A 72089-nucleotide genomic window follows, 5' to 3' on the forward strand; every position below is an offset into this window, starting at 1 on the left:
ATGGAGTACTGTCTCTTAGCCTCTCTGATGTCGTGGGATAGATTGGCCCTAGCTGTCCTCAGACCCAACTCATCTCCAGCTCTGAAGGAAACGTTCCGCATCTTCAAGAGTCTGGTTGAAATCCCCAGATAAGATTAGAAAAAAATCTAGGTGGGCTGTCTTCTGCTCACAGATGTGCTGGTACAGTTCATTTAGTGTCTCGTTCCTGTTGCTGGAGCTGGGAGTGATGTATACAATGACGAGCAGCATGGCTGTATATTCTCTTGGTAGACATACAGCCACGTAAGGTGACCCATACTCAGAATTCGTGCTTATTAGAACGGCCGGCACTTAATAATCATAACCTCCACCAGGGGTGAGCAGTGTTTGCAGACTGCTGGTCTGCTGCTGAGCCATGTTTTCATGAACACAAAAGTCTCTTACAGTCCTAGTTGTGCGTAGTAGTCGGATGTAGTCCAGTTTATTGTACAAAGAGTGTACGTTAGCAAGTACGATGGTGGGGATAGCTGGCTTGTGTGGATTAGCCATTAGCCTAGCCTGGATGCCTCCGTGCTTACTCCTCTTCTGCTTCCTCTCACGCCTTTTATCTCTAATAATGTTGAGCAAAAACTCATGACTGTATGCGCGCTTAAAGACAGCACGTCCTCCGATCCCTTGGCTTCACCTCTGTCCTCTGGGCCCAAGACACTGCCTTAACCTATCAATCCATCAGCTTCACCATGGGTCCTCACTCCCTCTGCTCCACCTTGGTCTGTCAGCCCTGCAGCTCCACTGGTGTCCCTCATCCTCCCGGCTCCACCTCAGTCCTTCAAGCTCCTAGCCCCATCATAGTCTTCTGGTCACACAGGGTCACCATGCTTCTCCAACATGACTGACTTCGCCTCATTCTTCTATGGAGCGAGATTATTCTCAGTAATAATAATTATTTGTATTATTATTATTATTGATAATAATTCATGCAAAAGGCATGATGCACACACGTGTAGCCGGATTCACATCCATAATATCTTACTATATATTCACAAAACCAATCCCCATAAACAAAACAAGAATATATATATTGATAAAATTCGTTTCATAAATGCAAAACAGAATTCACAGATCTGTTTCTATTCTGCAAGTTTTTCATGAACTGTGAATGTGCAAATCATCATTCCTGTCAGAATCATCTTGGATTTGTGTGTGTGTGTGTGTGTGTGTGTGTGTGTGTATTTATTACTTTTGAGACTTGCTTGGCAGGCTCCTCTCACGCTTGTCACTTTCATACTCTTCAGCCAATCAGATTTGAGCCTGTCAATCAACAAATTATAACCTGCCATGGGCGGATGAAGGTGAGCTCTGAATAAGATTGAAACAGTTGTTTGCTTTGAAACCACAAACGTAAATACATGTAAAAAAATTATATCCTTGTGGCAAGGCTGATACAAAAGAGCATATGCCATTCGCGCACAGCTCAGATTTTCCAACAGGGCGCTATGCTGATTTGAAGAGACAGAGAAAGAAAGGAATTCTTAAAGTTTTTTTTTTTTTTTTTTTTTTAAGTGTACAAAAAGTACTCTCGTCATTTCTCGTCCATCACTGATGGCAGATGAACAATTCTGACGATGTTTTTCATACCTTCCTGGACCTTGACACTGTTATTTATTTGGCAGTCTTTTAGGACAGTCTCAAGCCTACCAGTTTTTATCCAAAATATCTTCAATTGTTTTCTGAAGACGAATAAAAGCTTTTTACAGGTGTGGAACGACATGGGGGTAAGTGATTCATGACAAAATTTTCATTTTGGGGTGGAGTATCCCTTTAAACTGGTCACGTTAGTGAGTGTGTCTAAATTACGATTTTACTTCTAAGTTTTAAGTAAATACGCAAAAAAAAACTAATACACCTTTACTAGACTAGTTATAATATGATAAACTGCACATTCCTCTGTTGCATCATAACTTGTACTGTGGTCTCACGCTGAAGACGTAACATCCAGTTATCCACGGAAAGGACACATGCTTCATACAGAAGGTATTGATTGGTTGATTGACAGGCTCTGATCTGATTGGCTAAAGAGTGTGTGACCATGTGGCAGGAGCTCGCTGCCAAGAAAATTAAAAAAATATGCAAATCCAAGGCGATTCACACAAAAGTGCCAATTTGCACATTCACAATCCATGATAAAGCAACCTGTCCTCCAACCAATACGCTTGTATAGGTCGTTTGTCCAAACCCCTGAAATACGACCCATCACAGCGTATACTACAATTGCGCCTCTATCGGCAAAAGGTTGTTTTCATATTAATGTTTTGTACTCTTTTATTTGCTCTCTGGTTTGCGTGTCGTGTAGCTCAGTTAGTAGATTATTGTGCTATACCTTGATATGTAATCATGCTATCATGGGTTTGATCCCAGGGAATGGACGTGCACGAAAATGTATGTTCAATAAATCATAATTTAGCATGATTTCTGGGTTAGGGTTAGGTTTAGGTTTAGGGGTGGGGTTAGGTGTGGTAATTTGAACGAATAAGCCACCTACAGTAGTAAAATATGTAGGAAATACTGTGAGATCAGTGTAAAACGCCCACACATTGCATTTAAATAAACGTGCGTTCTGATTGGTAATGACGTTATACATCAATTCATGACGACAGACGCAACGTGATACTGTCATTATTTTTACGCCCGCTAGAGGGCGCTTAACTTTAAAACGTAAATATAGGTCGTAATAAATGCCTGCACAAATGACCTATATGGTCATTTTTTGTTGGAGGACAGGCTCTGATAAAGAGTTGTACAGCTGTGAATTCTGATTTGCATTTGTGAAACATTTTATGAATATATATTTTTATTTTGTCATCTAGGTTTCTGAATATATAATTTGTTTTCATGCTAATTTGATCACCTGTCTTTAGTTGCTAGATCAGTCTGCAAATTTATATCCCCGAGTTTCAGTTATTTGTGCATTCTTGTTGCTTTTTCAGACAGACTGATTTAAAGACTTCCTAATCTTCTTTTGAGTCATACCTTGACACAAAGTTAAAGTGAAGCTAACTTGAGAAATGAAACTGTTCCGACTCAATTATTAGGGGACTTTCATGTGAAGCACGATACTGTTTGTTTTTAGTTTTTACAGTGTTTTGCTATGAACAAAGTCTTTTATAACTGTATAGATAGTAGTGCAGTGGTTCTCTGCTGGTTTACTTTTTACAAGTCATGTCCCAACACAGTACCCAAATATATAAATTTAGATATTAAACTGTATTAATATCACCAAGCACAGCACAGACCCAACAATATACCAAGTTATCAACTTAACATATGCTGATAAAAAAAAAAAAGTCAACCACTTTGACGTCAACAATAAAATATACGGGAAGCTTATTCTTCCATCCAAATTAGGTGGATGGTCCGTTTGGTTACCATTTTATTATTTACATTTATCATTGTTTTTCACAGGTTTGGTCCTATATTTACATATACATTTTCACATATATGGTCCATTTTTGGGTTGCAACCCAATGCTACTGTATACTTTGTACCCATTTATCTCAATTGTAGTAGCACAGAAGTTTCTTGAAGATTTGAAATCGTTAGTGTCATTTTGCAATGCTGACAAATTAATGGAATGGGTACAAGTAAATTTGTTTATATTATTATTTTTATTATTATTATTATTATTATTTCTTTTTTTGTCAGGCAAAAGGGAAATTTTCAACCACCTCCACTTGTCTATATGCATGCAAATGTATCAGCTGACCAAACCAGCGGAACATTTCTTTCACATGAAACCATACTTGTGCTAACCACAAAAAAGAGCTGTGCAGACGATACAAGTTTAAATATGTAAGAACCAGATTATTAAAAGATAACATGCAAGCAAATGTTGATAATAATAATAATAATAATAATAATAATAATAAACTTCATATATATTTAGCTTTAATCATGTGTTTTAACTCCTGTGAAACGTGAAATGTGAAAAACATGAAGTAGCACAAAATTGCAAGTGTAAGAAGCGGCTGTAACACAGAGAAACCACATTGCTATGGTTTACATTAACTTTCATTGCTCGCATGAACATCTCAGAGAACATAAAGGAAAAAAAAAATGTTTTAAATGGTCTGCATGATAATAATAATACTTACGAATACATTATATTAGAATCTTCCCCTCTGTATATTTAGATTAAACACCATTCCCACGAAAAAGACTGATTTAGTTGATTAAACAAGACTCACTCAGTCTTTACTTAAATAAGACTAATTTAGTAGATTGATCCAATAGAGGGGTATGTTGTTACTCTTTGGGCTAAGCAGAAACAATGAGGAAACTGGAAAAAGAACAACACTAACACATTTACATTTTGTAAAGACATGTACGTATATGTAGATGCCATTTGTAATGTTGTTAAACAGTCTTTACTGGCTGCAGAAGAGAGTAGGTGGTCTGGTCCTGTTCTGGTACTGGACGAGGTCTGTGTCTTCTGGAGGGTTTCGAGTAATCAATGTCCGCATACTGAAAGAAGAAAATCATACAAATGAATGGCCATATACTGTATGTAAGACAGAATGAACAGTCAGATGATTTGGACCCTGATGTTCTTGTATCATACTGAAAGGTGGGAAAAAAGGAAAAGAGATGTAAAACTAACACAACAATTAAACACAGAGTTTATCAGTAATTATATAAAATGTATATATTTGAACAGAATGTTCCAACTGACCAATCAGTATTGAATATCCCAGAAGGTGTGTGTACTTAAGTTTTTAAAAGTCTGTTTCTTACATTAATTTCATGTAATTTATTTAATATACTTGGATTTGAAAGGATTTAGTTGGATTAGCAACAACTAAAATATTACTATCAAATCACTAAGTAACCTATGAATGCAATATAACAAAGAAAGGTTCAAATGTAGACCAATGTATTAAAAGTTATAAAGATAATTTATTAAAGAAGTATCTTGCCTGTGGATCATTTGTGTATTGAGCTGCTGTGGTACTTTGAGGTTTCTGTGAAATATTTTTAGATCTTCTGCTTGCGTCAAGGCAGCACTTCAACAAACCTGAAAGAGTACTGAATTAAACATCATTGAATTCACATACGACAGTTTTAAAAGGGTCTCCTTATCTAGAGTTTCCTTGTATTTAATTCAGTTGGAGTTTAATCTGAAAGCAGTAATAGAATAAAAGTCCATACCTATGAATGCAATGATCAGAAGCACATTGAACACGACAGAAGTGATGGTCAGGTTTCTCCATTGTATCTCCTGTTCTAGAGCTGTCTGATTCCTGTAGACTGAGTCTGTAAATGGCTTCTAATTATCAATCTCTGTTTTCATCCTTAACAATATTATAAAAATATACTGTATTTCCAACATGAAAATGCTTCAGTTGGATTGAGAATCCATCTGAAATGAGAAAGTAACTCACCGCTGATGTAGATCTTGGTGCCGTTGCTGAATTTTTGTGGTTCACTAGTTTTCACACAATAATAAACTCCTAAATCATCAGCGCTGATATTTCTGATGAACAGACGACTGTTAGTTTTCACTGAGTATTTGAGTTTGGAGGTGCTGTTTTCATATTTAGCTTCTTCCGTTCTGCTACTGAAAGTGCGTAAGATCAACTCTGGAGGATCTGGTGATTTCTGTCTGAACCAGTAAATATCTTTTATATCAAGATCACAGCTTATAATCACATCATCTCCTAAAGTTACTGCTGTGTTTGTTAGACTCTCTGTGACTTGAGACCACATGAACAGATCTATGAGAGAAAGAAAACACATTTATTAATCTTACTAAATAATACAATTTATTTCAATAATATGTGATAAACTCACAGATCTGAAGCTGGATGATCTTCATCGTGTGATCCAGATGAATATCTTCTATACTGTGATCATTCAGACATTTCTTACTGTGAGCGGAAACATCACTGAGCTTTAGATGAAACCTCGACCACACACACCAGAGGGGAAGTCAGAGCCGGGCTTCTCTGATAGCATGAGAATTCTTTTTTTTTTTTTTTTTTTTTTTTACGAAATCAACATCATAGATTGAAGTAGTAGTTATGAATACTATATGTATGTCAGAGTTCTAAATCCTCCTTCAGAATTCATATTGAACCCTGTTATCTGAAAGCAGGGTGTCTTTTTTCAAAAGCCATTTTTAAGCATTTGTAATGTTACATCCAAACCAGCATAAGTGATCAAAAGTGACTGGACACCTGTTAATGTAACTTTTTTTTCTTGTTCAGTAAAATCAATCAGATATATTTGTGTTCAATAATATATGTTTTTTCTTTTGCATTTTGAGTGAAATTTATGGTACTTTAATATTATTGAAATAATTATGATACATTTTCCCCCCATAGTAAAATAGTAAACTTTTTTTTTAATTAATGCAGTATTTGAGATTAAAATATAGACTAGGCCTTTAAAATCCCTTTTTTGAAGACAGGATAGCAATTTCATGGTGTAATCACTAGATTCCTGTATAGAACTCTATATAGATTTGTAAATCCCCTTGTTGTTTTTATACATATTTGTTTACTTTTATTAGGTTGTAGATTTAAATGTATAATATTAAGGTATTCTCAAATACTACTTTTTGTCAAGGTTTATATTTTTTTGTTGTTTAAAATGTTGATTTGAAGTCTAGGTTTTTGCATTATTATTACTTAATTATTATTCAAACCTGATCACAGAAAGCATTTTGTTATGGAATGAAAAATCCAGGAAATCCAGCCCTGTAACATTTCCTTTCAGAAAACTTTAGAGTCTGGAGTACCAATGTTTACAATACATATTGTGCAGATAGACAGTCTAGGTAATTTATATGTAAAATAATCCAATCGCCCTCTTCCCAGACATTTCTAAGATACATTTGACATATTTAACATCAAAACTGGTTACCTGAGATAGTAGATTTGGCGGATCCATATCGGCTAGTCTTGATTGAACTTCAGTGAACTTACTCCATCTGTTCAATATCAACCAATAAGATTCCATGTACGATGTCGCGTTTTCACTGGTCAGTCGTTGAAGCCTATTTCTGATTGGTTGTTGCCATTTTGACAGTGTTTATGCCAAGAGCAAAGAGAAAGAAATCAAAGAGAAGAGTACTTGGCCATGTGCAGTGGTGTCAAAAACATTGGCATTTATTACCTAAGTAGAAGTATAGATACTAGGGTTTAAAAATACTTTTGTAGAAGTTGAAGTATCAACTCAAGCTTTTTAATCAAGTAAAAGTGTACAAGTACTGGTTTATAAAACTACCTACAGCAGCGTGTATCTGAGAGCGCGCGCCCAGTTCCCGCGTGCGAGCAGAGAGATTCGCACTCAGCACATTATATTCCATGCTCGAGGAGAGAGATTTGTGCTTGCGCACTATATTAATGTACTTTTGCGCTACAGTATGCGCTCTCGACATTTGACAGGGAAATAACGCCATACTGCACCTGTTTGAAAAAGGCGGCTGAGGAGGCAAAAGCATAACAGTTTATTGAGAGAGTGGGCCTCATAGATGGAGTAGAGCCCTGCATTTCAGCGGGTCCCGACTCCCTTACTGCAACTCGGGCCAGTTTTCATCTCATGTTTTAGGCTACTCTTTATTTTTATATTTTAGAAAAATCGCTGCACTGGTGGAAACAACACGAGAACGTGATTGTCAAGAGCGGCTTGACATGTTTAGTGTCCCGCAGCAGCAGTATGCATGCTGTCAGCTCTGCTGAACGGTTCTGTGTTCAAATGCCCAATAGGCTTAAAGAGGTCATACTGCTATAAATAACATTATGTTGTGTATTCAGTGTAATGAAATGGGTTTATTCATTTTAAGGTTCAAAAAACACGATGGAAAAATTGAAATTGCATAATATAACCCCTTTAAGCTTGCCACAAAGCATCAGCAAAAGTAATTACTGTAAATTATGTATCAGGGGGAAAGAAGAATGAGATAGGCCTATTTGAATTATTTACTAATAATAGTGCTTCCTGAGTCTGTGCAAGGATGAAGTTGCCAATTCTGACTCGCACCCTCTTCATTAGAGAGCCTTTAGAGAGAAGTACATCTTTACAGATTATGATAATAACGTAGCACAATTTTTTGTTGATATTGTGAATTTACACAAATAAAAGTAAACCCTTAACAGTTAAAAAAATTTGTATTACTCTGTCCTTTATGAGCAAAAATTATGGTCTATCCACTGAAAAAAAAATGCAAGTGATTGCCCTGGCGCATTCATGTCCTGCAAAGAATGCTTTAGCTGCCCTCTCCGCGCAAACTATTAGATATAGTGGACATTTATGTAGGTTTAACGTTTAAAAATTTTTACATGCTTGAACTGTTTTATATCTATAGATTTTATTTTAGGCAAGGTGTGATGATTTGAAAAGGCTAAATTGATCAAACATAGGTTCACTGTCTGCCGCCAGCCACTTGGTCATTACTTAAAAAAACTAAAACTTATATTTAACAAACAAAAAATGCTCCAAACATTTTTCTAAATTAACTTAATAAAAAAAAAAAAACCTAAACAATATATAATCACTTTACCATTACATACTGTACAAAACTGTAATACAGAACTATTTTAATAGCTGAAACAGTCTAGCAATAAGCTGTTTTGGGAGAAGGGGTTAAAAAAAAGAAAAAAACAACCTTGGGTCGGTAATTCTGAAAACTGTCGGACACAGGCCAGGCTTAAATTTGAGCCCCAATGCAGGGCGCTAGGATGGAGATATGTCGCTGCATGTAATAGCTATTAATTATAGAAATTAATATTGCTCTTGGTTTAAATGGTCGGCCATCGGGGGCACCCTTAAAATGCAGGGCCCTTATCGCCCCACGCCACTTGTGTCCGGTGTAGACACGCTTTGTGGGTGTCACAACATCCAATAATTTATCAAATACAAATGAACTGTCTGTAAAGATATACATGCAGGAATACATTACCATTCAATTATTTGGAATCAGTAAGCTTTTATTGAACTATGTATAAAAAGTATTAAAAATGCACAAAGAAAAAGAAAGATTTTCAAAGATTTATATTCAAAGATGAAAATTATTTAAAGGGACAATAAGTAACTTTTTAGGTATTTTATTATCTAAAATCAATATTTTTATTCATAAATATGCCCTCAATGGTGTACAAATACCTATGCCAATGTTTAAACTAATCCTCGTAAATGAAGAATTTATTATCTTTATATACATGGGACGGGTAGGTCGACGGAGGCTTCCATGTAGTTCAGCCATCTTGCAAAACTATAATAGCAGAGAGGGACAAAAAGTACTAAGCCAACGCGTTTCCACAGCGCGTTTTCGGTCAGAGCCATAAACGCAGGTGCAGAGCAGTGAGAGGCGCTTGAAACTGCACCGGCAAGTTTAAAAGTCTGGATTGCATTCTTATTATGGACCATACATATGCCGCGCCACAGGAGAAGAAAACATCGTCGCCAAAACAGTCAAAAATAGAACGTAAAAGGAAACGTGACCGTAGATTACAGAAAACAAGAGTTAATGTCGGGGAAGCTTTTTCTAGGTGGAAAGAGCTAATGCTATAAAGATTTCAAAAGAGACGCTGAAGTGGCCTGTTTTCTTCTCGACAGGTAAGTCAGTGTTACAGTCTATATTATAATATTTTTTTTTATATCTAACAATGCATATAATTCAGAAAATATAACGAATAAATTAGACATAACTACTAATTACAATATTTCATGTTTTCCACAGTCAGTAATTCATACTGTAACATTCGTTTGTTAGTTGTCATGTTGCAGTTTGTTTGAAATAACACACCTGTTCACCTGAAGGAAAACTCGACGCAGTGCTATTAGAATACATCCTGTTAAAAGCTTTTTGGTACATATCGCCTACCGTAGATGCAACGCGCATTTGAAAAAGCGAGGCGCTGGAGAGCAAAATTAGTTTGAATGCAAAATACAATTTCACCACTAGATGGGAGTAATTCCTACTCAGTGTCCCTTTAATAAATGTATCTATTTTTGAGTTATAAGGAAATTTTTATATTAAACATCCCCAATGCTGTTGCTCTAGCAAGGTTTTTTATTATTATTATTTCATTCAGATGGAAAACGTAACCTACGCAATAAACTTAAGAGTCTGATCTGCTTCATACTGCCAGGGTTGCCAGGTCTGTGTGACAAAACTAACCCATGCCAGTCAAAAACACTCCAAAGTAGCTCAATGACCATATACCAAATATCAAAACTCAAAATATGTCATTTCCATACCTAAAATATTTATTTTACAGTCACTGTTTAGCAAATTAGAATGAAAAATCTTTCTACTCGATAAAATTAGACATTTTAGTGAAATTAGACATTTTAGTGAAATGTAATTTATGCTATATTTCAAATCTTTAACCCAACCTTTTTCAAGATTTTTTGATGAATAAAACGTTTGAAAACAATGTAACAATGTAAGTCTTTACTCACTTTTTATGAGTTCAACATGTCCTTATAAAATACAAGAATAAAAGTATAAAAAATAAAAAGAAGCAACATAACTGCTTCTGAAAATAAATCAGTATACTAGCACTGATCTATATATATATATATATATATATATATATATATATATATATATATATATATATATATATAACTGGATCGCTCATCACGTTCTAAACATAGACAATAAAAGAAATGGACACAGCGACCCCATTGGATTCAACGGAGACAAGTGAAGTCAATTAGAAGCACTTCCTGGGGGTCGAGCTTACTGCACAGACTCAAACTGAGCTTGAGGTGTCACGTGAGCAACCTGTAAGTCTTCTAAACGCTGTGCCAAGAGAAATCTGAATCACCCACCGAATCTTCCAGAGAAGGCGAGCGTGAACAGGAGCAAATTTTGGTAAGTATTTTGATTAATTATCTCCCTTGAACTTTATGCCTCCACATCCCCTGATAGCCTCATATACAGTAAAAGATTGCCTGCGAGCTTCTGCTCCTGTCCATACGGTAATTTCTGTACTGTGCGATAGAGAGTTGCTGGTTATGATGCAATTATTAGCCTATTTTTTACTAAAACTGCTTCTATGGGACCATAACGTAAGATACAAGGTAATGGAGCGTTTTATACATTGTCGTGTTTCTTTAGAAATAATTAATGGACAAATTGAGTCTTTAAACGCCTCAGATGTAAAGTTATTCGCTGTCAAAGTGACGCCAAAATGAATGGGAGTCAATGGAATTCTAACAGCAGGTGGGGGTCCGCTAGCCAATGGCGGCACCCAGGGGTGCTTCAATAAAATTTGAAAGCCTGTCCCCCTGGTTCTAAACTGCCAACAGACAGTGAAGCCACCGGAAGTGTTCAATCCGCCATTTTACTTATCCCTACCAGCAGAGAGCACCATTGAGTTACATTCAAACCACTGTCCTAAACTAACTGATTTTGAAGCAAATCAGTCCAATAGGATTTGTTTTTATGTTATGTGTATGTAAATTAATCTTTACTTAAGATGTTATCTGCAGTGTTAACTGTCTTTTGGGGCAGTATAAGCAATATATTCAAATCGTTTAGGTGTGTGTGTCTGCTGCACACTGATGACACAGGTAACTGAACCCACACAAAATATAGCCTATTTCTTTATGAACATAATTAATCAGGAATTGTTAAACATGAACGTATTAGTATTGGAAATGTATTTGAATATATTACAATGGATAATACAATTATGTTGTTAATATTGCTCTATAAATGAAAAGCTTATATATATATATATATATATATATATATATATATAATCTTATATATATATATATATATATATATATATATATATATAAAGCTTTATGTCTTTAAATCTTTACTCTATATAGTCAGTTATTTCTCTGAATAAATTCAGATTTCATAATGAGCACTTTGTAGTTTGTTTTATATGTTGAGGTCATTTCTGACTGATGTTTATCGTGTTCATGATGTTCGCTGAATGAACATAGCTTTTTAATACGCAGGGGAAATTCGCGACCTTTAAAAAAATAACTGTTTACATGCCTAGGGTGTTTGCATTGTAATAATGAACATAAATACTTAAGATTTATAAACACTGACTTGTTAGGTGATGTTTTCTAGTTGAAATCCTACAATTTCCTATTAATTCAAGAGAACGTTTATATGCACACTAGGGATTACCAATATGGCGCGCGGAGGCTTCACTTTCATGACGTCATGAGCAATCCAGTTCTATATTATAGATCAATGTATACTAGAATGATTTCTGAAGGGTTATGTAAAGACTGATTCAATTATAAAATGTTTATATAATACTTATATAAAAAATGAATAATGATTTGCCATAATTTGTACAACAGTCAGAATACAACTGACCTATCGGTAAGCCCCTCCCCTCGAATGCAGATGAGCCAATGGCAGTTGAGTATCATTTGCATGGGGAGTGGAACTCAAAGACATATATAGGTTTCAGGTCATAGAGAACCATGGGAGGATCCGAAGCTTGCATCGGTTTAATGGGTAAATGGAAAAAACAAGTGCCTGGAGTACAGTAATCCTGAGAGGATAGACAATGTAATTAATTTTAATCCATTTCCTAAATCCAACCAAAACAGAGCAAAATGTCCCTAATTATTCAACCCCAATCAAAATAAAGAAGAAAAGGTTAATTTTCTGGTTGTCATGCTCTCATTAAGTTACACTCATCTGCTTAAGCAGAATGTTAATGTCATCTTCTGCTTCACCAAGGTAACTCTGGCTAAAACTAGCAAATGTTAAAGTAAGTGAGGCCATGCTAACTAAGAAACCTAAATAGCAAACTGTTCTCACATCGTGTACTGTGCAGTGAAAGTCAAAACAAATGAACAAAGGTCTATATGAGAGTGCCTATAATCTGGTTAAATGTAAATTAATTTAATTTTACACTGAAGTATATGAATGGTGTTGAACCAGGATGCTGTCATTGCGATTTTGACAACCGTAACATAATTCTCCTGTTTGCATTGTGATCTGTATTTTTACATATGTATTTTCACATATTTTATGTATCCCTCCATGGCATATTTAAGTACCACTTGAATGTCCATCTGTGTCCTAAATGTATCAGAAACACTTCGGACGAAGGTTTTCACTGACAGCTGTCATTGTAAGAGCAACTCCGAGTGAGCAACAGTAACTAAGGGGGGCGGGCTTAATAATAGGTCAATTCTTGTGGGGCACAAAAACAAACAATTGTGAGTATACGTTAAAGAAAGGCACAGTGTGAGTTTAGCAATACAGTATTCTAGTAAAATACTCAGAAATAATGCAAAACAAAAAATTCCAAAACAGCAATAAGGAAATTTACAATTCCATCCTGTTGTGTTTTCATGGAAGAGCTTCTTGAATCAGCTGTTGGTTTTGGAGGAGACAAAGTAGGTGGTGGAGCTGTTTAACAGAAATAAGGAGGGGAAAAACACATCAAAGTGGATAATTTTTGATCAGGAAGGTTCTGTAATCACTTTAACACACCTCTGACTGTCAGCCTTAGATTGTATTGCCGTTCCACTTTTGAGATATAGCAGAAGAACTCCCCATTATCAGTGAACCTTAGATGGTTGAGTTTGATGGAGAAGTTTCCATTTTTATACTCTAATGGGAAACTTTCTATTCGATCTTTGAACACTGCATCCTGGTCTTCTGTTACTTCTTTGCCTTTTTCAATATCATAAACATTCTTGTGTGTATTGTATCTCCAAAACACATTCCTTTCATCTGGGTTTAGCACTCTTTCCTTGTATGAACATGGCAAGATGACAGAATCTCCAACAACACCCTCAATTTCAAGTGGGTCCTGCAGAGACCCTGAAGATGAGAGCAACAACCTTAGAAAGCAAACAACAAAACAAACTGCACAGAATGGTTTCGTGGATAATTATCAAATATCTTAACTGAGGTCTGTGAATACTAACCTTTGTCTATCAGATGTAGTATTAAATATATGAGCCAGCATCTGGAGAGAAAAAAAAAATAGAAAGAAAAAAAAAAAATTAGTATTTGTCTACGACATTCTTATGGTTCGTGTAAAAGAATAAGAGAATGTACATGATTTGAAATCCATCTTTGGTTGAACTTTCCCTTTAAATAGTCCTGCGGTGTAAAATGTGAATTTGTAGAAAATACAAACGTCCCAAGCAGACTCTTAATTGAAAATTAAATTCATGCACAATCATAAGGCAATGCTGTTTAATATCCCCCTTATATCAAAATAGACTATATTTTAACTGATTGCTTTTATTATCAGCACAAATCTTTATTATGTCTTTTTTAATAAAAAAAATAAATAAAAACATACCTTGTATCATAAAAGTAAATAAATAAATAAATGCAAACATGCACATCAGGGCTCCAATCTTGCGACTAAAACGGTCGCATTTGTGACCAAAAGTAATCTATTTCGATTTTATTTTTTTCTGAGGTCGCCACCGGGGAGTAGGCCTATGTATATACATGGTATAACTTAAATAATTTCCTGACTGTTTTGTGATTGCATCATTTGCTATGTTCACATATTAAACTGAGAGGATGCAAATACATTTTATTGGAAAAGAGCTTCAAACAGTCCTCATTTCTGCTGCGCAGCAGTGTCTGCAGTTCTTCCTCGGAATGGCTCCTTTAACACTGAGGTCGCGGGTTGTTTTTCCATGTCTGGAAGCAACCCCAATAACGTGATATTTAGCCTCTAATGTGCAAATTTTACCAGGAGAATCCCACCACAAAGTGTACTTTACCCCATCTGAATGTGATTTTTACTGGGGGATCCTCCTCCAAACATGATTGGGCTAGTTTTAAGTAGCAAATGGGAGGTTTTTGTTGTGAAAGCCTGGCAACACTGGTTGACACACACCTTATAAACGCAGCTCAATTGTGTAGCGCAAGAGAAACAGAAATGTCAGAAATATGCAAGCAAAAGTGCAGAAAAGCAGTGTTTATTTCATGCAAAACTTGAACAAACTAGAACAGGGAAAGCTGTCAGCTGTGTGAATATTGGCAATATCGTTAACAATTCTCCTTTTTTTCAATCATTAATAACATAGCTTCTTCTTAAGATGTTAGGTCCATGCTGTGTTCTGTTAATGCGTGAACTTCATTATTTGAAGCGCACTAGCTGTCCAGTAATGGCAAAAACCTTTGTGCTTTGTTACTTTTTAATAAAGTATCAGCTTTAATGTGTATGACAACATTTACAGGATGTAGAGAAAAGGAGCCCAAACTACACTCAGTGGCCAAGTGATGCTTATGGTCCATGATATTTAGAATTACGGAGCCCCACACATGACATGCATGAGAAAATAAATAAATTGTTCGCACAAATTAATAATCTGTTCCCTCAATGTACTTAAACGTGCACACAATTACTATTGCGTTCCCTTGATTTACTATTGGGATTTTATAAATCGTGCACACAATTTAGCAAATAGAGGGAACGAATTAGTAAATTGTGCGCACAATAAATAAATTGAGTGAACGAAATAGTAAATCGAGGGAACGCAATAGTTATCGTGTGCTCGTTTTAGTACATTGAGGGAACAAATTAATAAATTGTGTACACAGTGGGCCGCGCAAACATATGTGTATGGTTGTGTGTGCTGCAAGTTGAAAAAGGTTGGTTGGAAACCACTGATCTAAGGGATATTCGGACATAGGGAGTCTCTTGTGGAACTGGAACCAATTCAAATTTAAGTGAGGTTGAAAAATTGACAGTTTTTTACTGGTTGAACTGTTTGATAATTGTTGTTTGTAATGCTATTATCTTCCACCAGTGAACATCATCAGAGAAGAGAAGAAATGCCATTGCTAGAGGGAGGAGAAATTATTTTGATTAAAGATTACAAGGACACATTAATAAATAATAATAATAATAATGTGCACCAATAAATAATTTATAATAAATACTGCAAAATGACCTAACAAATTTTTTATTTTGATCTCATGATGACTTTAAAGAGGTAATATGATGCATTTAAAATTTTTCCTTTCTCTTTGGAGTGTTACAAGCTCTTGGTGCATGAAGAAGATCTGTAAAGTTGCAAAGACTAAAGTCTCAAATGCAAAGATATATTTTTTATCAAAGTTAAGACTCTGCCACACCTCCCTAAATCAGCTCATTCAAACACGCCCCCACATGTCTACATCACTATGTGGAAAGATTTGAGTCTAAATGTTCATGCAAAAAAAGGCGGCGTGGTTTCAGTAACCGCAATTAGTGTTGAAGTAGACATGTCAAAGATTGCTGTGTGTATCTAGGCGAAAGCAAAAGTACTTTATTTGGCCTTCTGAAAGTTGATGAATTTAGGAATCTTTAAGATTACTTACAACAGCAATGCATGTTATGGACGACCGTTTCGTGAACCTGGGAGAGGAGGTAATTTTGACTTTGCTACGACAATATACAATTTTACAGGGTATTTTAAATCATGCTGGGTGAAGGGCGTTTTCGAATGTGTCTGGCCAATGAATTTTGTGCTGGTTAGACCCTGCTCCAGAGTAGGGTACTAATTTGGTTCTCGAAAAAGGCAGTCCATTACTAAAATCGTACCTAGTTCCGGCAGTTGGAAAACACCCAAAAGTGAGTAGTTCCACAATTAGTCCAGGTACTATGAAAAGGTTCCTGTGGTACGAAAGGTCCTACTGTGGCTGCATCCCAAAACTGAAAAATGCTGCCTTTTGAGGATGCATTTCAAAGCCGCGAGGCATCAAGGCTCGTCTGAATTCAAAGTTAGCTTCAGTTTCTGTCTCCTGAGATGCCTTCGTCTGGCCAATTTTTGAAGGCAGCAGAGATGTATCCTTCACTGCCTTTGATATCCCACAATCCTTTGCGTTCCATTCTGTGACAGTTAAGCCAAAAAGTAAAGATTGCATCAGAAAGTTGTGGTCAGTTTGTGTGTAAATGTATGTTTTTGATCAACGTTTTCCACTTTTGATGTCATTTCTAGCGAGAAACTAATATTGCAGTAATGAAATATCCACGTAGTTATCACCAAAGCTCTCTATATTCAGCTGTAGATCATTAAACCATTACTCTGCCTCAGAAGTCTGTCCAAAATCCGTTTTATGAGGTGCCTTCTTGCAAAAACACTGCCTGCAAAGTAATTGCCTGATACGACAGCGAGGCAGTTCTCAGAAGCAGCCAGTGTCTGTCGTGCCACTCTATTCCTCTTTCGGGCTTGAACTGATGGTAAAACTAAGGATATTATTAAGTGCTTTTTACATTAATTTTGAAAAATGAAGCTCGCAATTATGGAGAGGGGTTACATTTCCAACGAGTGCTTACGGTGTACGGCCAATCACAATGCAGTTGGCCAATCAGAGCAGACTGCTCTTGTCGGAAGGAGGAACTTTGTAGAAAATGAGTTTGAGAGAGGCCGGGCATAGAGGACCTACAATTAATGTACAGTATTTAAAAAATAATTTTAAATGTCAACATATTCTGTTACAACAAATACACAAAATAATAAAAAAAAACAAAAAAAAAACATCATATGACCCCTTTAAGGAAACTCTGGGGACAACTTTATAAGAAACACCATGATTTTATTTTTATTTTATGTAGATGATCTGTTTTGGCAAAGAAAACTATGCATCAAAAAAGTAAATCAAACTGCTGCTAATACACAGCACAGGCTTTGTCGTCTCATGTCTGCATCCTTGGCGATGGTGACTATATCATTTATTTTCAATTGATTTGACATTATGTATATATAGGGGTGTCCCCGACTAAGGATTTTCATAGTCGAATCGGAATTTCGAATCTTACCGATATTCGACCGATAGTCGAATCATGTTTTTGGGGGTGGGGCAAAATACATTGAGTCAAGTCAGACATTCGACAGTCATAATTACTGATGTTAACACAAACAGGGAAAATGTGTAATGAACACCTTGCAGATATAAACAGAGTAAATAATGTTTTGATGAACAGATAGATAACACTTTACTTTGGTGAAACCATAACAATTAACATTTTATTTAATTTTTTTTACAATAGTGGTCTCATTATAATGTTAGCCTAAAAAGTTAGCAATTACTGTTCTGCATTTCTATTTTGAGCTGCGCGCGCTGAAGATGACCAGTAGAGTGACGCATTTGATAGCAAGTTTTTAATCAATGGGATTCAACTCATAATTTCATGTAGAATACGCTTCGTTATTTATACAACATAACGTTAATATTAAGATTTATAGGCTATTTGCAAAAAGGGCCCGAATGCACATATCTGTGGGGCTCTGAATGTGAACTCCTTTTGTGGACGCGTTCTTCATGAAACAATGTGCAGAAACACGGCAGCTAAACTCTAAAAATTCATAGCGTTTTAGTATAATGGTCTTCTCATTAAAACATTATGTACTGTATATAACAGTCCCAGTCATAGTTCTTAATATACCTTCTTGCGCTGTGCGCTGAAGAGATATCACCATAGTATTACAATGAACCGCTTGACTCAAAACCTACAAAATCCAGTCTCTGCCTATGTCAATTTGAGACTTGGTAAAGTTTTAAATCCATGCTGCCAAGATGCTCCTCTGTCGGTCAAGGATTATAGAAAGTGAAACATAAATCTATATGGTTGGATATATCCATGCACTTTAAAATATTAATTTGAAGCTTCTTTCTTGACAGATTATTACAGCGTTATCATAATAGGCTGTATATTAACTTATTGGGAGAAAACTGTTAGTTCTATTTGAAATCAGACATTTGAGCTCCCCCATATAGTCAAAATGGCATAATTTGAGATAGATTGGTAGTCGAATCAGGCTCCTCAAATCAAGGCATAGATTCGTCAACTATTCGGGGTCACCCCTAAAATATATTGACTGAAATCAGTGCAGTTGTTTACATTTTGCAAACAGTTTGTTTTAACTGCAATCAAATCAAGAACTTAAAAGACTTATCCATGCACTTGCATGATGCATGGCTGTGCGATATTGATGAAAAATGCAATGTGATAGCATACTTAATGTGATATATTTCTTTTCTAAAATCAAATTAAATTATGTGAAAATATATTTAAAAAATTATATAATCAACATATGTTTCACATTATTTCAGGGAGAAGAAAGCATCACTACAGCTTCTGAATGTGAACAGCCATGTTTTACTGTGGCATAAAACAAATTGGACATTGTTAAAACATGATGCTATGGATTGTTGCTTAAGTTCTGAAACGAGGGTCAATTTACCTTTGTTTGAAGATTTTTCTGCTGAGCGTATAGGGCTGCCATGTTAATTTTGACAGCAAATTTAGATTTAGTTTTAGTCATAGTCTTTTGACTAAAATGCCATTTCGGTTTAGTCATCTGTTTTTATTTTTATAATTTTTTTTAGTCTAGGTTTAGTCAACTAAATCTACAGAAAATTTAGTTAGCTAAAACCTAATGGGTTTAGTTACAGTGCAGTTATTAAGCATTTCTCTAAAATTTCCAAATTCATGATATAGGCCTAGGTTTGATAGTAAGGTTTTTTTCATGATAGACACCGATTTAACTGCTGTGACACACAGCATGCCTTAATGTTAAAATAAAATAAATCCACTTCTCATAAAGAACAAGAAAGTGGCCTCCTTTTTAATGAAATGGTTATATAGGCTAATCATGCATTCTTTATAGCAACTTGGGTAACACTGGATAACTAATAAGGAATTATTGAAGAACTAACAGGTTATTTTTCATTTAAACTTTACTCAATGTTAATTACTAAGTAAGATGTGTTAACTAATCAGTATGTAATACAATTTTATGATTGTGTTAAGTAACAGTTAGCTTATCAGTAACTAATGTATTCTGCCATACCTCCTGAAGAACTACTAACCCTCTATTGCATAGCGCTGCCATATGACAACAGTTACTTTATCTTAATTTTCCAAAAAGCTGTGATACAAAATCTATGTTTTTACAGTTAGTTGTGAAAAGGGGGCTTTTAGTTTGAAGGAAATACAATTTATGAGGTCACATGACCAGGATATCCTATTTGCCAGTCCTTTTTGCTTATGGACACTGACATGCAAACATCACTGTCTGGGGCTCCTGAAGATTGCCTTTTATTGAGAATTTTGGGAAATTTTCATCAAATAAAAAATTTAAATCCCTATCTAGGGGTAAGTAAACTTTAATATTTTAACATTAAATTCAGTTTTGATTTTATATGTTTTTTTGTAATATGCCATATGGCAACTATATGCAAATATGGAAAGGTCCTGGTGCTTTCATGGAGTCACATTGACATACATAGCATGAAACTACTCTGAGACTATGTTTACAACTTTTGCTCAAATTTTAAAGGTAAAAACATGATAATTTTATTTTTATTTTGTGATTTAAGCTATTTTGTAGGTTATAAAAGAGGGCCCCAAAGCTTTGTCCCGCCAGATCCTGTCTGAAGAGACCGCACAGACCACTTGCCCTTGCACACATCTAAGAAGGGCAGATGCAAAATGCCAGGATGCAAGTGCATTGTGAGAAGCAAGTGCTCTAAGTGCAGTTTTCCACTGCTTCACTGCAGAGAGGAACTGCTTTGTTGACTTTCACAAGTCATGAAGATAATGAAATGAAATGAAACGAATTAATAGTGTATTTCAGTGGAGGTTCCAGGTTCCAGGTTATTATAACCAGATATTTGCATTTGGTTTATATAATAATACAACTAATTCTAAAGATACAGAAATGTATATGTTTTTGGAGGGATGCTCATTTTTAAATCATACCTTATTTATGGCATCAAAGATTGTTAATGATATACTTATGGGGTTGATAATTTTATCAATTGTTTACCGTATTATACATGCATTATTATAAAGACAGTAACTGACAGACAGCTTCAGTGGCACAGAAGGTTAAATGTGTGTCATGTTGTATTGACGTTATTGACCTGGGTTCTAATCTTCCTTTTGGCCAAATTTTTTCTCCCTTTTCAAATCACATCAGAAAAGCATTTATTTTCAATGAAAATTAAGTAAATAATCAAAAAGTTAAAGGTAGTTGTCGGTGTAGGGAGGGGCTTTATTGTCCCAATAAGGTGGCATCCATTAAATTTACACTCAATAAGTTATTGCATACTGTTTTATAATGCACTATAATACTGAGGTGCAGATAATTGCCACTATTTGCAGTTAGTAGTATAAATAGCAAAAAATCCTGATATTTTAACATCGTATAAATAGAATCCATAGATATTTGCACTTAGTGTAAATAGCCGCTGCCTTTTTTGATAACTACTAAGACTAATACCGACGATGCAATGTTGCCAGATGTTGCTATTAAAATAAACAAAAACCTATAAATTAATAAAATAAACCGAAATCATTTCAAATATTTTGGAAATTAGATAAGATAAAGTTATCGCTGACCCTAAACCGCAACTTCCTACTTTATTAACTTTCAAAAGTGTTAAATGTAGTGGGAAAATAAGTCAAAAACGCTTATAATAGCTGGATCAGGCTGCGTCTCGCGCTCTCGCTAACAAGTCTCTGAAGACTTGTTCACTTCGGAAGCGTATTGCATTGATCATTTTCATACCATGGGCGCAAAACATTCTGAATTATACATGCAGACATTCATATGAGGCTAGCAGCAAATTAGTAAATCAGAGAACAAATTTTTTCGAACATGAAAAATTTACCGAGGTCCGGCCAGGATTATCAGATAAATGCGCAGGAATCTGAAACAGTTTTCTAAACTGAAGCGTCTAATTGTTCAGTAGTAGTCATTTTATAGTTATATTTTTTTAACCTTAAAGTAAATAATTACTTGTAGTTCTTCAGGAGGTATGACAGAATATATTAGTTATTGATTACTTTAGTTACTTTAGTTATTGAGAACTAACTGTTACTTAACACAATCATAAAATTATACTACACTGATTAGTTAACACATCTTCCTTAGTAGTTAATAGTAGTGAGTAAACCTGTTAGTTCTTCAATAATTCCTTATTCATTATGCAAGTAAGAAACAGTATTCTAAAGTATTCTCCTTTCATGGGACGCGAAAGAGTACTCGCATGCTGTTTTTTCTCAGAAAACCGGACCAAATTGAGCTCTCTCTTGCTTCATCAGATTTGTCCATATGGCTGTCTTCTCTTACTACCGCATATTAAATTTAATTAAATTTTAACATTTTATGCGACTTGCATCATGTGTATGTTAGCTCTTATGTACACTGTTAGCAATCGATGTAATTTTTACAATAGATTGTACAATTAATTAATTCATAAAAATTCATCTTTTTATTGTGAATGCAAATGCATGATGGGAAATTTAGGGACAGTCCTGTAATATTTTTGTAACTACACCTTAGAAGCATTATTTTACAGCCACCGCATAGCATAGAGGGACTGCAATAAAATTGGTGATTTCCCAATTTTGTTGTAAGAACGTTCTCCAAATATTGAGTGTTGGTTTTTGTCCAGTTTTCTTGACATTATAGGAATGTTTTTAAAAGGTATGATGTTCTTCAAACGTTCAGTCAACTTAATTTGGATTTAAAATTCTTAATTTGGATTTAAAACATTCTAGGAATGTTGATTTGTAACATTCCAAGAACATAAAAAGATCCAGCTTCCTTAATGTAAGTAGAATGTTATTTAAAGGGGGGTGAAATGCTATTTCATGCATACTGAGTTTTTTACACTGTTAAAGAGTTGGATTCCCATGCTAAACATGAACAAAGTTTCAAAAATTAAGTTGTACGTTTGAAGGAGTATTTCTGTTCCAAAAATACTCCTTCCGGTTTGTCACAAGTTTCGGAAAGTTTTTTTCGAGTATGTCTCTGTGTGACGTTAGATGGAGCGGAATTTCCTTATATGGGTCCTGACACACTTCTGCCGGAAGAGCGCGTGCTCCCGTATAGCAGAGCAGAGAGAGGCTGTGCACAGACAATCACTGATCAGAGCGAGAGCGTCGCGAAATATCACAAAAGAAGTGTGTTTTTGGTTGCCAGGGCAAGACAACCCTGCACAGATTACCATAAAAAACAGCATTAAGGGACCAGTGGATGGAGTTTATTTTTACAGAGCAACAACAGAGTTGTGCAAGTGTTTTTGTTTGTTCCCTGCATTTCGAAGATGCTTGTTCACAAGGCCCAGTTTGACGACGGATTTGCGTATCGTTTATTTCTTAAGGATGATGCAATCCCAACGAAAGAGGGTCACAATTGTGTGTTGGAACCACAGGCGGTGAGTACAACTGCTTAAAATATCTCTGCCTCTTTGTTAGTGCGTCCGCCTCCCATCGGAGACCCGGGTTCGAGCCCCGCTCGGAGCGAGTCCTTGCTGCTGCTGCTCTCGTTCAGTTTCAGCCTTCACAGCTGTCACAGCTTCCAAACGCTGTCAACGCAACTGGCGCTCGTGATTCTTTAGCTCCGCCCACAGGTCACGCCTCCAGGCGCTCGTGTTTTTCCGGGAAAAATCGGTACAGACTATCTTTCTCTTATGAATATAATAAAACTAAAGACTTTTTGGAGTTATGAAGGATGCAGTACTACTCTATAGGTTCTCAAGATTAACAGGATATTTTGTGAAAACGAGCATTTCACCCCCCCCCCCTTTAAAGTTTAGAATGATGTTCCTGAAACATTATTTCAATCCTTCAAACACCTGCTGTGAACAAGCACTGAAAAAAAGAGAAATAAGAACACAAACCACAACTTTCTTTAGCCACAGCCATAGATGAACTGAAGATTCAAGACTTTAAATCTCTCAAGATCTGATTAAACAACTCCACAAACAGCATCAGTTATTACTACCCAGATTTACCTCATCTGTCTAGTGATGTGTCATTCTTGAACGATTCGTTCGTTTTGAACGAATCTTTAATATGATTCGGGAAGAACGAGTCGGCTCCGGGATTGATTCGTTCAGTCGCGCATGCGCAATAATCTATAGGTTCTGTTCTGCTAGTAGTAATTCACCTGTGTCAGTCAATGCAGTCTGAGCCAGAAAGAGAATTGATTAGTTCAGTGTTCGGGTCTATAGGGTTTTTGACTCGTTCCTTAATCATGTGACATACCTATACGCTAACCCAATGCGGTCTGAACTGGAAAGAGAAGTGATTAGTTCATCTTTTGGGTCTTCGGGTTGTTCGTTCTTTGTCACGTGACGTGACAGCATTGGCTAGAGTAATTAGTTAATTTACAACCTTCCTTACAAATGGGTGCAAAGTACTTATTATTATTTTGTATTATGATTATTGGTTATGCTTTAAATGTTGTCCATATGATGGCGAAGTCACTTTGACAAAGAATGTTTTTTTTTTTACAGTGGATTCTAATCTTCAAAAATGACCTTGTTGTATGATTTATGTCTTTTGAGTTCACCCTTCAGATTAGACTAAAGAACTGTTACTTGTTTAGGATTCAAAATGTTGCTTTTCATTTTTGCCATTATGTATTTTTGAGCAATCTTCTTGTACTGTACATATATTAGACCAAAATGTCAAGTTTGCCTAGGAAAAACCATCATTATACCAGCAAACTCAAAATTTGATTAAAAATGAACAAACTAGGCTATAAATACTTTGTATTGTGGATTATAATATTATTATATAGCCTAGTGTTTTATTTACTGATAGACAGTCAAAAAGACAAATTCATCAAAATTTTATTTATAACAGGGTTTTATTTATTTATAAAATAATAACACACCACAGATCCTTGAGAAACAGTAACAAAAACACAGTGACAGAAATGTCAGAAATAGCATATGGGGCTGTCACGTGATTAAGGAACGACTCGACCCGAAAGACTCATGAGATGAACTATTCAGTTCTTTTTTTCTTTACTCAGGGAACTACACTGCGACAAAAATGGTTGCATATGCGACCTTTTGAAATGACATTGCGACCCTAATTTTGATGAGGTGTTCTGGTGTACAGAGCACATGCAGAGACGTATCTCAAAGTCTTCTTGCTTTTGTAAAGACAAATACATACTAAATATGTCAAAATACCAGTCTTGGAAAAGTATGTGGTTATGTCTTAAGTGAAAGTAAAGAGTTGGAAAAAAATCGGATGTGTATCCTTATAATCTCTTAAAGTGACCGCGCCTAATTTATTAGCTCTGCTGTCAGTGTCTTTATTGTATGAAAATGAAAGTAAATCACTCACTGCTTTTGATTGAATTACTTTGTAGTTTTAACAGGAATGTATCCACAGTCAAACTAAAAATCAGATATAATTGATTATATTGTTTTACTGGTGGATGTAGGACACTAGTTCATTTATGTAAGTGAGTATGGCAAAATACAGTGAACTGTGAAATATTATACCCAAAAATTATTCATACTGTAGACTACCAGTGAAATTGATATATATATATATATATATATATATATATATATATATATATATATATATATATATATATATATATGGGTCAGTGACATATGTACCATAAAAAAGTGTTTTTTCAAAAATTTCAAATAACAGGCATAAAAATGGTTGACTTTTGTTCTACTAACTCTCATCTTTATAAAAACATATGTTGTTTCAAAATGTTTAATTGGAATCAGAATTTATGTGACAATTTGTTGTATTAGTGTTTACAATCGTCATGTGGTGTGACATGAAAATAATTGTATATAAACTGAAAATGGATTATACCTTTTTTAAGTTACTCACTTTATCAAAGTCATTTATCATAACTAAACTGTGATCCATTATAGTTTTGTGAAAATTAATTAAATTTGTGTATTATTTTCTAAAACATTGCTCAATGTGAGACCTATGCCGTCGGTCTTTCAACATATTTTCTATTTATTGTGACAAACCTTGCTAGAAAATAATAAAAATATTTTTGACTCTTGCTGATACTATTTTCTATGTATTCCATGAACATTTTCAGGTTTTATCATTAATAAAGGTATGTTATTTTCACAATTTGGAATGTCACATCAAATGATATAGTGTCACACCATAATATAAATATATATATTTTTTTTTTTCTTTAATTTAATTTCTTTAATTGCTAACAAAATTAAGCATTGTTTGGTAATTGTTCAACAAAGTATTGATAGTTATGTAAATATTGTCATCCTGACAGTTGTCTGAAGTTTTGGTTGATTCCATTACATATATTTCTATCAAAGTTATCTGACATTATCGAGAGGAATTTGATCTGACACCGTCTAACTCTTGTTCTTGTCAGATTTTATTACCAATTTCTAAACTATAACAAATAAACTGTGATAATGTGAGAGATGTTGAAGGTGTCTGAATACATTTTGGTTTGACTGTGTATTTTATTTTACAGTGAAGTCTATCCAGTGCTTTTTTAAATTAGTTTCTGGACACCTACAGACTTAAAAAAAGGAAACATTGTGTAAATAGCACAAATAAATAAATAGAACAAACATACAGTAAATATTAAACAATTTTTTTGAGACAGGGCTCAGTGTACAACCTGCACTAGGGCCCCTCTAACCCCAGCTGGGGCCCTGGGTTAAGATACCAAGACAGAGCAATGTACTGTTTGTACTGTAAGAAATAAAACAAGAAGGCATGTGGTTTAAAGATGGCACTTGTCTCTTATTAAAATAATGCTTATCTGTCTGACTGTACACCTTAACTGTAATAAATCGGTAACACTTTAAAATAAGGTTCATTAGTTAACTACATTAATTAACATTAACTAATAACGAACTGCACTTATACAGCAATTGTTCATTTTTGTTCATGTTAATTTCCACATTTAATAATACTTTATTAAAATCTTGTTTAAATTAGTTTGTGTGCTGTGAACTTCATGAACAAAAAATGAACAGCTTTATTTCTATTTACTAACATTAACAAAGATTAATAAATATTGTAACAAATGTATTACTTACTCACATTGTTAGTTCATGTTAGTTAATACATTAATGTTTAATAAATGAACCTTTTTATAAAGTGTATCTGGAGAAGTCTCCGACATTCTTTCAAATCACCAAGAGAGCCGCCCTCCTTTGACTCTGATTGGCCTTGAACCTTAAACAAACCAATCAATCCAAAGATGGCAGCGAGTATTACCCAATCAGGGACTGAATAGGACGAGACTTCACAGAATGGTGGGATGATTTGCATGAGATGCTGCATTAAAGACAACTCCGAAAATACGGGACAAACCCCGTCCCGCAAGCTATTGATTCAAAATGGGACGCACTATTTTATTCTCAAATACGGAACAATTCCATATTTTAAGGGACGGGTGGCAACCCTATCATTGAAACGCCCCTAACTCGAAAACTCAAACTTAAAGAAAAGACTGATGCTGCGTCCAGGCAGGTTTTAGAGCTCGCATGTCTAACGACTTTGTAGCGTTCCAGGCAAGTTACGCCAAACTTCCTGAGGCAAGGAATTGTAGCTAGATTATTAATTTTATTGCACCTTTACACTGTCCTAAAATCGTTTTTTCAACGTGTCCACTTGCATAAACACTGCATCCGTAGGCAATATTATTCGTAGGGGCTGCCATCGTTGTTTCGCGTGCTGTGTGACGTCAGAACTCGGAGTAACGTTACATCGATCTAGTACGAGTTCAGGGGTTTGACTGCCGTTCCAGTGCACTTTCACGGGTTTAAATTGGAAAAACACGGGTTACGGGTTGCCTGGAACGCGGCATGAGTTTCCCACTCGTAATTACGACTTTTGGGTGGCGTTCATTTGCGTTTAACTCGTAAATACAAAGTATCCGACTTCGACCAAGCTGTGCCGTAAGTATAAAACAATATTACTGTACATACCTTACAACCATGACTCTCATATGTGTCTGCTATGTATCGTTCTTCCTAACGTTACCTAAATTTAACGATAACTACAGTCCACTCTGTCTTCTTTCGCTTCTTCAGTGAACAAAAAGTTTCTGTTCCCCCTTTGTCTCGCGTGACTGACTATGGGGAACCTCGACCAAGCAATTGTGGGTTGCCAGGTTTCTGTAATATCAGCCAAATTGTTAATCAAACATTTCCCCAAAATACCAAATTCCGCGGAGAAAAACAGCCAATTTGGCAACACTGTGCATACAAATAACACCAAACACAACGGTTGCAAAGCACAAAAGAATGGAACCAGATGTGTCCCAAAGAACAGTGTTTCTCAATACCAAGTACGTGAACTGTGGACTTGCATTCTTGGCATTTCGGACTCGGCAAGTTCGCCTCAGGGCTATAAGCTCGATCCCGAGGACAGGACTAGTCCGTTATTTCTGGAAATGGAACAAAGTACACCAGGCTGCAGCCTACAGATCGAGGCGGGGCTGCACCCATTGTTTCGATCGTCTTTCATAGACATAGGAAATGTGTGCGTAGTTAGTGTAGGAAGGATTACTTATGTTGTTTAAAAAGCTCAAAACGCTGTGCAGTTTTACAAATGCAGTTGTTTGTTGTTAACTTGACTCACTGTGTCTGATTTATGGAATCACAAGATGCCGTTTAATATTCTGGACCAGTCAAATTCCCAAATGAATCATTGAGACATTCTATAACTTTAAACGCATAGAGTTGGCTTGACTTTGGCGTTCGATATTCGAAAATTAAGGGACCGTCTGTAAAGTTACATGCGATGGTATGCACGACAGTAGAATTTTATATGAATAACTTACAGTCATACAAACAACGGTTCATCTAGGTGTCAACTATAATGCAAACCTTTAAAAAAAAATTTTATTAAATAAACTTTAAATCATATGTAAATTATGCTACTTTTTCAAAACCGAATGGGCTCAAACCACTGATCTATAATATAGAACTGGATTTCTCATGATGTCATTAAAGTGAAGTTGCCACGCTGCCATATTAGTGACCCCTTTTGTGGGTAAACATTCTATTGAATTAATAGTAAATTGTATGAGTTTTATGAGAAAACATCATATAAAAGTCAGCTCATAACAAGAAGCTCCTTTCAGTAGCAAACAAATAATTTCACCACCACCAACGCATCTAATATTCTCTCTGACTTTTCAGGTTCCCTTACAAAAATTACCCATTGTTTTAACAAGAATAACACCAAAAATCATCAGTCTTCTTGTAGCCATGGTAACTGTAAATAAACCATGATTTTGTTACTTCAAATAATAATTTACAAAGAAGTATTTATATACTGTAATAGTTATGTTGTTGTTGTTGTTGTTGTTATAAAAACTTAAAATGCATTATTTAAAAACAATGAGGCAATAATGATTGGTTAATAACAGTTAAAAATATATAGGCTAATAATAAATAATTTATGTACTGTACATAACATGTTATTACAAATGCCTGCAAAGGGAGCCAAAGGCCTGGTAATTGCTGCTGTTACAGTTACAGGATGATCAAATCCTTGTTTAGGCTATTGGCCAGACATTTAATTCAAATATTCACTTAATATTTCATTTTTGGCCACCTTTTTCTATAGTTGAGACAGCCTCTATAATTTATTCAACACAATACATGTGGACATCACAACCCTTAAAAAAAATAAACCATGGTTTTATCATAGTAAAACTACTTAATATTCTTTTTCATGATTTCTTGAGACTTTAAAATAAAGTCATAATAAAGTTATAGACATAGGTAAATGTTGAGATCTACAATTGTCATTTGTAAATAATAAAATGTATTAATTCCACGACAATTCAATCCTTCTAAAATATAGTGTAAAAAAAAAAAAGCATTAACACGTTAGACTGTATTCCATAAACAAAATCAAGCCCAGGGGCGTGGTGGCAATCGGGACGATCGGGACTTTTCCCGGTCGGCCGGTCGACAGGCCGGGCGGTTGATGAATTTTCATGATCGGCCCATTATAAATTATTCATAATGGCCGTGAGAGTGGCCGGAGCGGGAGAGGGAGCGCGGCGGCCGGTGTAAATTTGCGGTGAAATTTGACTACAATTACCCATAATGCTGTGCAGAAATTCCCACCAATACGAGTCAGGGCAAGAAAACTGCACCTAAAAGAGTTTGGCAGGGAATGCTCGGTTCAATGAGGCACCGCGAAGAAGACAATCGAGTTGTTCTCGCTGTATATAGGCCTATATATAAACATGCTATTTCTCTAGATATAATCAACAACTTTCAGTGAATAGTTTTATATTTCTCCATAGATTTAAATATGATTGTCTTCGAGATTTTTTGCTTCCAATTAATCTTGTAGCTGCATGGCTTGACTGATGGCTCATAATGCTTTACAAACCCTTTTTTAAATCCCCATGAAAAAAAAAAAAAAAAAAAAAAATTATATATATATATATATATATATATATATATATATATATATATATATATATATATATATATATATATAATTTCTGCATATTTTAGTTTACGGTTAGACCCGGAGATCGGCTGAATGGACTGGAAAACGTTAAAACTCAACCATTTAAGTAAAATGTGCCTTTTATTAAAAAAAAATAATAATAATAATTGGAGTGTTCCTGTCATATTTTATTATTGATATTGTTTTTATTACTCCTTAACAGTTCATCAGGCTCTAAAAGGGATAGTTCAGCCAAAAATGAAAATAAGCACATTATTTACTTACCTCAGGGCATCAAAGGCGTACAATATCTAACATTCCTCTACTTCAGACGTACACAATTAGAGTTATATTTAATATTGTTCTGGCTCTTGCAAGCTGTATAATGACAGTGAATGGTGCCCCTGTTTTTGAAGCCAATAAAACTGCATCCATCCATCATTAAACTAATCCACATGGCTCTGGGATGTTAATAAAGGCCTTCTCGAGCTAAATGATAGGTTAGTGTAAGAAAAATATTGATTTTTAAAAAGGTATAAACTGTAACCTCCAGCTTCAGGTCACTCAAGCAGGCGTGTTCATGACAAGGCGTTTGAGCGTAGGCATACAGTAGGCATAGTGAGAGTTGTTGCTATAAAATCGGGGTGAGATGTCATGATTTTGAGCTTTTAAAGGTGCTGTAGGGAACTTTTGTAAAAAAACATTTTTTACATGTTTGTTGAACCTGTCATTATGTCCTGACAGTAGAATATGAGACAGATAATCTGTGAAAAAAATCAAGCTGCTCTGGCTCCTCCCAGTGGTCCTACTGCCATTTGCAGAAAGTCATGCGCTCCCGGTAAAAAACAACCAATCAGAACTGCGATCCGCAACTTTGTTTGTGTTCAAAATGTAGAAAAATGAACATAATAAGCGAGTACACCATGAATCCATTTTCCAAACCGTGTTTTTAGCTTGTCCTGAATCACTAGGGTGCACCTATAATAAGTGTTTATATTCGGACTATTTTAGATTGCTTCGGGGGTACCGCGGCGGAGTAACCCAGTACCTTTGTGATTCTTCATAGACATAAACAGAGAGAAGTAGCTCCGGCTACAATGTTCTTCCGCAAGACGCAATCAGTTCTGTTTATTAACCGCTAGAGCGTCAAAAGTTCCCTACTGCAGCTTTAATTGGGTCTGCAGGAGTTTGGGTGGGACTTGAAGCTTCACCTACTCCACAGAATCAACCTCAAGGTGACCTAATCAGATCAAGATGACAGCAGCCATTCATGGGACATTTTGGTTTAATTTTTCTACAGTGGAGGGAAGTGGAGATGCATCATCCATCTTTTTTTTTGCAATCTATGGTCATGGGTAACTGAATGTGATATATTTGTAATTTGAGAATATTATTTGCCTTTAAAGCTACTTGTTTACATTACAGGCTAATAAATGAAAATGTAAAGATGTAAAGAGTATTCATCTGCATGCAGAACTTTAATAACAGGCAAAAAACAAAGATAATCCAGACAGAGAAACAGGTAAATAGCCAGAAACAGGTAAATAACCAGAAACAGGTAAATAACCTCCAGGAAACCCGGACCAAAAACATAAAAGCTCATATACACAGAGAGCTCAGAGTTAATTATTTAAAAGAGTGTCTATTTATTGTGACCATGACAACTAATAAGACAACAAGGAGAAACAGAAAACAAGCACAGAAAGAATAGACGGTGGAATACAGGATGAAGCTTATGAATAAGGATGGCAATTAATATGGGTAACTATGGTGACAAACAAGGCAGCACAGGGAACAAGGCAAAAAAGTAATCTAGTTCATTTTTATGCCCTTCCCTTCCCTCACTAACTTCCTCTCATCTTGTTCACTTGTATGCATGTCACATATTCTGTCCAAATACCCACAATTGCGGTCTTGGCCACATGAGAGCATATGCATTCAATAGGAGGTAAATGTGAAAGGCTGTCCCAGGTCTTAAAAACACCAAAGCACAGTGACCTTCGTAACACATAATAAATCCACACCTAAGCGTATCCCGTCATGTTCTGGAAATAAATCAGACTTTTTAATCTCATGAGAGGTTATGAATACCTTTCTAGTGTAAGTTAAATATTTGTAAGTGTAAGTATATTTGGTAGTAAAAAGTGCTAAAAAAAAGCTTTACTGGAGCAAAATATTTTTAACATTTACCACTGATTTTCATCACTTAATTAGAAGGACCACAATTACTAAATTGTGTAATCTGTTATAGAGACTACTGAACTGACATGTAGAAGTTTTTTTTAAATTAAAAGTACTGAAAATAAATAAATAAAGCTCTATAAACATTTGCATTTTCACTATAGTGTGTGCCATCAGGTATTTAAAAGTTCTAGACACACTTGTGGTCTTCATGCTCAAGTTAACACTTGATCAAACATAGAAAATACGTCATATAAGTAGCCAAGTGGTCAAGTGCAAAGACCACAAGTGTGACTCACAAGGTGAGTTACTTAGGGCCAGTTATTTCCTTTCGTGGGGTGGTGACAGACCCAAAAAAGATTGAGGCGGTAGCACAGTGGCCTCATCCTACGACAGTGTCGGAGCTGCGAACATTTTTGGGATTTGTCAGTTATTATCGACGTTTTGTGGAAGGGTTTGCCATGTTGGCAGCCCCATTACATAAAGTAGTGGCCATGTTAACGGGTGGTAAGTCTAGCAAGCGGGGTCAGAAAATAACTGCGGTGTGGTCCGAGCAGTGTGAGGAAGCATTTCAAGTTTTGAAACGCGTTCTGACTACAGCGCCAGTGTTGGCTTATGCAGATTTTACCCGGCCCTTTATCTTGGAGGTTGATGCTACTCATGGTGGGCTGGAGGCGGTACTCTCACTCTCGCCTATTGCTTATGCGAGCAGAAGCCTCAGGCCATTGGAGCGTAAAACCGCTACTTATAGTTCTATGCGACTGGAGTTTCTGGCCCTTAAGTGGGCCATGGGCGAGAAATTCAGAGAGTACTTGTTTGGCCATAAGTGCCTGGTATGTACCGATAACAACCCGCTTAGTCACCTGGCAACAGCTAGGCTCGGGGCAACCAAACAAAGGTGGGCCGCTGAGTTGGCAGCATTTGACTTTGAGATCCAGTTTAGGTCAGGTAAGAACAAACAGAATGCCGATGTGCTTTCCCGGCTGCATGCGGTTATGTTAGAAGATGAGGGTATCTACCCTTCGGGGTCAGTAGTTCCAGAGTTGTTAAGACGAGTTTCAGTCTTAGACTCGGTGGGAGTTACAATACAGAGTGCTGTACAGGCATGCCCTAGTCATTCTATCTCAGAGCTTATCGTGTTGCAGGCAGAAGACCCGGTTGTAGGAGAAGTGAGGAAGTTCTGGCAACATGGGCAATGTCCAGAGCCCAGAGAGCGGCATCAGTTGCCTAATTCGGTTATGATGCTGCCCCGACAATGGGACCAATTGAGTGAGCAGGAGGGTCTACTGCATCGTAAGGTCTTCTGTCCTGTTGGGGGAGAGGCAATGTTCCAGCTGGTGTTGCCAGCGTCGCTGCAATCGGAAGTGCTGGCCCAGTTGCACCAGAACCATGGTCACCAAGGGGCAGAATGCACCCTCGAGCTGGTGTGACAGGGGCGCTATTGGCCTGGTATGTCTGCCGATGTAGCTTGTTGGGTGCGAGAGTGTGAGTGGTGTCAACTGGCCAAGGATGCAGCACTGATTGAGCATGATCAGAAGAAGATGCGCCATGTCCATCGGTCATCTTTGAAACCCAGAGCCCAGGTAGAGTTGGCACTTGAGCTTCCTGAGGGTCAGGTTGAATCGCCAGTTGAGGTAACCATCGAGGAAGAGCCAATAGAAAGAGATTTGGTTTACGTGGTATCAGAAGTTCCAACTGTAGCCCTCTTGTGTCCGCATCCAACTCCGTTAGTGCCTTGTTTAGGCCTTGGTGTTAAGTTTTCTTCAGGTGGTAATGTTAGAAACTTGGATTCTCATTGGGACGACAACAACAAAAGGGGGGTAGATTGTAGCCAATGGTAATCATCATCATAAGCCAATAGTGATCATCATCAGTGGTAGTGCGGAGGTGCGTCTCATAGTCCCGGGTGACAACATCCATTTCCGGTGTGTCACGGGAGTGTTTGTCTGGTGAGGAGCTGCAGTCATGGCTGTAATTTTGAACAGGGTTTTATGTATTGACTTGGCTCGCATGTCTCACTAGCCTGGACTGAGGAATCCTGCAGTACAACACGTGTCGTACCAGATTGTCTGTTTATATCTTGGAGTTTTGGAGAATTCCCTATGTACGGCAAGCAGTTTAAACCAGTAGGTTGTTTTAATTCATTGTTTGTTGCCCTAAGGGTTGGGATCGATCATTCATTCTAAGAGTTTTTTTTTTCTAGTTCACAGACGGATTGAGAGACGGTGCAGTGGGTTTCTCATCGGGGATGTTTGTGGCCGTATTATTGTATGCTGACATTCACTTCTAACTTTGGATTAGTGTTGTGCTGCACACGGTTTCATTATGTGGGGCTGCGCTGGCTTGACCGCAAGAGCGGAGGTGTAATATCTGCAAACTATATTGGTGTACTGCTGGCGTGTTGCTTGCTTTATGCTATGGGTTTATTTTAACGCTGGGCACTTATAACATCAGCTGCCTGGTCTATTACGGTGCCCTGCTCTCTCTCTCTGTCATGATTCTGCCTTCATGTCCTGACTTTTCTCTAGTCTTGAGGCAGGATCATGACAGACCTGTGTTTTGTGTACAAGCACATGGCCTTGTCTTTGGGCCATGTGCTTGTGTTGTCTCGTTCCCTTGCCCCGCCCCCCTTGTTATCCTAGTCTTGTCGTGATTGCCGTATCTGTGCCACCTGTTGTGTCTTAATTAGTTCCCCTATTTAGATCCCCTAGTGTGCTCTGTCTTTTGTCGGTTCATTGTTCCACACTGAGATTGTTCCTACTTGAGATTGTCTCCTTATATGTGTTTCTACTTGTCAGCCTTGTGAGAGAGTGTATCCTTGTCACCCCTTTGAGAAGTCTTTGTATATCTGTGAGTGTTTATTTGTAGTTAGTGTTCTAGTGTTTTGAGTCTTTGTTTATCGTGTCAACATAGTCCTTTTAAGTTATTTTGTATTTACCCTAGTCAGTGTTTTCCCCCTCGTGGGTTTTGTTTTCCCCCTTTTTGTATCTAATAAACCCTGTGTGTTGTGATCCCTGTCTGCACTTGAGTTCCTCCTTGCCAAACCATAACATAATGAACCGACCAAACAGGAACTCAGCAGACAGGATGTCCTCCACTCCACAACACCAATTTGAGTTCCGCCAGCAATGCTGGATGTCGTCCCCCACCGACAAGAAGATGGTTGCCCTCCCATACTCGTCTGAAGGCGAGTGGATCCTTCGCAATTATGCCCAGCTGTGGGAGAAGTTCTCCTAGGAGGAGCCGCAGGTTTCCCCCCAGAGGTCCCCACCATCGACCCAGCTGCCAGTGATCCCAGAAGGTCATCTCCTGGCTGTTACTACACTGGGGGAACAGGCAGATCCCTCCCAGAGTCCTGAGGCGCCTTCCACAGCCATCAGTCTCCCCAGGAAGCGAGGGAGATGGTTTTCGTGGGAGTCAGCCTCGGAATCGTCGGCGTCAGAGTCTGCCCTGCCTGAGACCGAACTCCCCCTACCCGTCTCTGACCCAGCTGTGACCTCTGCACCGCGGCCAAGGAGGAAGAGGAAGAAGAAGGGGTCTTCCGGTCCTGCGCCTCTGTCTCCTCCTGAGTCGGCGAGGCCTCCTGAGCCAGCAGCGGTGAGCGCTGGCGTGTCCGAGCCAGCAGCGGAGAGTGCTGGCGTGTCCGAGCCAGCAGTGGAGAGTGCTGGCGTATCCGAGCCAGCAGCGGAGAGTGCTGGCGTGTCTGAGCCAGCAGCGGAGAGCGCTGGCGTGCCCGAGCCAGCAGCGGAGAGCGAGCCCGAGCCAGCAGCGGAGAGCGAGCCCGAGCCAGCAGCGGAGAGCGTGCCCGAGCCAGCAGCGGAGAGCGTGCCCGAGCCAGCAGCGGAGAGCGTGCCCGAGCCAGCAGCGGTGAGCCTTGACCCCAGACCAGCGACTAAGAGAACTGTTTCCAAGTCCGCAGTCGTGAGGGCGGAGGAGAGAGCCGCGGCCGACTCTGCAGCAGAAGCATTACTACAGTCTGTCTCATCTCGTAAGGAGATGCCTGTTGTAATCGTTGCCAAGACTCTAATTATTTGTCTCGTCTTGTCCAGATCCTTCAAGTCCCTACCAGTCCTGTCTTGTCCCCAGACCCTGTCCCCAGAGTTCCCGAGCCAGCCGCAGTTAGCGCGTTTCCTGACCCAGTTTCTGTCTCCACTGATGTTGCCCCGTGTCCCGCTGATGTTGCCCCGTGTCCAGTTGATGTTGCCCCGTGTCCAGTAGATGTCTCCCCGTGTCCAGTAGGTGTTGTCCCATGTCCTGCGACTTCTCTTGTCATGTCCCCTGCCAGTTGTCCTGAGACCACTCACCGCCCCAAGACCACCCAGACCTGCCCGGACTCCTTGTCGTCAGCCTTCGTCCCGTCCTTCTAAGACTCCTGTCCCACCCACCCACCCTGGTCTGTCCCCCATGAACTTTGTTGTCCCGCCTCCTCCCTTTCCCTGTTTTTTTTTTTTTTTTTGATTTGTCACCCTAACCCTGCCATTATGTATTCATGTTTGCCTTTGTTGCTATTTGTCATGTCTTGGTTTTTGTCTCTGTCCCAGTCAGTCATGTCCCGCGTTTGATGTTCCCTTGAGGAGCGTCTGGAAGCCGCTCCTTAAGGGAGGGGTTCTCTCATGATTCTGCCTTCATGTCGTGACTTTTCTCTAGTCTTGAGGCAGGATCATGACAGACCCGTGTTTTGTGTACAAGCACATGGCCTTGTCTTTGGGCCATGTGCTTGTGTTGTCTCGTTCCCTTGCCCCGCCCCCCTTGTTATCCTAGTTTTGTCGTGATTGCCGTATCTGTGCCACCTGTTGTGTCTTAATTAGTTCCCCTATTTAGATCCCCTAGTGTGCTCTGTCTTTTGTCGGTTCATTGTTCCACACTGAGATTGTTCCTACTTGAGATTGTCTCCTTATGTGTTTCTACTTGTCAGCCTCGTGAGAGAGTGTATCCTTGTCACCCCTTTGAGAAGTCTTTGTATATCCGTGAGTGTTTATTTGTAGTTAGTGTTCTAATGTTTTGAGTCTTTGTTTATCGTGTCAACATAGTCCTGTTAAGTTATTTTGTATTTACCCTAGTCAGTGTTTTCCCCCTCGTGGGTTTTGTTTTCCCCCTTTTTGTATCTAATAAACCCTGTGTGTTGTGATCCCTGTCTGCACTTGAGTTCCTCCTTGCCAAACCATAACACTCTCTCCGACGCATCCAATGGCTTGACCATCCAGCAGTCACCATCGTCATCTGGTCTCTCTTTATGAGAGAATCCCTGTGTACCAGGGGTGTAGATTACGCTGGGGACATGTCCCCCCCCACTTTTATCATCACGGAAATTGGTCCCCCGCACTTTTTCGGGCAAGTGTGTGCGTATAGAGGTTTTCAAGAGCTGGTGTGAATAAATATAGATTTAGACTCAAAGAAACAGGCTAGTCTGCAATTGATCTGATGTTTTTTTTCTGACCCAGAAAGCGAAATCAACATCACGGAGTGCTAAACACTCCTGCAGTGAGTGTATGTGTGTTTCATTCATACTCGAAGCCGGAGGGCGCTCTCGCGCATAAAGTTTGTAGTATATAAACAAATCATTATTTGTTATTGTCCAGCAGTTATATATTTCTAAGCCAATTAAAAGCTAGAGATTAGAGAAAAAATAAAGTTACCTATAGTATCCACTACCAGTCAGAAGTTTTTGAACAGTAAGCTTGTTAATTTTTTTTTTTTTTATATAGAAGTCTCTTCTGTTCACCAAGCCTGCATTTATTTGATCCAAGTACTTCAAATCAGTGAAATTTTGAAATATGTTTACTAGCCTATTTAAAGCTGTTTTCAATTTTAATATATTTCAAAATGTAATTTATTGAGATTTCAATGCTGATTTTTTTTTCATCATTACTCCAGTCACACAATCCTTCAGATAAAATTGTGTTATACTGATTTGCTGCTAAAAAAAAAAACAAAAAAAACCTTGTATTATGATAATGTTGAAAACAACTGAGTAGTATTTTTTCAGGTTTCTTTGATGAATAGTTCAGAAGAGCAACATTTACCTGATATAGAAATCTCTGTAATTATGTACAAATCATTGTAAAATTATGTCTTTATCATCACATCAATTTAAAGAATCCTTGCTAAATAAAAGTATTAATTTCTATAATTTTTTTTTTTTTAAATCACATAAATGCTGATGTGTGGATCCTGCTAAAAATTACTCATATGTTTTAAATATTGATAATCAGCAAATCATCATATTATAATGATTTCTGATTAATGTGACACTGAAGACTGGAGGAATGATGCCGAAAATACACCTTTGATCAGAGGAATAAATTACCTTTAAAATTCAAGTAGAAAACAGTTATTTTAAACAGCATAAATATTTCAAAATATTACTTTTTTTGCTGTACTTTGGATCAAATAAATTCAGGCTTGGTGAGCAGAAGAGACTAAAATCTTACTTTTAAAAAACTGTTGACTGGTAGGCTATATAGATTACAGAAATGTTATATCGTAATGTTTTATGTGTTTGTGTGTGTGTGTGTAATTTCTGTCCCCCTCACTTCTAAAAAAAAGATGGCTACACCCCTGCTGTGTACATTTGTTTAGTTTATTTGTTTTTGTTTATTTTTGGTGTTTTTGTTGATGTGAACCTATAACTTTAAAAACAATGTACTTTTCTTTTGTTGCTTTTTTTTTTTTTTTTTTTTTTTTTTTGTGTTAACGTTGTTTCTTTGAACTTGTTGAACGACCATTATATTTTTCTTTTGATCAGGTGTGCGACATGGTAGTTTTTGTGCCATCCATTGTTTCTGTGGATTGGTATACTATGACCAGCAGATCTATGTCTCTGCCATTCTATTGAATGCCTAGTTTTATAATGATGTGTCTGAGTGTGTGTGGATATAGATGATGATTATTTGTCTAAAATTGTAATTCTGCTTCCTCTCCAGCGGTTGGGGTGACCAGGACTCGTGTCCGTGTGGCGAGCCTCTCTCTCTCTGCTTGGTGGTGGTCCCTTCCAAGTGCTGTGTTCCATGTGTGGTTTGAGGTGTGGGTGCAGTGCACGAGTGTTTGTTGTGTCATTTTCAAAAGAATGGGTGAATAGTCTTAGCCCTGGGGTGGAGGTTGAAGAATGAGTGTGTGCGTGTATGTATTTTTCTTATCTGTAGATTTATGTGTATCAGGGACTACAAATAAAAATTATATTTTTACTTATATTTCACCTTTGTCTCTGGTCTCAACCTCAAGCATAATCGAACCTGTGTGCTTTGAATAAAATCTTATAAGGCGATTCCCCAGTAAATTTGCCTCTGGGGTGGTAAAGTCGGGTATTTTAGAGGAGTAGAGTTTAAAATTGTCCTCTGGGGATGAGCTGCTGGTATAGGCAGTTCCCTCCCTGGTGCGAACTCTCAATTGTATATCTTTGCCCACTAGCATCTTGCCACACTTGGAAGGGGCCCTATAGCATCCAAAAACAAAGCATATGCTGGTGACTAGCCATGCTACAATATTATGCATATTGCTAAAACTACAAAAATAAATTGCTGAAAAAGACAGCACAAAATATAATAGCAGGTAGGCTATGGCTGAATATCATATGGGATTTGACAAGGGAAATATTTGCATTCACTCACCACATTACACAAGATGAACAAATTAAACAATGAAGAGCAGCTGAAACATCAAAGAGTCCTTTTGTTTGAAAATGTAAACAGGACTAGTTTCCACTTTATAAAGAGCCATATGTTCACTAGAAAAACATGAGCATAGTGAGTCTGATTAACTTTATTGTGATGTGAAACCATTATGACTTTATAACCAATGCCTTAAACACATATTCTAAAGAAAAGACGAAAAAGAAGAAACCTGAATGCCTGGCATACACCTATATATTACAAAAATGTAACAATTTACATTATAAAATGTAAAACTTAAATAAATATATAACTTTAAAAAGCAAACAATCAAAAAATATTTCAGTGTTCTTTAAAAAAAAAGAAGAAAAAAAAGAATGTTGGACTTTTTCCACCTTAGCTGCTTGAGGGGTCCCAGCAAGTACACACTTGTACCAACTCGTACCATTTTCTTTAAACTATGAGCAAACTCCCTGAGCAATTTTGTTAAACATGAGAATTGTTTTAGATACTGTAACTATATTTTAATAACAGCAAAAATATTTACCAGCCGAACATATGAAAAATGTGTTCATTAGTGACAAATGAATATACACTGAAATAAAATAATATATGTTAAAAAAACTAAACTATACATGCAATAGTAAAACTCTACATACTGCATAAAAACAAAAAAAATTAATCACCTACCTACATTTGGAATCCATGCACCCGTTAATGCTGCATCATATTCACATGGGGGAAAAAGTTCAACTAGTTAAACAAAATGAGACTGAACAATTCCACACAGTCTGTAGAGAGGAGGATCATAGAAACACCACCTTAGTCTGTACATATATAGCTCCTCCCTCACATAGTTATGCACCTTTTCATATCCATCTCTGTCAAGTTAAATTTTTAAAGGTCTCCTATCATACACTTTTTTAATAAATTAATTTTTCCTATCATCCAGTTTCATAAACATAGCTGCTGTGTTACAACTGTGTCTTAAAGGGTTAGTTCATTGAAATATAAAAATTATTATAAAAAAAAAACCTCCTCTTTCCATGAACTAATCCTTTAAGAACTAGTATGACCAACTAGCAGTTAGCCAAGTGCTAATGATTATTTTATTTTTCAGATTCAAATAAGACCAATTAACATTTTATGATACTGAAATTAAATGACTTACCAAATTAGATGACTTATGGTGCGGTCACACTAGCCTTTAAACGTGCAAAATTATTTTGGACGCCTCTGCGAATATGGGCGGGAGCAAGATATAACGGTTTCCCCTCAGTTATCACAACATCTGTGCTTTTACTGTGTCTTTGGCTACGGCGTCGAAAGCGTCTTATTATATTGTACTCTGTCTCTCTCTCTCTTTCTCTAAATATATACACACTAAACAATAAAAAAATATATATATATAGAACGTGTCCTCTTTCAAATGTGCCATCTGTTCCTGTTTCCATTGACACTGCGAACCATGCAGCTTCTTTTTTTATTATCTTTTAAATATGTATTATATAAAGTAGGATGCTGCGCTACGGCTAAACTTAGCACTTCATTTTTTAATTTCTGTACAGAGGTCAAGCAGTGATGTATCGATCATCTACTGGTCACAAGACTTCACGTGATACAAATTCGCAGGTCAGAGTTCACCAAACTTGAACTTTCGAACGCAGAGAAATGCGAAATGTTTTGCATGAGCCTGTGTTTCCGGTCTGACGCATTCGCATGCGTATGAATAGAAGTCAATGGAGCGAAAAGTGCAGAATGACCGCCCCTTAACTTTTAAAACTAATCTAAGACTTTTATGCAAACAGCCACAGATCTACTTTTCTTATGCAACAATGTAACATGCTGATTAACTACAATGTATTACTGTAGAACCTAACTATAGCCACAACTGTTTCCCGAACATGGTCACAATGCCATTATTTGAATCACACTGGTCCAACAATATTGAACTACTGTATTATTAATGACATAACATGCATGGGGTGGATTAATAACTTGTATTAATTCATAATTTTTACCCATTTTCCACCAGAATGAACTGGGTGCTTGTTCCGAGCCAGTGCTATTGCTGGTTCGGAGCTGGTTAGCCTGGTGAGCCTTCTAAGAACCGGTTTGCCGCACTGGATAAAGAGCCACCACAGAGCCAGGTCTTAAGTCATCTGAATAGCAATGTTAGCGTGGCAGTGCAAAAAACACAATGGGCTTTTTCAGGAAACAATGCCATACGGTGGGCCAATCGGCACACGATACCGAAGCATCGTGGGAACAATCCAAAAGCATAAAGAGCCGTCTGCCTTCCAGTTGCTCCTGCGGTAAACCAGTGCCACACGCCAAATGGGCCAGCCACTGCCATCCCGAACAAGCCTAAACATCATCAACAGTGTTGGACGTGGCAGTGTTATTGAAGTTCATGGCTTTAAGAACCTACATTGGCATCCAAACACAACAAATACTACTTGTTCGTGTTTGGCTGTTATTTCAAATATGGCACTTTGTTGGTCAGTATAAACCTGGCCCCTGACTCTGACACAAGCAGTTCTTACTTCTATCCCAGCAATGTTTTGGTGCTATATGCGAACCACTTTTCCTGGTTCGGAGCTGGTGCTTTGGGTGTCAAAAGACAAAGAACCAATTTGAAACTAGGCTCTAGCTCCAAACCAGCACTCAAACTGCATTGGTTGAAAAGGGGTATTTGAGATCTCCAAGATTTTGCTGTTAGAAACAGTGCACATTGTGACTACTTCACTGTTTTGTGTTTACTGTGATTTTGCTCTGTTTGATGTTTGGTTAATTGCGGATTCCCGCATTTATACATGTGAACTCTTTAAAAATGGCACAGCTAAAAAATAGGGTAGGATGTAAGAAGAGGCCCCAAGGGTAAGGTGAACCTCCAACTTTAATGTTTCTCTTGATCACAGATGGTGATAAAATTTACTTTATAAATTTAAATGTATAAACTGTGTCACACTAATTCATATTGTATTTAATCTGAACATTGGTAACTGTGAGAGTAATACAAACAAACAGCCATGACTTCCTGTTTCACAGGAATATAAATATGAGGAACACAAAGGCCAAATTTCCTTAATCATCCATAACAATTAGTAAAACTAAATAATATACTCCTGTTGTGTAACAGATTACTCAAATATACAGATTATGAAAACTAATAGACAATTGTGGAAAGTAACAGGAGTGGGATATCAAAAAATGGTCTATTCAATTAAATTCAAGTTTAATTGTATAGCGCTTTTTATGATACAAATCATTGCAAAGCAATGCAAAGAAAAGTATGTTTCAACAATATTTAGTAGTAGAAATTAGTAGTAAAAATTAATACAAGATGTAGTCAACAAGATGATGAACACTATTAACAGCAATTATTATGTGATTGCATATACGCTGTATTCTATATATTCATTGGTCTATATGCTGTAAGGATATAAACCTGCTATCTTGACACACTTCCTACATATTTTTTAAAAAGGGTGCTTAGTTTAGAAACAGATCTCATAGATGTGGTGAAGGCCTCATTCTTTCTTGGACTTTTCCAAGCTCCCTTTAATTAATCACCTACCTACATTTGGAATCCATGCACCCCTTAATGCTGCATCATATTTACATGGGGAAAAAAGTTAAACTAGTTAAACGAAATGAGACTGAATAATTCCACACAGTCTGTAGAGAGGAGGATCATAGAAACACCACCTTAGTCTGTACATATATAGCTCCTCCCTCACATAGGTATGCACCTTTTCATATCCATCTCTGTCAAGTTAAATTTTTAAAGGTCTCATATCTTACACTTTTTTAATCAATTAATTTTTCTATCATCCAGTTTCATAAACATAGCTGCTGTGTTAAAACTGTGTCTTAAAGGGTTAGTTCATCGAAATATAAAAATTATTATAAAAAAAAAACTCCTCTTTCCATGAACTAATCCTTTAAGAACTAGTATGACCAACTAGCAGTTAGCCAAGTGCTAATGATTCTTTTATTTTTCAGATTCAAATAAGACCAATTAACATTTTATGAAACTGAAATTAGATGACTTACCAAATTAGATGACTAACTTGTAAAACTAATCTAAGACTTTTATGCAAACAGCCACAGATCTACTTTTCTTATGCAACAATGTAACATAGATCTGTAATCGGGCCTTAAAAGTTAGGCTTTTTAAAAGCCCGAACCCGTTTACGGCCCGACATTATTCAAATGTATGCACACACACAGCTATTTTTCCTTTTGTCAAGAATGAGTCATTTATACGTGTTTTAACATAATTTATTCATAACTAACGTAGACTATAGGCCACTTGGAAGATGGAATAAAGAAACAAAATAAGTCCTCTGTAACATCGTAACATCTAATCACTCTAAATAGGCATAGGCTAATTTAGCACATAAATAGACCAACGAAACCAATAAAAATGATTTTTTTTAAACAAATTAAATTAAGATAAATTAGATGTGGTGAATGCCTCACTTCTTTCTGGGACCAAGCGCCCTGTAAGCTGCAGTTGTTAAGCCCCTTCTGAAGATCAATCTTGATAACAACATTTTGAGCAATTCTAGACCAATATAATGATGGTACTACTAGATCTCAGTGTTGCGTTTGATACTATTGATTATAAAATACTATTTTATAATCAAAAGATACTATTGATCATAAAATACTACTAGAGAGACTAGAAAACTGGATCGGGCTTTCTGGGATGGTAATCAAATGGTTAAGTTTATACTTAGAAGGGAGAGGTTATTATATGATTATAAGAGAGCATAAGTCTAAGTGGACATCCATGAAATGCGGGGTCTCACAAGGCTCAATTCTTGCACCGCTCTTGTTTAGCCTGTATATGCTTCAAAAACACAATTGCTTACCACAGCTATGCTGATTATACAAATATTTACCTAGCCTTATCTCCAAATGACTACAGCCCCATTGACTCCCTCTGCCAAAACACTGATGAAATTACTGAATTGAACTGCCAGAACATTCTTCAGTTAAACAAGAAAAATTGAAGTCATTGCACTTCAAAGATGAAATTCTCAAGGTGAAAGCATACCTTGACTCTAAGGGTCTAACAGCTTAAAATCAAGTCCGGAATCTTGTACATGGGGAAACCATGGCATGACCAAACCAAAACTACTATTAGGGAAGTATTGTTGGTTTGCTTTTATCTATAGAAGTGGTTGTGACTTCTGACTAGAAATAATGTTGCTTTATTCAAGTGTGTACAAATCTATGAGGGATAATTAAAAGTACTTTTAGGATGAGCAAGCATAGGAGCAGCCTTCTATAGTGTTAACCAATTACTTCTGTCTAATAACCAAGACTGACAAGAATGGTAATGGCCAAAGCGTTATCTTTGAGTGGCATGAACCCTCGAATGAATGAGTACAATAATATTAACACTCATTCTGACCCGAAAATGATTTTCATAAAATGGATCAACATAAGATTTTCAGGGAAAATTAAGTGTCAATAATATTGGCCAGTAAAGAACTATACTGTAAGCTTCATAAGACATCACATCATGTGAATTAAATGTTATCCCCTTTCTAACACCTCTTTCTATAACAATGCTTCTGTACTCTTTTGTCACTATGAAACATCCCTTTAGAGTAAATTGATTAAAATTGCACTGTCTAGATGCACAATTTTATAAATTTAGTAAAAGTAATGGCATAACTGTTAAAAGTAATGGCTTTAAATGGAATGAAGGAAACAAAAGGGGCTACATGTTAGCTTGCTTATTGTAACCAATAGCATGATCTCTTAAAATCCATATGTCTTACTAACAAGAAACTATGCTTCTAACCACAGGTCAAAAGCTATAGTGGCAACCACATAAGATTGTGATGCTGTTTGCAAATGATCGTGCAAACTATGGTTTCAGGAAAGGTTGAATTGTGGAAGTAGTAACAATAGAGCTTGTGACTTTACTCTCTACTTCACTACATTTTTGAATAGGCATCCGTACTATACTTAAATACATACTTTAACTCCAGTACATTTGTAATGAGTGTTGCATATGTGTGATATCACCAACTACAGGGCACTGAAAGTATAATATCTTGTGTGTTTTGCACTCAAACTTGTCAACAGTTCCTTAGCAATGTTACTGAGGCCAAAACTACCTCTTCCACTGTAAGAAGGCTGACATTGCACAAATCCACAGCACATGGTACACATATTGAGAAACAGCCCATGACTCCTAAAGTGATGATATATAGGGAAGCTTTTTTGAGCAGTGTAATATTTCCCTTAATGCAACACTACCCATTCTTCAGAAGCAGGCGAATACTGTGACAGAATCATAAAGGTGTCATAAAACTGTTGAGATCAACCGACCTAACTGTAGATCCTGCAGAAGTATATGCAAAGCGACAGGTGTTAAGCACACACACAGGAACAGCGCCAAATGAATTTCCCTCTTTAAATATAGATATTATTATAGGGTATAGATATTATTGTGTGCATATCTGTGATGAGTGGAGCGGGGCTGAGAGCCATGGGAACGGAGCGAGGCTGGTGGAGTAAAGGATAATGAGGGACACATGCACCACTCACCGGTCTCAATACCCCTCACCCAACAACCAGACTTGGTGCCGAGACGTCTGTGAACTACCCATAGACCCCTGGTTACCATGGTAACCAAGACACCTCTTCCAGACCAGATAAAATTAATTACTTTAAAGTATGTAGAGAGGATTTCCTCCTAGTTCATTTCCTCTAAAAAAGGAATTTGAAGGCTGATGGCGTCTGACTGCCGCAAGACTGCGGCATGACAAAGGCTGTGTAATGTGCCCACCGTTTTGCAGGAAAAAGGAGTTTACACATTTTATATTCAAAGAACATGGCGGGTGAGAGTTCTGTTGTAGCCGAGGAATTCACATATAAATATAAGTATTGTGGTTTAATTTAGTCAAATACTTAACAAAACAAAGTTAGGTTTTTTTTATGTAAATTTAACACACTGTAGGACTGGGCATGCAGAACAGTTTCTTCTTCCTCAACCTACTCATCTGGGCTGAGCTAAGTGTGCTTCTTTGACTGAGCTCAGATTATTAAATAAGCTTTAGATTTACTTACTGGAGTAGATTCTGAAGTGTATTCTTGAGTAAACTCCAAAAAGGACTTGTTTCTCTTTCCTCCTTATATCTCTTCCACTTGAGATTGTGTCAATGGTCCATTTGAGATATAGGTGCCAGTTAAGCACTTATAAGTCTGCGTAAAGCAAGAAGAAGAAGAAGACGCCTCATGAAAAGGCTGTGTCGTGGGCACGCAGTACAGTTCAGGCATTTTAATGCATCAGAGGTACATAAATATATATAACTATTGTTCAGTTTCTCACACAGACCTATCGTTTTGTGTCTTTACACATCAATGTATCGCCACAAGCTGCAGGGTTTAATTTGGTTTTGCTTGTGTATGTTTAGCCATGATTCCCATCCACTTCCATTATATGACTAACAGACTGCAACAGTTCGAGTTAAATATCTCTGTTTGTGTTCTAATGAAGAAACAAAGTCACCTACATCTTGGATGCCTTGGGGGCAGAGGTGGACAGAGTACCAAAAAACTGAACTCAAGTAAAAGTACTTATAGAAATATTAAAAATAAAAGTACTAATCTGAATAGTTACTTGAGTAAGAGTAAAGAAGTATCAGATAAAAAAAAAAAAAAAAAAAAAAACCCAGGTAGTTAGTTACTAGTTACTTTGGATCAATTTTTATGTAGATATATAGATAAGATGTATGTAATGTGTGTGTGTGTGTGTATACAGTATTTTTCATACATGATATAAAGATTAATTGTTTCCTCCTCTTGACATTCATAACGTAATCATGTTGGGTGTTTTCCTGTAACATGAAGAGTTTTGTTTAGCTAGCAACATTTTATTTTTTTGTTGCATCTTTTGCCAGTCTGTCTACTCACTCATTTCCCTAGATGCCCACATGTGCTGGTACCCACAAATATGTAATGTATTTCCCATGCCTACTTATTCTTGAGTTTGTAAATAGAATCTCATGAAGTAATTCTTGATGGTTGCTAGTCACACCAGATTTTATACTCATGAGGGCAGATACAGAATCACTACATATTACAATGTTGTCCCATCTGGATTGTTCAATCCATTCTAATGCTAGTAATACTGCATATAACTCGACTGTATACACACTTAAACTGTCAGATATTCTTTTGTTTAATCCCACATGATTTCTAGATATATATACAGCAGATACCGTTGCCTCTGTTTGTAAATCCTTTGATCCATATGTAAAAATCTGATCACTATCTTTGTACATATTGTCCATATATCTATAATATTGACTAAACATCTTCATCCCTAGCAAACAATAGCTTTTACAGATCTGCTTTCAATTCAGTGCAAATCCATAGCCAGGTCTTCCATGCTCTTGATGTTAGGGATACAACTCTGAGTGAACCGCTTCAGAAGCTCAGCGCAAACGGCAGGAACCGAACGAATCATTCGAATTGATTCACGAACCAATTCACTGGTTTGCCAACTCCTTTGATAAAGCCTTTGTACAGAATTGACTCAAAAGAATGAATCATTCGTGAACGAGCATCGCTCATTACCCAGAGAAAAGTAGACGGCACGTTTGGAATAAACTGAAGCATTTATAACTTTTATTGCGTTAAGATAAAGTAACGAGAGGAGGCCCTCTTCTTAGAGGGGCCCTCTTCCCCTATCTCCCCCAATATTTTGAATTATATAGCCTATATTTAACTGGAATGAAGGATACAGGATGTACTGCGTGTCAGCTTGCTTACTGTGCCCAAGTGCAGTGTCTTAAATGCTGTTTTATAACAAAGTTCGGGAGGAACAGTCGCAGTTCATTAACCTGATTAACACAAGTGGAGACCAATCAGTAATCAACTCATGACAAGGTATAAATAACAGCAGAACCTATCTCTGTTCATTGACGGTTTTCAGCATCCCGGTTCGCGCTGTCCGTCATCTTATCACAGACGAAATTTTCCTTCCAACAAGGAGATCCATACCGGCGATTTCTCAGATCTGCTACTTTGCTGACCATGATCATTAAACACGGCCGTTGAGCACCATCAAACGTCATCGCGACAGCTGCTCTTCTTGCCAAGCCACACGTCGTGGCCAATAGACCGTGCAAAGTTCAAGCTCGCCTCGCTTGACACCACAATTGATCCGATCAAGACTGGGTCTCTTTGAGCGCTGGAATCGCAGCACCAGCAGGCATTCAACCAGCCCGCTCCTCAGTTCTTACCGCAGCAAGCCTCTTTCACTTCCCGCAGCGGCTCAGCCTTTCACCGCGGCTTTTTCCGGCCGAGGCGCAGTTTGAGGCCGCCTCCTCTAGCGGCGCAGACCGTGCGTCATAAATTAATACATTTTCAGATGAAGACGGTAAATACAGGTTTGCGGCCAGAAGTAGTGCGAGAGCCGCGTGGAGTTCCGATCACATATGTATGTGGAAATTCAGATCCAAATTGAGCCTCGGATGCGTTCAAATATTTAAACTTCTGCGACCAGGCCGTGTGCAAACGCCCGACGGGATGTGATCTTTCGGTGCGAGGTCAGAATTACCTATATTTTGTTAACCTTGACATTATTCTTCAACATAATTTATGTAAAATGGTGGTTCATAATAATTATGGCAGAAATAATTATTAAACCATTATTTACGTGATTAGCCCCACAAAACCTACTGTTTTTATTTAGGGGGTAATCTGATTTGTGACGATGTATTCATACATTATACATTCTATTCATTCAAATTATTAACTTTACCATGGTGAACATGTCAAGGTAACAGTTAGGGCTACTGCACGACCAGTTTGAAAGTTAAGCACGCCTGCCGCAAGAGGGAGAAATGCGACAATCGTGTACAAATGTCGCGTGCTGTGGAAAGGAGGCTTAAAGTTCGTTAAATCAGGCCATGAGGTAGTCATCATCCACACTGAAATGTCCAAAGATATTATCTGCCTTACCGTGTATGTTTAAACCTCACTGAGGTTTTACAGACAAGTTTCATGCAATTATTCTGGCAGGACCAATTTTCTTGGGGACATATTTCACCATCTACTGGCGTGATCATTATACCCTCGTTTTGCCGCAGGACAGCAGTGTGAGTAAATTCTGAGTTTTTCTAGGACCGTAATATGAAAGCATGCAAGTAAATATCTTTAGAACTGCTTGTAAGTGAATAGCACATAACTGCAATTAACGTTATTGCCATAATCATGTCTGTTGGTATGTTTTACAGACATAATGATTTTCATTGCATAATGATTCTCATAGTTTTCAGAAGCCTCTGTTTCCACAGTCTATACTACAACGTGAAACCAGTGTTCCAGATGTATCCATTAGTGCTAGTGATGTGTCGTTCGTAAACGAATCGTTCTTTTTGAACGAATCTTTTAGGTGAACGAATCTTTTAGGCGAACAAATCGTTCATGTTATCTACGGACTCATATTTCTCGTTCAGTAAAGTTCCTCCCTTCATAGCAGCGCGGCGCTTTAAGCAGCGCATGCGCAGCTCAGTGAACCGGGTAACAACCGTTTCATCCTGTCAAAGAATTACTCAACATCGAGCCGATAGCCTTCGAGTATGAGATGTGACAGAGTATGTGATTTGTTGAATGTAGTAACGAATACGCCCTTCAATGAACGAGTTTCATATGAGTCTGAACTAGATCTAGAAATCTTATCGTTCGTGAGTGAAATGACTGAACTGGCACACTTGTCATTCGTGAACGAACTGAATGAACGGATACATGTCGTTTGTGAATTAAATGAACTGGCACATAGCTTATCTTGTTTGCGAACATTTGAATTAGAGTAATCTGGGTTAATCTGCTATTTTAGCATGTCAATCTCGAAAATGCAAAGCGCAGTTATAGGTACAGTACTGTGCACATACGCTCGTCTTGATATTTAGCAACTCCACGTTTAATCCATAGACCGTAAAAGAAAGGTTAATCCCCGATTTATGGATGTGAATATATAATATACAAACTGTCTGACCAAACAATTAAAATGCTAATTAGGCAAGAAACCCCCGTGCTTTGTTCATCTGAACAACTCAATTAGACTTCCTATATCGAACACGATTATACACACATTTTAATAAAGCCAGATCAGTTTTTGTAACAAGTGAATGCGTTCGTTGACGTAAGACATAACACATAATACACTCTTTTGCCACCTGCTGGCATATTCTGTGTAAAACTAAGAAATTATCTCTGAACTAATCATTTTGGTGAATGAACCGAAAATGAACGAATCTCTAGAAAGAATCATAATTTCCACCACTAATTAGTGCTGCAACGACGTGTCGACGTCATCGTTTACGTCGACTACAAAATGCGTGCAATGCGTGGACGCGTCACACTGTTTACATCTCGTATAATGGCATAGGCGAATGAAGAAGTTGCATTCTATCACAAACAGAGACCACTGTTATTAAAAGTATGAGAATACTTTAAACAGAGGACAAATAAAACGTCTCTTTGTTCCCTTTGCAAAACCGATATGGTGTACCACGGCAGCACAACTGCGATGAGCGAGCACCTCAGAGGAACATCTAGGCGCTCTCCGGTGTCTCCATGCAATTTAACTGGTTACCCTGTGATCTGGTGACCAACTTCCTAGTTCAGGTCTGATATTCTTGCGCTGCGGCATCCTGAAAAGTTGAGATGTTTTCACGCGCCTGAGAAGAAGGAAGAAAGAAAAAAAAAAAAAAAAAAAAAAAAAGGGGGTGATAGGTGACCGGCCCCTTAAAAGACAGCGCGCCACGAGACAACAGTCACAAACCACCGAGCTACCCAGAATCAGCTCCAGATCTCTGGAAACCATGGTAAACCTTGCAGAACCATGACTACATTCTATGGTCATGATGCTAAAGAACATTTCATGACGTCTCAGACAACGGTAAATTTATTGCTACCGAGGTTTAATTATAAACGCTGTCATAAACTCATATTTACAATAGTAAAATAATTTTTGCCTCTTATTTTATACTGCAAAAAAAAAAAAAAAAAAAAAAAAAACTTCCTCCACATTGGTTGAAAATGAACAAAGGTTGAAAATGTTACTAACCTGTCTACTCTTCCCACAGTCAAGGAGGGGGAACTCAGGGCCCAGTGGTTAGAGAGTGGACTCCTAACCCTAGGGATGTGGGTTTCGAGCCACGGCCCGGCCATGCCATGACTGAGGTGTCCTTGAGCAGGGCACCGAACCCCCAGCTGCTCCCTGGGCGCCGCAGCATAAATGGTTGCCCACTGCTCCGGGTGTGCGTTCACGGTGTGTGCGCGTTCACTGCCGTGTGTGCACTTGGATGGGTTAAATGCAGAGCTGCTTCCACAGGAGCCTTTTCCATATCTCCCCATTGCCGCAGCAGTGCCTGCTCCCGCAGGAGCCTTTTCCGTATCTCCTCACTGCCGCACCAGTGTCTGCTCCCGCAGGAGCCCCTTTCGTATCTCCTCACTGCCGCAGCAGTGTCTGCTCCCGCAGGAGCCTTTTCCGTATCTCCTCACTGCCGCAGCAGTGTCTGCTCCCGCAGGAGCCCCTTTCGTATCTCCTCACTGCCGCAGCAGTGTCTGCTCCCGCAGGAGCCCCTTTCGTATCTCCTCACTGCCGCAGCACTGTCTGCTCCCGCAGGAGCCTTTTCCGTATCTCCTCACTGCCGCAGCAGTGTCTGCTCCCGCAGGAGCCCCTTTCGTATCTCCTCACTGCCGCAGCAGTGTCTGCTCCCGCAGGAGCCCCTTTCGTATCTCCTCACTGCCGCAGCAGTGTCTGCTCCCGCAGGAGCCTTTTCTGTACCTCCCCCATATATTAAAAAAAAAAAAAAAGTCATCATGTTAAGCCATTTCACTGAAATAAGCTGTTCAGTTTTCACAATAAGCAACGTGAATTTCAACAAGGGTTTATGATCAGCTTCGATGCCCCACATTCCCAGTCGCATTAGCCTCTGCTTAATACGCTGTTTTCAAACATAAAAAAATAAATAAAAAAAAATAAAATAAAAAATTTAATTTAAAAGTCTCTCTTGTTTCCACTGTCCGTCCAGCGAGCACCCGTCTCTCAGCGGACGCAGTAAATATTTATTTGTTTCCACTGTCCGTCCAGCGAGCACGAGTCTCTCAGCGGACGCAGTAAATATTTATTCGTTTCCACTGCCCGTCCAGCGAGCACCAGTCTCTCAGCGGACGCAGTAAATATTCATTCGTTTCCACTGTCCGTCCAGCGAGCACCAGTCTCTCAGCGGACGCAGTAAATATTTATTTGTTTCCACTGTCCGTCCAGCGAGCACGAGTCTCTCAGTGGACGCAGTAAATATTTATTTGTTTCCACTGCCCGTCCAGCGAGCACGAGCCTCTCAGCGGACGCAGTAAATATTTATTTGTTTCCACTGCCCGTCCAGCGAGCACGAGTCTCTCAGCAGATGCAGTAAATATTTATTAGTTTCCACTGCCCGTCCAGCGAGCACCAGTCTCTCAGAGGACGCAGTAAATATTTATCCATTTCCACTGCCCTTCCAGCGAGCACCAGTCTCTCAGCGGACGCAGTAAGTCCATCCAGCGAGCACGAGTCTCTCAGCGGACGCAATAAATATTTATTCGTTTCCACTGTCCGTCCAGCGAGCACTAGTATATTTATCCGTTTCCACTGTCCGTCCAGCGAGCACTAGTCTCTCAGCGGACGCAGTAAATATTCATCCGTTTCCACTGTCCGTCCAGTGAACACGAGTCCCTCAGCGGACGCAGTAAATATTTATCCGTTTCCACTGCCCGTCCTGCGAGCACTAGTCTCTCAGCGGACGCAGTAAATATTTATCCGTTTCCACTGTCCGTCCAGCGAGCACGAGTCTCTCAACGGACGCAGTAAATATTTATCTGTTTCCACTGTCCGTCCAGCGAGCACCAGTCTCTCAACGGACGCAGTAAATATTTATTTGTTTCCACTGTCCGTCCAGCGAGCACCAGTCTCTCAGCGGACACAGTAAATATTTATTTGTTTCCACTGCCCGTCCAGCGAGCACGAGTCTCTCAGCGGACGCAGTAAATATTTATTCATTCCACTGTCCGTCCAGCGAGCCTCAGTCTCCCAGTGGACGCAGAAATACCTATTTGTCTCCTCTATTAGTCGGCGAGCACTAGTCTCACAGCGGACTCAATAACATCTATTTTTCCACTGTTTATCCAGCGAGCACTAGTCTCCCAGCGGACGCAGAAATATCCATTGTTTTCCCTGTCCGTCCAGCGAGCACCAGTCTCTCAGTGGATGCAGTAATTATCTAATTCCTTCTACCTGTCCATTGGGCCTCAGTCTCCAAGGGGACACCGTAAATACATATTTTTCCTCTGCCTGTCCAGCGAGCACTAGTCTCTCAGCGGACGCAGTATGCATCCATCTCTTCCTGTTCTTCGTCCAGCAAGCCCAGTCTTCCAGCGGACGCAGGGACATAATTCGTCTCCCATATCTGTCCAGCGAGCCTCAGTCTCCCAGCGGACGCAGTAATATCTATTGGTTTCCTCTGTCTGTCCAACGAGCACTAGTGTCTCAGCGGACGCAGTAAATACCTATTCATTCCTCTACCCGTCCAGCGAGCCTCAGTCTCCCAGTGGACGCAGTATGCATCCATCTCTTTCTGTTCTTCATCCAGCGAGCCAGTCTTCCAGCGGATGCAGGAATATAATTTGTTTCCTCTATCTGTCCAGCGAGCCTCAGCCTCCCAGCAGATACATTACGCATCTAGTCAATATATCATTACACCTCGCAGGCAGACGGTGGAGCCCGTCTTCCCGACATCGTAACCGCTTCTTCCTCAACTATTAACCAACAGGACCTGCCTGCTCCTCTACTTCTGCCAGAGGCAATGTGAGATCTCCTGGTCAAACGACCATACTTCTAAAAACGTCAGCCCGCCAAATCTCTGAGTTTTGGGGGGTTCGTAGTCCGGCGGCTGTCCTTTTGCTCTCTTGTTTTTGGGGGGAGTACTCTGGGTTCGGGCCACATCCCGAGCTCGGAGCCCTCCACCCGGACAGCACGCCAAATAAGCATAAACTTACGGTATTAATATACGTAGATGTGAACTCGTGAAATGCTGTTTTATAACAAAGTTCGGGAGGAACAGTCGCAGTTCATTAACCTGATTAACACAAGTGGAGACCAATCAGTAATCAACTCATGACAAGGTATAAATAACAGCAGAACCTATCTCTGTTCATTGACGGTTTTCAGCATCCCTCCTCCACCCCATTTCTCCTCACTTATAGATCCATCTACTCTTACCACAACCGGGGGGAGTACTCTGGGTTCGGGCCACATCCCGAGCTCGGAGCCCTCCACCCGGACAGCACGCCAAATAAGCATAAACTTACGGTATTAATATACGTAGATGTGAACTCGTGAAAGTCCATATGTCTTACTAACAAGAAACTATGCTTCTAACCACAGGCTGAAGCCTGTAGTTCAAAACACTTAAGTTTGCAATGCTGTTTGAAAATTTGGTAGCATGTTTGAACTCTGGTTTCTGGAAAGCTGAATTGTGGAACTAACATCAAAACTTGTGTCTATAGTTAGCTGACATTGCTTTTGGGAAACATAACCTAGAACAACACTTGGACAGCGACTGGTGATATTTAAGCAGTCCACAGGACACAAATACAGACAATGCATAGCAAGATTCATTAAGATTTTTATACAAACACCCTTTTTTGAAACAGCATCTGTGTTTACTTACATGCTACTGTATGTGTCCAATACAGTTTTTCCCTCAGTGTGGCACTACCCATTCTTTGGTGGCAGGCAACCTGAATGAAATACATACATTTGAAAAGTTATTGCATTGTTTAAATAGACCATTATACATACATAAAAAAGTGCATCTTGCTTTAGTTTAGCAAATTTTAGAGCTAGAATATTACACAGCCCATGCATTCAATGCTTAAAAATTACTATGCATACTTTCCCAAGTATCTCTGTTTTTTTTTTTTTTTTTACTGCCATTTTGCCTGAACCCCTGGGGGCTACAGCTTGCAGTAGAGCATCCTTTTTACATATTCCAGATTCTATAACGAATTATGAAAATATTGAACATCTCACATGCATAATTACTGGTATTATGTGAATTTCATATTTAAATGGCCCAGAAATTTCAGGGATTGAGTTAGCGACGGGACAAGGAATCAAATGCAAGGTGCAATACACTCTTTATTAATAATAAACTAAACATAAAATTAAACATTAAACATAAGGCCATAAAACAACAAGCACAGAAGAGGAAACACTGTGGGGGAAGCAAATGGAGATAAATAGGGAAGCAAAAAATGGAAAAGTTGTTTGCAACTTTAATGATGTTGAAAACCAGCAATTTAGAGTCTACAAACGGCTGTTTGAAGAATTTGTTGAAAGTAATGCATTAGTGTTGCTGTATTTAAAAGATGAAGAGCATGATGCCAATCAGCCTAAATTAATATGCTGCAAAAATATGGTTGTGGTTTGAGGAAACCAAGAAGTGCATTAAGCTGTCTCAAATTTGTGACAATGAAGTCTCACCAATGGACAGTGTGTCAATCGTGTCATCCAAGAAAATCACTTCAAATATGTCAGGAAGTAGTGCAACGTCTGTTTCCAAAAAATCCTCAAAATCCACAGCATCCTCAGCTTGTCTTAAGGAAAAAACTAACAGAACAGCTTTGTTGGCTAAAGCAGCACCTTTGAAGGAAAGGCAGGAGTAGGAAATGAGAGAAGCAAAGTTAAAGGCTGAAATGGAAAAGTTGCAAATAGAAAAGGCTCTTGCAATGTCTAATGCCAAAATTAAAGTGTATCAAGATTGTGAAGAACAACAACAGTGTGCAAGTCAAAATGGGGCTATCCAAGCAGCTGATGTATGCATTCCAAAACAGGAGCGTTATGAATATGATGATGTAATAATAAAAACTCCATAATCATCGGGAAGAAGGAGGCGGGAACCGACAGACAATCAAAATGAAACTTTAGTAATTCAAAATAAACCCAAAACAGCGCATCAGCCCCTCACGGACGACTGATGCACACAAATAAAAAGCAAACACAACTAAAATAAAGCCCAGGCCTGGTCCTCTCTCATCCTTCACTGTCGTCGCTCCTGTTTTATATCCCTCCATCTCCTCCGTGGGACTCGAGACCGGCGAGTGTCGCAGGTGTCGCTCATCTCCAATCACTCCACCGGCCTCACCACTCACGGGGACCTGCGGGAACCTGGGGGTAGGACAGATGAGGCGAGAGAAAAGGAGATGGAAGGAGGAGCGACAGAGACGAGAGAGGGGAGAGAGTAGAAAAAAAAAATTCCGGTTCCCAGATGCACTGCTGCTTGGCCCTCCACCAGCTGGGTGATCTCCTCCACGGTGCCTGGCGGTGGCACTGGACGGCCCTCGGCGGACGGCACGACATTCCTTCACCGCCACGGCTCCTCCAGTTTTGGGCAGCCGGCAGGAGTCCCCCGTTCCCTGATCCTCCCCATTCAGGGGGATGGCAGCAGGCTCCGGCCCCCTGGCGAACGGTGCTGACTCCTCCGCTCCCTACTCCTCCGCTCCTCCTCCTACTCCTCAGCCCCTCACTGACGACTGATGCACACAAATAAAAAGCAAACACAACTAAAAGCCCAGGCCTGGTCCTCTCTTCTCCTTCATTGTCGTCGCTACTGTTTTATATCCCTCCATCTCCTCCGTGGGACTCAAGACCGGCGAGTATTGCAGGTGTCGCTCATCTCCAATCATTCCACCGGCCTCGCTCATCAGATTATTATCTCGCTCCTACACTTTCCCACGTCCCTCGGGCCCCACCCCACTCGTCACAGATGATTATAGTGTATCATCACATCTTGGCGAAAAGTCATCACATCCTGAAGTAATTTACTCAAGTACAGTATTGTTCAAAATAATAGCAGTACAATGTGACTAACCAGAATAATCAAGGTTTTTAGTATATTTTTTATTGCTACGTGGCAAACAAGTTACCAGTAGGTTCAGTAGATTGTCAGAAAACAAACAAGACCCAGCATTCATGATATGCACGCTCTTAAGGCTGTGCAATTGGGCAATTAGTTGAAAGGGGTGTGTTCAAAAAAATAGCAGTGTCTACCTTTGACTGTACAAACTCAAAACTATTTTGTACAAACATTTTTTTTTTCTGGGATTTAGCAATCCTGTGAATCACTAAACTAATATTTAGTTGTATGACCACAGTTTTTTAAAACTGCTTGACATCTGTGTGGCATGGAGTCAACCAACTTGTGGCACCTCTCAGCTGTTATTCCACTCCATGATTCTTTAACAACATTCCACAATTCATTCACATTTCTTGGTTTTGCTTCAGAAACAGCATTTTTGATATCACCCCACAAGTTCTCAATTGGATTAAGGTCTGGAGATTGGGCTGGCCACTCCATAACATTAATTTTGTTGGTTTGGAACCAAGACTTTGCCCGTTTACTAGTGTGTTTTGGGTCATTGTCTTGTTGAAACAACCATTTCAAGGGCATGTCCTCTTCAGCATAGGGCAACATGACCTCTTCAAGTATTTTAACATATGCAAACTGATCCATGATCCCTGGTATGTGATAAATAGGCCCAACACCATAGTAGGAGAAACATGCCCATATCATGATGCTTGCACCTCCATGCTTCACTGTCTTCACTGTGTACTGTGGCTTGAATTCAGAGTTTGGGGGTCGTCTCACAAACTGCCTGTGGCCCTTGGACCCAAAAAGAACAATTTTACTCTCATCAGTCCACAAAATGTTCCTCCATTTCTCTTTAGGCCAGTTGATGTGTTCTTTGGCAAATTGTAACCTCTTCTGCACATGCCTTTTTTTTAACAGAGGGACTTTGCGGGGGATTCTTGAAAATAGATTAGCTTCACACAGACGTCTTCTAACTGTCACAGTACTTACAGGTAACTCCAGACTGTCTTTGATCATCCTGGAGGTGATCATTGGCTGAGCCTTTGCCATTCTGGTTATTCTTCTATCCATTTTGATGGTTGTCTTCCGTTTTCTTCCACGTCTCTCTGGTTTTGCTCTCCATTTTAAGGCATTGGAGATCATTTTAGCTGAACAGCCTATCATTTTTTGCACCTCTTTATAGGTTTTCCCCTCTCTAATCAACTTTTTAATCAAAGTACGCTGTTCTTCTGAACAATGTCTTGAACGACCCATTTTCCTCAGCTTTCAAATGCATGTTCAACAAGTGTTGGCTTCATCCTTAAATAGGGGCCACCTGATTCACACCTGTTTCTTCACAAAATTGATGACCTCAGTGATTAAATGCCACACTGCTATTTTTTTTGAACACACCCCTTTCAACTAATTCAACTAATTGCCCAATTGCACAGCCTTAAGAGCGTGCATATCATGAATGCTGGGTCTCATTTGTTTTCTGAGAATCTACTGAACCTACTGGTAACTTGTTTGCCACGTAGCAATAAAAAAATATACGAAAAACCTTGATTATTCTGGTTAGTCACATTGTACTGCTATTATTTTGAACAATACTGTATGCCTGTAAGCTTCAGACCTAAGAAAACAATTACTGCTAAGGGATGGTCAGCACCAGTCAATTAAGTATCTGGCCCTGATACATCAGAACTTCAAATTGATGAAACATCAGACAGATATCACAGCAATGCTCGTGAAGAATCAATTACCTCAACGTTATGTTCCTTTGTTTCATGGAGATCGACTTGAGTTCAGGTCTTTTATGAAAGCGTTCAAAGATGCTGTCGACTCCAGAGCTGACAGTAATGCTGAAAAGTTGTACTTCCTGGAGCAGTATACTTGAGGTGAGCCCAGAGACCTTGTAAAAAGTTGTCAGCATATGCCAGATGATCATGGTTATGCAGAAGCAATGAGACTCTTGCATGAGAAGTTTGGAAATGAACTGAAAATTGCAACAGCCTTAATGCAAAATACATTCAAATGGCCTGAAAAAAAGTTTTGTGCATTCTGTGAGAAAGGCCATACCTTGGAGCAATGTTACCAGTTCAGTGCTAAGCCATATAAAGACAAACTTGACTTTTTAGGAAAGAGTGGATTTTGCTTTGAATATCGTGTGTAAACTGTCTATTGGAAGAACATGACGTCAAGGGCGGGGTGGCGTTAGCAATCAGGGAGCTATGAAAGCACTTGCTTCGCAGCCGGCATCACCTTCAAGTACCAACAAGTACCTGGAGGGGTGCCAGGAGTATGGCATCGAGATGCAGTGTCTCATTCCCTTGAGGAACCATGGTTACATGCGTAACCATGAGACGTTCCTCTTCAGGAACTTGAGCTGCGTCGTAATGCTACGGGAACAAGGTGCCTACGCTGCCAGACTACCAAATCCCTGCCTATAGTGTTTTTTTCCGAAGAGCACAGCCTAGGACAAGAGAACATAAGAGCCGGGCGTGGCTCGCATATCTAGACTATAGAGTCTCATGAAAATGGAGGGTGTGGAGCACCCTGCAGCATTTCAGATGTCCAGCATGGATGCACTTGCTAAGAAGGCCTTGGACCCGGTCATACCCCTTGTGGAGTGAATCTTGACTCCCATCAGCGAGGGGAGACCAGAAGACTCATAGGTAACGTTGATAGCCTCAACTATTCAACTACTAAGGTTCTGCTTCATTGCAGGAAAAATCCCACTTTGGGGGACTATAGCACACTAGCAGTTGGTCCGTCTTTCTCTACGGGGCAGCTCTGTGTATGTATCTGTCCAGCATTCAATCTGGATACATACAATTAGTCTCATCTGGTCAGACTCCCGGAAGGGAGGAGGACAGAAGGCCTACAGTACTATCAGTTGTGGTGTGACAGAGGAAACTTTAGGAACACAACCTGCTCGAGGGTGTAGAAGTGTATTGGCCATGGCGGGCGGAAAGTGAAATGAGTAGGGGCCACTGAGAGGGCCTGAAGATCTCCAACGCTCCTCAGAGAGGTAATAGCCAACAGGAAGGCAGTCTTAAGGGTCAGATGTCTATCTGATATATCTTGGATCTGCTCGAATGAAGCTTTACAGAGCCTCTACAACCACAATTTTTCTGAAAGAAATTGTGATGATAAAGCCGAGTTGTCACAGATGGATCACCAGTTTTTGTAATCTGTGTCTAATTCAGTGCAGTTTTCTGAGGGACACTATTACACTGACCTTCCTATCAAGAAAACAGACATCCAAATGCCAAACAATCATACTGCTGCTGTCCAGCGAGCACTTGATATCAAGAAGAAATTTCAGAAAATTACACAAACTTCATGACTGACATGTTAAGCAAAGGTTACGCAGTCAAGGTGACTAAATCACAATTAAGTCGTCAAGATGGTCAAGTTTGGTATATAGCTCATCACGGGGTATACCATACTCAGAAGAAGAGACTGAGTGTGGTGTTTGACTGTGCTGCCAGTATCCAAGCAATGTCTTTAAATAGTGAGCTCCTACAGGGTCCAGACATGACAAATTCACTCATTGGAGTGCTCACTCGCTTCAGACAAGAGTCAATTGCCATAATTGCAGATATTGAAACTATGTACTACCGGATGAGAGTTCCTGAAAAAAATAGTGACATGCTTCTCTTCCTATGTTGGCCAGATGTAGATTTAAATCAGAACTCGGATAAGTACAAGATGGTTGTCCATTTCTTTGGAGCTAAGTCATCTCCAAGTGTAGCTAATTTTGCCCTTAGGAAAACAGCAGAAGACAATCATAGTACGTCATCAGTTGAAGCAGTCAATTCAGTTCTCAAGAACTTTTATGTAGACTACTGTTTAAAGTTTGTTTCAAGCTCTGCTCAACAGTTGCCTTGCACAATGATCTCAGGAGGATTTTGTCTTAAAAAATGGGCAAGCAACAGCCGTGCCTTGTTGGCCTCTGTTCCAGAAAGTGAAAGAATTGCAGGTGTCAGAGACATGCATAAAAAGCATTAGGGGTGTTATGGTGTGTCAATTCAGATGTGTTCAAATTCAAGATCAATTTGAAAGAAAAACCTGTAAACAGAAGAGGAATCATGTCAGTCACAAGCTCCATCCATGACCCCTTGGCCTTTCTTGCACCTGTAATATTGCCATCAAATATTCTAATGCAATAATTGTGCAGAGAAAAAAACTTGCATGTGATGATGGCATTCCAGAACTGAGTGCAGAAAACTGGATTCCCTGGTTAAGCAGGCAAAGTTAGTTGGCTGACTTCAGTATACCAAGGTGTATAAAATCAGTTGACTTTGGAGGGTCCACATCCGCACAACTTCATCACTTCTCAGATGCTAGTGAGGTGGGATAAGAAGTTGTCTCATACCTCAGACTGTTAAACGCTGATGGACTTGCTCATTGCGCCTTCATGATGGGGAAGTCACACGTGGCGCCACTGAACCAGACCACCATTCCACGTATGGAGTTGACTGCGGCAGTTGTTGCCGTAAAAACAGACAAGATGCTGAAAGATAAACCAGAACTAGAATTGCATGAATCTGAATTCTGGACTGACAGTCCTACTGTTTTGAGATATATTAACAATCACTGTCTTCGTTTCAAAACGTTTGTTGGCAACAGAGTTGCCATTATACAAGAGTCAACTAGACCACAACAATGGAGGTACATCAATACCTCAGTGAACCCTGCTGATTGTACATCCAGGGTATTTACTTGTAAAAGGTTCATGAAAAATGTGAGCTGGATCAATGTTCCTTCTTTTCTCAAAGAACCAGACAGTGAGGTTAAACACTCAGTCTCAGTAAATCTTCTGTATGCAGTAGATGGCACAGATTCTGTGAACAAATCCATCAATAATTGCTCTGATTGGTACAAATTAAAGAGATCCGTGGCATGGATCCTTCATTTCAAAGACATGGTTATACAGCGCAGCAATCAAATAACAGTCAAAAACAGAAAAGTTCTGAGTTGTAAAACAAATTTCACAACAGAAAACTGCAAAGCTCTAACAATGCAGGACTTAACAAGGGCTGAAAATGGTAACACTTTAAACACCAACACTGGTAACACTTTAAAATAATGGTCCGTTGTTAATAAGTAACTACGCAGGAAGTAATAGGTAGTACTACATTAACACTTAACTTAATACTATTAACTAATATAGAAGCAAGATTAACTAAGCAGTAAGTAATAGCTCATTTAGGACATAGGTAGTTCCTTATTAGGTATTTGATAATTACTAAAGAAAAATATCGTCATTGAAAACTACTTTGGAACTATGGCGAACTAATGAAGAATAACTAATTAATTACTAATCACAACAGCTACGTCTATAAAGTGAACAATTAGCTTCTGTATGGAAACGTATATATATATATATATATATATATATATATATAGCCTATCCATATGATATATTTAATGAGCTCCATTAAGTTCAATGTCTCCAACTCTAATAACTTTAACGTTAGTGATATTATGCTGGGGAGGGCTTCGCTTTAGGAAGTGACAATAAATAATGATGTTCTCTTGTCAAAACATATTTGCATCCTTCATGAAAACATTGACTGCATTTATAGTGTTAAGCACAAAACAACATCTTCCAGATTACAATGTCTGGTAGAATATCACTAGTTCCTCACAGAAATATATGGCTGTACAGTATGTGTCAGATAATTTTATTGTAAATTACTTGTGAAATCCATGACTCATTACTAGAGTGTTCAACGTGATCTCATGAGAATACATGTGTATTTTTACGTTAAATGTGGTTCTATCACACGTATATTTACTTACGTTTTCATGCACATAGAAACGTACAATTTAGACATATTTATAGCAGTAAAACGTACAAATACTTACGTGTTAGCAGCTAAAAAAACGTAAATATTCTAACGTAAAGTGTGAATGTATATGAATTCCCATGTATTAATATTAAAATCGTGGCTTTAATGATTTCAATCTGTTGTATTTAATTGTCATATCAATACATGTTTTTATTCAATTTATTCAAAGCAGTTTACTCGTCTATTTAATAGGAAATAACATTTCTGTGCATGCTGCAAACCATAGATACACACAAAGCACAGCATACAATTACAAATCACATCCATTTTATTTGTTTGCTGTACTGCATATCTTTAGAATCCAGATGTTTGCAAGGAACATATCCAAATTCAGCCCTTTATCAATGGATCTTCATATTCATTCTCAGCAACAGCGTCCGTCCCAGTCAAAGCTCGCGCTCGTTATGATTTGAATTTGAAAATAGCGCCAGTGCGCCACGTTACGACATGGTTTACGGCACTGATATCGAACGCTCATTGGTCCTCATCCAATTCGTCACAGGTTGCGACATGTCGTGTTTCAGTTTACGACATTTGAGTACTGCGCCAGTGCGCCTTCACGGAGAGAAGACATAATTTCATGGATTAATAAATTAAATTCTGCTCTGTACCCTATACAAACTATTACCTCCATATAGAGGACTGCGACTGGAACTCATTATCATTTGAACTACTTTTGGTACAACTTTTGATATTTTCGCAAAAAAATAAATGATAAACGTTACGTTTGTTTGTTTGTTATTTGTTTATTTATAACAGTAACGTTATGTAGTTTTAAGAAATGTTGTCTTTAAAATAAAAAATCTTTCACTTTAAAGTGAAATCTTTCACTTTAAAATAATGGTCCAGATCACTAGTAGTTCACGCGGACTGACAAGGTAACACTTGAGTAATTAGTCAGGTGTTAACATGTTTTTCACTTTAAAATATTGGGCCAGATCACTAGTAGTTCATGCGGACTGACAAGGTAACACTTGAGTAATTAGTCAGGAGTTAACATGTTTTCACTTTAAAATAATGGACCAGATCACTAGTAGTTCCTGCGGACTGACAAGGTAACACTCCAGTAATGAGTAATGGATTTCACAAGTAATTTACAATAAAATTATCTGACACATACTGTACAGCCATATATTTCTGTGAGGAACTAGTGATATTCTACCAGACATTGTAATCTGGAAGATGTTGTTTTGTGCTTAACACTATGAATGCAGTCAATGTTTTCATGAAGGATGCAAATATGTTTTGACAAGAGAACATCATTATTTATTGTCACTTCCTAAAGAGAAGCCCTTCCCAGCATAATATCACTAACGTTAAAGTTATTAGAGTTGGAGACAACTCTGAACTTAATGGAACTCATAAAATATATCATATGGATAGGCTCTATATATATATATATATATATATATATATATATATATATATATATATATATATATATATATATATATATATATATATATATATATATATATGTATGTATGTATGTATGTATATATATAAATACGTTTCCATAAAGAAGATAATTTTTCACTTTATAGACGTATCTGTTGTGATTAGTAATTAATTAGTTATTCTTCATTAGTTGGCCATAGTTCCAAAGTAGTTCTCAATGACGATATTTTTCTTTAGTAATTATCAAATAACTAATAAGGAACTACCTATGTCCTAAATGAGCTATTACTTACTGCTTAGTTAATCTTGCTTTTATATTAGTTAATAGTATTAAGTTAAGTGTTAATGTAGTACTACCTATTACTTCCTGCGTAGTTTCTTATTAACAATGGACCATTATTTTAAAGTGTTACCAGTTCACTCAAAGTCAAAGATTCAAAGAGGAAATGTCAGAGCTGCCACTTGACAGGTTAACACCAGATCAACCCACTATCACCAATGTCGTTGTTGCCTACTTCGGACCATTTGAGGTCAGACAAGGAAAGAGTAATGTTAAAAGATAAGGGGTATTGTTTTCCTGCCTGACAACAAGAGCTGTGCATATTGAAGTTGCACATACACTTGACACTGACTTGTGGTTAAATGCCATCTGTCACTTTGTATGGAGGGGGGGTCAAATGTCAATTATGAGAAGTAACAATGGTACTAATTTAGTAATTAATGGTACTACATAGGTCCTGAGGTTGAACTACACAAAGCCATTCAACAGTGGAAAAAAATCAACAATTTAAAGTACTTTCTTGCAAAAAGAAATTCAGTGGTTGTTCTACCCACCTTCTGGATCCCATTTCAGTGGAGTGTGGGAAAGACAGATAGGGTCCATTAGAAAACTTCTGAGTTCTGTGCTGAAAGAACAAGCACTTTCTGATGAGAGCTTTCATACATTCCTATGTGAAGTGGAAGCAATAATAAATGACATACCACTTACTGTTTCAACAGTGATCCCACAGATCTGGAACCCCTGACACCTAATCACCTTTTATTAATGAAAAGGCGACCAGCCTTATCTCCTGGACTTTTCAAAAAGGAAGTCATGTATGCACGTCGCATGTGGAAAACAAATTCAGTATCTTGCTGATCTATTCTGTAAGCAGTGGGTGCGTGAATATTTACCTTTGCTCTAGGAGTGTCAAAAATGGACTCAAGTAAAGAAAAAACTTTCAGTTGGAGATGTTGTCCTGATAATAAATGGCTTGTCTCCAAGACATTCATGGGACTTTGGAAGAAACATGAACACGTTTCCAGATAAAAAAGGACTGGTAAGACGTGTGGTGGTTAAAACTAAGACCAATACCTTGGAAAGGCCTGTTGACAAGTTGTGCCTTATCTGTGAAATGGACTGTTAACTGCAGTGTTAGGTAACGACGTTATTTTTTCAGTAACGGGGTAATGTAACTAATTACTTTTCCCGTCGTTACAACGCCGTTACCGTTACTGAACGTTAAATGCGGTGCGTTACTATGCATTGATTTAATAAACTATGCAATCCGAACACACCCCTGGCTCACACAGCGAGTGAGCAGGTGGGTTAATAACAAGATAAGCGATTATGATTGGCTAAGGCAGAGTCATGTGTTTCATGGTAGCCAATCAGAGCCAGTGTTTTTACACACACGCAGCAGCGCCAGCGGCGCCAAACACACACACACACACACACACACACACACGCAACAGCAACACAGAGATTCGCAGCAGCAGCAGAAATGGCGAGTCAGGAGCAATCCGATGAAAAGTTAGTATTTTCAAGGTGGAGATATAAGCACTACTTCAAATTCATTGTGGTCAAAGGCAAGAATGTGCATGTAATGTGTGACACGCATCTACAAAGCTAGTGGTCAAAACGCTTTTCTTACAAAGATAATACTTGGAAATGAAGGATAAAACTCCTGCTGTCTGTTGACGTGCAATAAATATCGAAAGTTATGTATGAACACCTGTCTGTTCTACTAATTTCAACTGACTTGTGAAAACTGCAACAAAAAAAAAAAAAATATATATATATATATATATATATATATATATATATATATATATATATATATATATATTCTCTGACATATAGCTATTTTTTTTTTTTCTGTTTTTTTACAGTAACACAAATAGTTACTTTCCCTGGTAACAAGTTACTTTTATTATAGAGTAATTCAGTTACTAACTCGGTTACTTTTTGGAGCAAGTAGTGAGTAACTATAACTAATTACTTTTTTAAAGTAACATTCCCAACAGTGGTTAACTGTCTGCCTGCCTGTCAATTAGGGGCCGGTATGTAAGAGCCATATTTCATATTTCAGAATGTATATTTTCAAATTTTTATTATGTAAATTATATACTTTTTTTATTATTAATTAGTCATTTACTGTTTAATATATTTATTTGGTTTATATTTCTTCTTACTGCGCATGTTCAGTTACATCATTTTTTGTAGTTCACTTGAAAAGATATTGACACAAAAGCAATAAGTTTGGAGGAATGAAAGAACACAAAGCTTTTGACTGTTTCCGAATTGTATTTGATAAAGCATAAATTGGCTCACAAGTATAGTATCTCTACAAATAAGTTGTTGAGAAGATATCGCTTAGCAAGAGGGCTATGCTATATGTGAGAAGTGTAATTCTTTATTGACTTGGAAGAATAAACCACGATGAAGGAAACCAAGGACCTCGAGTGATGAATGCAAGATAGGAATATAAACGTCAAAACTGGTGGTATAATCAAAAAGATACTCACATGTCCCGTACAATGCTGATGACCTAAATATCAGCACATACACCATTTTTAGCCTTTTACTTAAACAGAGAGAGATAGAGAGAGATAGAGATTGTTACTCTTTGGTTCATATATGTGTCAAGGAGTTAAAATAATATGGAATGTGAAACATTAAATCAATTTATAATTTATAATGCACACAGCTGAAGCTGTATGATTTTAAGCACGTTCAAAGACTTCAGCATGAGAGTCGTGTTTCTTAGCTCATAGATTTCAAAGTAACAAACAAACTTAACCACAGTCAAGAGGAAGTAAAGGTAGGTTTGTGCTGACCACACATGTCGAGTTTTTATTTTTATTATTAAGTATTAATCTCTAAATTCATACCTGTAAAAGATAAATATATCTACACTGTTTTTTTCTGTTATTGTGTCTCCTACTGAAATGTTTGTTTTGGTTTGACAGTTTTATGGAAATGAATAAGCTGCATAGAATAGGAACTGTGAATCTCTGTAGTAAAATAGGTTCAAGTGAACATTTGCTCATAGTGTTTCGTGTTCATGTTCACTTAGTAAAAGTTTAAACCACCAGCTGAGTGCAAGTGTGAACAGTTGTGTTGTCTGTCAGTGTCTAAACCAGTGGAAAACCTCATGCGTCTGAAATATGTTGTATGTAAACCACAAACAAGAGCTGTGCAAAATATAGACATTTCAGTATGTATAAAAAACATACAAAACATTTAGTATGCAAGGCAAAATATCTCTCTAGTACATTTATTAAGGTTTGTTTCCTTGATTTCCAGTAACATGACAAATAATGAAATATAAAAATGTAGAACTAGCAGAAAATGATTTGATTTCATGACAAGGTTACATACATTAGGAATGAAGAAGTGAAATATATATTCAGGACTGCCAGCTGATTTATGATCCAGTATAATTTGTTGCATGAAGTTTCTTGAAAGTTGCAACGGCAAAAAGCATTTTTAGCCTTAAGAAACCTCATTTGCCCTGTGGTTTGCAACTCTAAGAACAAGTGTGAACATATCAGCACATGTACAACAAAGAAACATGACGATAATTACTATTATATATAAACAAGATCTCTATTCAAAATAACCAGAAAAAAAACCATTATATTAATGTTAATTTGTATAATAATTACCACTCTGCAAATTAAGGTATGTCTAACTTTTAAAAGGTATTTGAATTAAAATGAATACGTAAAAAAATTATATATATATGGCACAGTTTGTATTTATAATGTATTCTACATCATACATTGGCGGTAGACAATCTTGCTCTGCTCTGGACAAGATCTGATGTTACCGGCACACATGGAAAAATCAATTTCAGCACACTGAAAGAAGATGATATTATAATATGTAAGACAAAATGTACATTCATTCTGTCATTATTGCCAATAAATTCTAACCGTAGATGAAGATTATTTATTTTACATTAATTTTTTTTTTACTTTTTTCAATCACAATCAGGTATTTCATCAAGTCATGTAACAGCAGAACGTATTAAACATTTCAGGTCATTCAGATAATTAATGGATTCACTGCAAGAATCAGGACATGTATTGGAGGAAAAAAAAAAAAGATAATAATTATTAAATAAGCATCTTACCTGTAGATTATTTGAGTCATTTTTACATCTTCCAGTTGCATCTGTGTTGCTCTTCATCAAACCTGAAACAATGCATGGACGATCACTCAATTCACACAGCATGTGTAATATGGTTATGTTTGTGTAGATCTAGGGTCTTGTCTTCTTGTATTTAGTTCAGTGAGATCTGAACATACTCACAGTAAAATCAGTACAAACCTATTAATGCAATGATCAGAAGCACATTCAGCAGGACAGATGTGATGATGGTCAGGTTTCTCCATGGTGTCTCCTGTTCTGGAGCAGCGTTTGATTCTGTACAATACGTTTGGTTTTATAAGTCTTTATTCAATTTCAGTCTTTAACAGAACAAAGACACTTCAAAAATATTAGTTATTCATAAATGTGTATAATATATTTATTATTGAAAATCATTTGAAATGAGAAAGTAACTCACCGCTGATGTTGATTTTGGTGCCGTTGCTGAATTTTTGTGGTTCACTAGTTTTCACACAATAATAAACTCCTAATTCATCAGTGGTGATATTTCTGATGAACAGACGACTGTTAGTTTTCACTGAGTATTTGTCTTCAGAGGTGATGTTTTCATATTTAGCTTCTTCAGTTCTGCTACTGAAAGTGCGTAAGATCAACTCTGGAGGATCCGGTGATTTCTGTCTGAACCAGTAAATATCTTTTATATCAAGATCACAGCTTATAATCACATCAGCTCCTAAAGTTAATGCTGTGTTTGTTAGACTCTCTGTGACTTGAGACCACATGAACAGATCTATGAGAGAAAGAAAACACATTTATTAATCTTAATAACTTAATCAAATCTAGTGTGACAAACTCACAGATCTGAAGCTGGATGATCTTCATCGTGTGATCCAGATGAATATCTTCTATACTGTGATCATTCAAACACCTCTCACTGTGAGCGGAAACACAGTGAAACCTCAAGCACACAGAGAAGAGGAAGTCAGAGCTGGGCTTCTCTGATAGCACTTCAGCCATCTTCAGGCCTGTAACCTGAATGCACTAAAAATGCAGTTTATAAATGTTAAATACAAATATGAAAATTTGACAGAACTTAAATAACAACAATCCTTTGCATTTTGTCAAAAACATTTTTAAATTCAGTACATTCAGCTTTATGCAATTAGTTTTATTATTAGTGGTGCTTGCCGGAGGCAAAGCATCACTATTACTATCTCACATACTTATTATTAGTGGTGCTTGCCGGAGGCAAGGCATCACTATTATTATCTCACATACTTATTATTAGTGGTGCTTGCCGGAGGCAAAGCACTACTACTATTATCTCACATACTTATTATTCTTATACTTATTATTATTCTTCCGTACAAATTTCGGCGCGTAACTAGTCCCGCAGTTTTCGTCACAGACCCGCAAAAGAGGCGTCAAATCGTGCGGCCTAGTCGGGAATGGTGTGCTATGACTTTTATAAGCGATCGGGCGTACGATGTTCGTACACCGGGCGAAAAATCGGGCGAAAAATCCCATAGACAATGCATTGCGGCCAACTTTGAAGGATCGTAGCTCCGAGAGAGAATTTTGCAGAAACATGTGAATCACCACATTTGGAGAGGCTATCAGGCTGTGCGCGATCATACCCCGACATGGGGTATAAGTTGTACCCCTGGGGTGCTAGAGACCCCCAAAGTTGCCCCATAGACATAGTATGGTGCGGGATCGCCCATGAAACACTGTGTTTTTCCTACAATGGGAAATGACATAGGGATATTGTATTGAACATAACTCTGCATCACAGTGTCATAGAGACAAGGGGGTGGGCTCATTTGAATCAGGCAACCAATCAGACTCTCAGGATCATTATGAAGCTATCAAGCCACGCCCTAGCAACCATATAGAGCACCATAGCAACAAGCCCCATAGACTTCCATTGAAAAAGATCAAATGAATAACTTTGGATAGAAGTGTCATAGAAACATGAGGGTGGGCTCGTTTGACTCGGGCAGCAAACGGCCAATCATGTATCTCCTTCAAGACAACCTAGCCACGCCCTAGCAACCATTAAGAGCTACCTAGCAACCCAAAGTATAGAGAGATATCTTAACATCTGAAAGACATAGAAGCATGGGGGTTGGTTTATATTAGCAAGCAACCATTGGAGTATCATCATTGGCAGCTGCAAGGCCACTCCCTAGCAACCAAACACAGTACCCTAGCAACCGTTTTGCAAGATCTATATCTCTGCATCAGAACATCGTAGAGGCATGGGGGTTGGTTTATATTGACGAGCAGCCTTTGTAGTATCACCATTGGCAGTTGTCAAGCCACTCCATAGCAACCAAATGGAGTACCCTAGCAACCGTTTTGCACGACCTATATCTCTGCATCAGAACATCGTACAGACATGGCGGTTGGATTTTTTGACTCATGCTAGCACACTGGACTTCCAACATGCTAGTCATGCTAGCAGTGATTAGCTACATGCTAATAGTGATTAGCTAAGTGCTCAAATGGGCTAAGAACTCTATAATAA

The 72089-nt window shown here is 38.1% G+C and overlaps 2 protein-coding genes across 3 annotated transcripts; both read right to left on the reverse strand.

Moving 5' to 3' along the window:
- Positions 1 to 3368: 3368 nt before the first annotated feature.
- LOC113064629 (uncharacterized) lies at positions 3369 to 5995 on the reverse strand. Its single transcript, XM_026235457.1, has 5 exons — positions 5827 to 5995; positions 5418 to 5750; positions 5185 to 5289; positions 4953 to 5050; positions 3369 to 4500 (listed from the first exon to the last, which is right to left on the reverse strand). The coding sequence occupies exons 1-5, from the start codon at positions 5849 to 5851 to the stop codon at positions 4393 to 4395; spliced, it is 669 nt and encodes a 222-aa protein (XP_026091242.1). The 5' UTR covers positions 5852 to 5995; the 3' UTR covers positions 3369 to 4392.
- Positions 5996 to 12461: 6466 nt separating this feature from the next.
- Positions 12462 to 40793, reverse strand: LOC113065107 (CD276 antigen homolog). Of its 2 annotated transcripts, none has more exons than XM_026236290.1 (4): positions 40676 to 40793; positions 13912 to 13952; positions 13472 to 13804; positions 12462 to 13387 (listed from the first exon to the last, which is right to left on the reverse strand). In XM_026236290.1, the coding sequence occupies exons 1-4, from the start codon at positions 40690 to 40692 to the stop codon at positions 13257 to 13259; spliced, it is 522 nt and encodes a 173-aa protein (XP_026092075.1). In that variant the 5' UTR covers positions 40693 to 40793; the 3' UTR covers positions 12462 to 13256. The 2 variants fall into 2 exon arrangements, with proteins under 2 accessions (XP_026092075.1, XP_026092074.1); XM_026236289.1 differs by lacking the exon at positions 40676 to 40793 and adding an exon at positions 27707 to 27881.
- Between the last annotated feature and the right edge of the window lie 31296 nt (positions 40794 to 72089).

This window comes from Carassius auratus, chromosome 47 (genome assembly GCF_003368295.1).
Source record: "Carassius auratus strain Wakin chromosome 47, ASM336829v1, whole genome shotgun sequence".
NCBI lineage: Eukaryota > Metazoa > Chordata > Actinopteri > Cypriniformes > Cyprinidae > Carassius > Carassius auratus.

Excerpts from the sequence above, each read along its gene's own strand:
- LOC113064629 (XM_026235457.1), bottom strand. The coding sequence starts at position 5,851 with ATGAAGATCATCCAGCTTCAGATCT. Across the intron at positions 5,751-5,826 it reads GATCATCCAGCTTCAGATCT|ATCTGTTCATGTGGTCTCAA; the intron begins GTGAGTTTATCA and ends TTTCTCTCATAG. Across the intron at positions 5,290-5,417 it reads CACCAAGATCTACATCAGCG|ACTCAGTCTACAGGAATCAG; the intron begins GTGAGTTACTTT and ends AGCCATTTACAG.
- LOC113065107 (XM_026236289.1), bottom strand. The coding sequence starts at position 27,726 with ATGAGAGTCATGGTTGTAAG. Across the intron at positions 13,953-27,706 it reads ATGAGAGTCATGGTTGTAAG|ATGCTGGCTCATATATTTAA; the intron begins GTATGTACAGTA and ends TTTTCTCTCCAG. Across the intron at positions 13,388-13,471 it reads TCTAAGGCTGACAGTCAGAG|CTCCACCACCTACTTTGTCT; the intron begins GTGTGTTAAAGT and ends TCTGTTAAACAG.